Source organism: Fundulus heteroclitus, chromosome 11 (genome assembly GCF_011125445.2).
Source record: "Fundulus heteroclitus isolate FHET01 chromosome 11, MU-UCD_Fhet_4.1, whole genome shotgun sequence".
Classification (NCBI taxonomy): domain Eukaryota; kingdom Metazoa; phylum Chordata; class Actinopteri; order Cyprinodontiformes; family Fundulidae; genus Fundulus; species Fundulus heteroclitus.
The window spans coordinates 27425906-27497154 of NC_046371.1; the positions used below are offsets into that span (position 1 = coordinate 27425906).

At 40.8% G+C, this 71249-nt stretch overlaps 4 protein-coding genes across 6 annotated transcripts in view; 3 read left to right on the forward strand and 1 right to left on the reverse strand.

Moving 5' to 3' along the window:
- The window catches only part of gab3 (GRB2 associated binding protein 3), a 50812-nt gene extending 44926 nt beyond the window's left edge, over positions 1-5886 (reverse strand). The window contains exons 1-2 of the mRNA XM_036143318.1: positions 5255-5886; positions 426-726 (exon numbers count right to left, since the gene is read on the reverse strand). Coding sequence (XP_035999211.1) covers positions 426-726; positions 5255-5326 — 373 coding nt within the window. The 5' untranslated portion in view covers positions 5327-5886. The remainder of the gene's footprint in view (positions 1-425; positions 727-5254) is intronic.
- A 4273-nt stretch (positions 5887-10159) lies between these two features.
- LOC118556491 (apoptosis-inducing factor 1, mitochondrial-like) lies at positions 10160-27333 on the forward strand. The gene is made up of 18 exons (XM_036143317.1): positions 10160-10396; positions 14708-14838; positions 14952-15072; positions 15202-15225; positions 15562-15666; positions 19067-19188; positions 19321-19451; positions 21464-21554; positions 21683-21767; positions 21846-21922; positions 22317-22425; positions 22538-22645; positions 22730-22818; positions 22907-23047; positions 24940-25082; positions 25259-25383; positions 26650-26837; positions 26916-27333. Exons 1-18 carry the CDS (start codon positions 10309-10311, stop codon positions 26985-26987), a joined length of 1950 nt encoding a protein of 649 aa, XP_035999210.1. The 5' UTR covers positions 10160-10308; the 3' UTR covers positions 26988-27333.
- Positions 27334-28922: 1589 nt separating this feature from the next.
- LOC105927766 (glycine receptor subunit alpha-2) lies at positions 28923-40351 on the forward strand. 3 transcript variants are annotated; one of them, XM_036143322.1, is made up of 10 exons: positions 28925-29287; positions 29723-29850; positions 30602-30669; positions 33180-33403; positions 37001-37083; positions 37180-37317; positions 38336-38550; positions 39000-39158; positions 39542-39634; positions 39726-40351. In XM_036143322.1, the coding sequence occupies exons 1-10, from the start codon at positions 29229-29231 to the stop codon at positions 39990-39992; spliced, it is 1434 nt and encodes a 477-aa protein (XP_035999215.1). In that variant the 5' UTR covers positions 28925-29228; the 3' UTR covers positions 39993-40351. The 3 variants fall into 3 exon arrangements, with proteins under 3 accessions (XP_035999212.1, XP_035999215.1, XP_035999214.1); XM_036143321.1 differs by having other exon boundaries at positions 28927-29287; positions 39539-39634; XM_036143319.1 differs by having other exon boundaries at positions 28923-29287; positions 37001-37317; positions 39539-39634.
- Positions 40352-48298: 7947 nt separating this feature from the next.
- On the forward strand, positions 48299-58382 carry nufip2 (nuclear FMR1 interacting protein 2). Its single transcript, XM_012864737.3, has 4 exons — positions 48299-48874; positions 51352-53046; positions 55942-55974; positions 56372-58382. Exons 1-4 carry the CDS (start codon positions 48724-48726, stop codon positions 56422-56424), a joined length of 1932 nt encoding a protein of 643 aa, XP_012720191.2. The 5' UTR covers positions 48299-48723; the 3' UTR covers positions 56425-58382.
- The last annotated feature ends 12867 nt before the right edge of the window (positions 58383-71249 follow it).

Genomic DNA, 71249 nt, shown 5'->3' on the forward strand with positions numbered 1-71249 from the left:
CACTTCCCAATGTATGTGCTACTTAGTGTTCGCTGTTTACTAAATCATCCAAGTAAAAAGCTCTCTAGTTTGTGGTTTAAATGTGACGATTAAAGAGATCAAGGGGTCCAGATAATTTCGCACAGGACTCCATGTTTACAGCCAGCGATCTGCAACTTATTGTTTGAAACTGACTCTGGCTTTGTGTTTTCAGCCAAAGCAGAAAAAGAAACCACACAAACAGCCCTGACCTCATAATGTTTACCTCTAAGCTTGCCACTTCCTTCAAAAGAACAAGTGACACCACATATTCTGGTGTTGTTCCCATGAAGTAGAGTGAATTTGTTTGTTTTTTTCCATGAGACAGGTGTATTTGCACGCTTGGTCTATTCTAGAGCAGAACAAAGTGCAAACTAACAGAAAAAAAACAAGATATCCGTATCTACCTGCCTCCTCCATGTTCCCGAATCGACAGATCTGACTGATGCTACTGATCCAGCCGTTCATCTCCTCCTCCGTGTTGGCAACCAGGTAAAAAACACGGGAAGACGTTTTCACCACGAAGAGGTGCTTCCCGTGAAAGTCCCGCTTTATCCGCAGCTGGTTGTCGAGCATCTCCACCTCGCACTCCTTCAGGTCGATGGTCCGGATCGGCTTCTTGGAGTTCTTGCTCTGGTAATATTCCAGCACATCTGGATTGCCGCACATGCGCCCCGTCCGGAGCACGAACCAGCGCTTCCGCCATGCCTGCAAGGTGGAAGGAAAACAATGTTTAACATCTCAGAGGTGTTGTTTGATTGATTTGAATTAGTATTTCATTTTAAAGCAAACTTGTATGTGAAATGTGTACAATTTTATTGTCGTATTGTCGCTGTGGAATTTGTGGTAAAAAGATGCATGACCTGTCCTCTAGAAATCAGAATCTACCACATCTCATCAATAGCCTCTGACTGGCATTTAGCAGATCTAATCTGAATATCTATCATGTGTATGAAATGCATCAAAACTAAGAACTCCTTCAATGTTCAGACTATAAATGCCTCAACCAGAAGCGTGTTCCTTAATGCATTTACTTTAAGTTTATTAAAACACGAATAAAGGTTGGAGACGACTGCTTTCACGCATAAATGGGAAGAATCTGCCCATTCCTTCACTTTCTGTTGAATTCAAAATTCTTTTAGACATTTTATTCCTCCTTACATATCATAGTCCTTAGAATAATAATAATAATAATAAATAAATAAATCAAAATCTGCAAGTCAGGCCTCAAAGGCTAGCATTAAATGGTAACTATGGAATACATCGACAGAAACTTATTCTTCCGTAAAGAAGCTCCTGAAACGCCCTAAGATTTGTTTGTTCAGGCAATTAAGATTTTAAAAAAAATATTGTTCTGTTATCCACAACTGTTATCATGGGAAAGTTTAGATTTAACAAAATTTGCCTTGAAAGCAGTGACTTCAGCAGCTGGCTCCTGTATACTGTGGAGATAAAGTTTGAAGTAAGGAAACCTAGCTTTTAAGAGCACAAGACTTGCATGGAGGAGTTAACGATAACCAACATGAGTAGTCGAAATTGTATTGTTCTTGCTCATCTTGTTAAATAAGTTAAATATAATTTATTAACCAAGTATGTGAGGCATGGAATTGTTTTCTATAATTCATTTATGTCTTAAATTTGAATCCTTAGGATCTTCAAAAGGTGATAAATGTCTGTAATGTAACTTATTAAAAGGCACAGAAACCCTGAAGACATTTTTTTGTAAATGTTATTCTTAGTTTCTGCACTGCGGCTGCCGCACGGTTCCAGGAGCTCTGCTCCTCAGATCACTGTTGTTGCTTTGTTGTTGTTGATGATCAGAGAATCTGGCCAGAACTTCTGCTCCCAACAGCTAACTTTGCAGCTTTAAACATTTTTTTTTTCTCTTTTTGCTTTTCTTTTGGTCAGTAAGCGGAACCTCAGCTCCAGTTTCCCAGAACTGCAGAGAAGAGGAAGTTGACTGTATTTAGCAGAAAATTTCTAACACAACGAAATAGGTATTTATACATCTCTTGGTTTATGCTGAAAACTGACTCCACGCTTTACTACAAGCTTATAAGAAGTACTACCTAAAGCAATTTCACATAATTCAGTCAAGAATTAGCTATTCCTCAGGAAAAATCCAAAAATTTGAATAATTAAATAGAAGAATACTGTTAGTAAGTCACAATAAGTAGGTTTACTGTAAGGATAAAATAATTTCTAAGGTCTTTGGTGGCTTTTAAGTGCATTGTTGGGGGTCAGTGATGTGATCATACTGAATAGGTATTTTGTTTGTTGTTTGTGGGCGATCTCTTTCTGCACAAGCCAGTCATGTATTTATGCGCTGTTACCAGGAAATTGGTCGGCCCACAACACATTTGGTGCTAATAGTGCTGCCGGGTTTTAGAGGAAACCATAACTACAGATGGCAGCTCGATCCAGTGTGTGTTCACTATTATGCAAAGTTTTAGGCACCGGTGAAAATATGTTGTTTTGTTTACTGAGGTCAGTCCTCCAGGAGAAAAAAACATAATGATGTTTACATGGCATATACTTACAGAGAAATGTAGAAAACCGATTTTTCACAGGTTATCACCTGATCTTTTCTCCATCAGGCTAAAGTTAATTTATTTCCCACGTGTAAAGTCGACATAAGGCAAGACGAAAAGAACGTTTGTGAGGCAAAATCATGCCTGATCATGAGGTTTTTTTCATGTATCTTTGGTTCACTTTTTTTTAGAAGAAGTTAGCGTTTTCTGCCATCATGTGACCAAAGTAAACTCTGGTCAAATCTTAACATCTTTCCTCAAAACTGAGTCATTCCTAACTGGGTCATTTATACATTTGCAGAAATGACTCACTCACTGGGCTGAACAGTGGCGCAGCTGTTGCCATGGGTTCAAGTCCTACCTGGGTCTTTCTGCACGGAGTGTGCATGTTCTCCCTGTGCATGCGTGGGTTCTCTCCAGGTACTCCGGCTTCCTCCCACAGTCCAAAAACATGACTGTTAGGTTAATTGGCCTCTCTAAATTCTCCTTAGGTGTGAGTGTGTGCGAGAATGGTTGTTTGTCCTGTTTGTGTCTGTGTTGCCCTGTGATAGAGGGTGACCTGTCCAGGGTGTACCCCCCCCCCCCCCATTGACAGCTGGAGATAGGCACCAGTACCCCTCGCGACCCCACAAGGGAAAGACGTGTTAGAAAATGAATGGATGGACTCACTCATTGACACTCAGATTTGTCCAGGTTGAATCTCTCCTGTTTGCAATCCGGTAGGTATAAAAGATGCAGAGTTTTGTGTATTACTGCACAATCCCAAAAGTATTCTTACTCCTTAAACTTTTTGACTTTGTGTCATGAAACAACAGTAAACATATTTATTTTTATATGATAGACCAACGCAAAAAGCATACCGCAGGGATGTGAAAGAATATTGATGCATAGTTTGAAGAATATACATTTTACAGATACAATTCGGAAAATGTGTTGCTGCAATCGCATTCAGTGCCCTTTAATCACGGTGCAGCAATCGACTTCAGAAGTCCCATAACAGGTGAATGTCAGAGTCATACGGAGAAATAGAAAGTGGTAACTCTGGAGAAGCTGCAGGGATTCAGAGCTCAGGTGGGAGAATCTGTCAACAAGACCGCTATTAGTTTTGTACTCCAAATCCTTCCTTTATGGAAGGGAGGGATGAAAACAAGCATTAATTAAAGAAATAAGTTGTATTTACAGTTTACCATAACCTAAATAAACATGAAGAAAAGGGCTCTGGTCCAATGGGGCCAAAGTTTAACTTCTTGATCGACACGTAAAATGCTATGCGTGTTGGAAAACTAACACTGCAGATCATCTTGAACACACCATCTCCACAGCAAAACACAGCCACGGCAGTGTTATGCTGTGGGGAGGCTTTGCTTTAACAGGGACTGGTGCGCCGGTTAGAGTTGATGGTGAGATTACTGGCGCTAAATACAACCTGTTAGATGCTGCAACAGATTTGAGACTGTGGTGGAGGCTCAGCTTCCTGCAGGACAACAGTTAAATCAGAACATTTTTATGTCTTAGTCAACATCCAGACCTAAATCCAGGTTACTGTAGTAGGGGTTAAAATTCAACGACCACTCGGCTGTCCAACCAATGGGACTGAGCCTAAACTGTTTTGCAAAAAAAAAGCCTGGGTAAAATTCAGTCTGCTGATGAGTAAAAGTGTTGAGATATACGGCAGAAACACTTGCAGCTGTAATTGTAGTGAATGGAACCTGAATACTCCACCCTTTTCACCTTTCTATTTGTACAAGAAATGGGAAACCAGGTGTCATTTTCCTCTCTTTACTCTGGATTGATCCATGACATTAAATCCCAATAACATACAACAAAGTTTATTGTTGTAACGCGGCCGAACGTGGAAGAAAACGTCATATTATCCTGTTTATTTAGGTCAGCCCGAACTGTTACATCAAAAAGAATGAAGTGTCGTGCTTAAACACAGCCTCCAGCGGGGTGCACAAAGATTATTTTGAGCAAGATAATTGAAATTTCCATACGGCACTGTGCCAGTGGCTGACATTTGAATAGGGAAAACAATATGGCTGTCTAACTAACTCTCTTGGAGAGAAAAAAGAAACATAATCAGCAGGATTAGCATAAGTTTCTATTTCCAGCCCGAACCCCAAACCCCATCAGCGCATAGACACACGCACACCTCCACCCAGCCTTTCCTTGAACTGCTGTTGTCAAACGACCCTCCGCCTACTCCACTCATGCAGAGGAAGTGCAAAAACAGTCATCATAAAGCGGGACTATTTCTGCTTGTCGCTTAAGTGTCTGACTGCTGCTGACATTACTTCCCATGTTTCACAATACACGCAAGCAGCCCACGAAAACACACACAGAGCAGCCCAACACCATCACATGATCCCAACAACCACAAAACAATGAAGGCTGGATGCTGTTCAAGAGAGCAACATACGTGCAAGTACACTAGCTCCACGGGAGTAGTATCCATGTGCATTTTGCACTTATTTGGGGATCTGCACTGCACACTGTCGGCTCAGCGGGGAAGTGACAGACTCCAAAAATCAGGAAAAAACAATATGAGGAAGACCAGAATCACAATAAGCATGCCCAAGCCAGAGTGCGTGAGAATCTATAAGCCCCAAACAGGCACGCAAACACAAGGTGAAACAGCACAGCCTCCCCTTCCACGTCTCAGCAGAGGACAAAGACAAGTGTCTGATCTGTGCCTCTGTACTCACAAATCTCTTCAGCTTCTTCTCCGGGGGAGATTTAATGAGCCAGCCGGTGCACACCACATCCCCGGCACTCATCTTGACTGCAGAGCGTGTCGTTCTCACGGCTGATCCACCGCCTCTGCTGCTGTTCCTGCTGCCGCTGCTGCCACTGCTGCTGCTGCTGCTGCTGTGAAACTAAGAGCAATGTGAAGCATATCCTGTGTTCTGGTATTCAGCTTAGCCACTCTAAAAAAGGAGGAAGTAAAGAAACTGATCACACTGACCTAGAGAGAGAGAGAGAGAGGGAGAGAGAGAGAGAGCGAGAGAGAGAGACATTTAGGGGGGGAGAGAACGAGAAGAGCTTGTGAGTGGATGCCTGAGAAGGTGTTGATGAAGAGAAAGGCTGGTAATATGTATTATGTGTTGATGCTATCTCGTTTCTTACACAGTGCATTGCAAAGCTATTAACACCCCTCATACTTTATAACATTATGACTAATACATTTTATTTTGTTATATTTTATGTGACAGCTTAATCTTGATTATTTTTATTTTTTTTTGTAGTGGTGTATTTTTATTCACCTTCTTTTACTCCTTCTTTACACCTTCATCAAAGAGCGGCCATTTGCAAGCAAATTAGGGGACACAGCAAACACGCGCAAGGAGGTTCTCTGGTCAGATCAGACCAAAACTGAGTTTTCTGGCCTTTAATGCAAAATGCTCCATGTAGCATTTTACAGGACAGCTAATACTGCGCACTCTGTCCCTACAGTAAAACATGGTGGTGGCAGCGTCATGCTGTGGGATGCTTTTGTTTTTATTCTTTGTTTTATATTGCTCTGTCTTCTGTAACCCCCAGTCGGTCGAGGCAGATGACCGTTCATACTGAGCCCGGTTCTGCTGGAGGTTTTTCCTTCCCGCTAATGGGTGTTTTTTTCTTTCCACTGTCGCTTCATGCTTGCTCAGTATGAGGGATAGCTGCAAAGCCATGGACAATGCAGACGACTCTCCCTGTGGCTCTACGCTTCTCCAGGAGTGAATGCTGCTTGTCGGGACTTTGAAGCAATCAACTGGTTCCCTTATATAAGACATTTTTCACCAATCTGTATAATATAATTGATTTTGACTTTGTAAAGTGCCTCGAGATGACATGTTTCATGAATTGGCGCTATATAAATAAAATTTAATTGAATTCTATTTGGATGAGGAAAAAAAGTGCTTTTCTCTGCACCTCTCTACAATTATGTACAATTTGATGTTAGTCTAACATAATATTCTAATAAAATGCTTTGTGGCTGTAACTTGACAAAATGTGTTACTTATGCAAAGCACTGTATGGACAAGGGATGTTCATGCAGTGCTTTGCATAAGTAATAGACAGTAATTCCACAGTTCCTTCACACTTCCAGTGGGGGTCTCTGAGCATTATAAAGTTTCCTGGTTTATGGCTGTTTATGGCTGTGATCGTACAGCTACTTTGTTATTTTACTTCATTTACTGCTGGTGCTAAACGCCTGTTACGACATTTTACCACAAATTTTAATAGTTTGTTGTTCAGATTTCAAAAGTAACTTATCGTGTTCTTATGTAAAAAAAGTGGTGAGAGAAACGTTGCAAAAGTAATCTTACAGCACCTGTCGGAGGTTCTTTGGAAACGGTTTTACGTAAATGCTGCGCACTCTTTTGCATTTTCTGTTTTCTGTTTTTTCCTTTTATCTAAGATCTGACGGCAGGCGCAGCCTCTCCACCTACCAAGCCTGTTAGTACGGCAAAATAGTACAATTCAAATTATTTTACAATCTGGCTCCAGGATACCAGTCCAGGGTACTAGGCATGTTCCCTCTCAATGTTTAAAGTCGGGTCAGGTTAAATTTACTGTATGCAAAACTGATTATTATTATTTTGTGTAATGTTCTGTTTATTTCTGTATGGGTGGATGAATTCCGCAGTTTACATATGATTTATGTGTTTTCAGACTTGTCACTTCTCATAGACTTTAAAAGCTTTCATGCCAGAAAGCGGTTTCTGGCATGAACGTCAGTATTATAAATGTATTTTCCTTTTTCTACTGTATGTCTGTAGAATTAAATTAAATCATTGTTGTCCCTCGCGCCTTCATTTTCAAGGTGGCTATGTGTTTAGCATACTCTTTGTTTCCCTCTATCTCCACTGCCATTCCTGAGCTCTCCTACTTCTTTACCGCTGCACAGTAACTCCGTAGCCCCGCTCAGCTCCACCTACCAACCTGTTCACCAACACAACTAACCCCAAAATCCTCAGAAGTTGTAACAACTGCTGACCTAATAAAGATCAAATACAAATACTTACCATCGTCCACATACCTTTGAGCAATACTAACCTCTTTCTCTCTCTCTCCTTGATCCCCCGTGGCTGTTCAGGGCATTGGCTTTGTCAACACAGTTACACATACAGATGTTTTAATTAACACAAGCTTTTCCATAATACTGAGTTAGGTAAAGTGCTCATATGTGGACACTCAGTGCCTCCTTTTTTCACAAATCCCTCCAACATTGCACAGTATTCTACAACTTTGAGAGCTAGCGTGGATCTCATTGTCAACATATAGAAGGCTTGTGGGCCTTCTCTGTGTGCTCTTATCCAAAACCCCCCACCCCCGTGTGGTCTGTTGGCCAACAACTGCTTGTCTGGCTTAGAAACATGTCACAAAGCATCTCGCAGAAAATATAGCAGGTCAAAAGCTGTTATTTGAGCAATTTTGTATCCTTGTTGAACTAGAGTAACCTTTGGCTGGTTATTCTAATCTGTCGGGTTGCTCTGTTGCACAATTGGTGGTGTAATGCTCTGACGTGACAGTCTCCTGTGAATTTAAACATAATTGTATGATTATTGAAAATAACTGTGTCTTCTTGGTAAAACCATTTTGTTCAGCATGATTATGACATCAAACCTTCCTCACAGATGGAATTAAGAAAAACAGGAACAATGTAACACGCAGTAAGAGCTTTGCCTCTCCACGTTCCAGGTATCACAGATATTACCAAGTTAGTACTTTGTTATCTATTGTTATTACCATCTGCCCTGTTTTGAGATTCATCCATCTTCTTTCCAACTCTGACCAGCTTTGTTAACCCAGCTAAAGAATCCCCACAGTGTGATGCTGCCACCACCACATTTACCAGTAGGGATGACGGTGTGTCTAGGGAAGTGGCAGCTTGTTAATAAGGGGCGCTAGGTCACTGCCCAAAAAAGGGAACAAAAAGGTGAAATTAAAAAGTAAATAATACATCTGTTCTCTCATAAAATGTGCCTGACCTGATTTTTCAGCAATCCCATTCCATTTTTTTTTTTTTTTTTTTTTTTGTAGGACTAACTACATACATTTTAGTGGCAAGGGGTACCAGCCAAACAAGTGTGTATGTATGTTTTTAAACCTTTGGCTTCCATGTGACTTCATGCTGATCTACGATTGGTTACTGAAAGATTGCACTCCCAGCACGTTTTGTGTCGTTCTTCATCCAATGTAATTAATCCAAGACGTACCTGTCAATCAAAGTCACACCCCTGGCAGCTTAGATGCTGCAGAAAATAAAGGAATTTGGTCTGGACCGACCAGATTTACAAATCCAGCAGGTGGCAAGTTATGATGGTTGGATTTATGTCCAAGTAGAGTTTATTTTTGCCTTGTAATCCCTAAACTCTCTGCACACTGCAGCCAGCTCTATGTAGTTATTAATTTATGCATTTTGCTAAATTAATGGGGGAAAAACAGAATTGTATTTAAATCATGACTGAATAAAAACATCAATTTGTAAACAAATATTGAATATATTCAGTATAATCCCACATGTTGTTATATGTTATAATTCAGGACCTCTATACGTTTGGTCCTTGTAACTAAGTGTGGGTGAGAATACTCCACTTCACTATCACAGGTCAATATGTACAGGTCTAAGGTCAGGAAAAGGGGCAGCCCTACACCTGAACAAACCCTGGTTAGTGGGAAAATGAGGTGTGGTCAGACAACCTGGAGCTTAACTCGCTTAAGACACATGGATATAGTGGTGGACTTCTTGGACCCACTATACTCCACCCCCTAACTATCTTCAACAACACTGTGTCTATTGTGGATCACAAGATGGTCCTCACATAGGCAGAGACTTCACTTCCTACGGAAAAAAGTACAACCTTTGACAAGGCCTGTTAGTCATCTTCTACTCTGCCATCTTTCAGTCTGTTTTGTGAACATCCATCACGTTGTGGTTTTGGCCCATCCACAAAACAGGAACAATTAGTTCTGCAGAGAAGCTCATCAGGCCTGACCTTCCCTCCATCCAGGACTTGTACTGGTCTAGGGTCAGGAAAAGGGCAGCTAAAACTTCTGCAGACCTCACACGTCCTGCACACAAACTGTTAAGATTTTTACCTTCAGATCAACGCTACTGAGCAATATTTACATATCTTATAAATTCTTTCTAAAACATATTTACATTTAAAAAGTCTTTCAAATTCCTTTTTTTTTTTTTTTTTTTTTTTTTTTTTGCACAAACTAGGTGAACAAAACTGGTTCTTGTTACGTGGCGAACTGTAGGGGGCAGCAGCGTCGGGAAACAATCTTTATTTCCACAAACGTAAAGCGGAGGAGGAAGAAGGAGTTCTCGTTTACGGCAGGGACCAAAGAGCCTCGGAAGAAAGATAACTCAGTAAATGCAGGGCGACTGAACGGTGTCAGACACAGACCCGAGGTTTACGTTTCATAAATGTAGGTTTAAAGTGCAGAAGCATTGTTTTATCTCTAACAACAGATTATGCGCTCCTAAATCTTGGCGAATGCCTTATGTTAATTTTTTTTTCTAATTGAATTGACACGCCATATTTCTTCCCGAGCTGTTCTCTTGTTTAGGGGGGCTAATCTCCCCGTCCAAACAGTCTTTGAAATTACCCAGCACGCCTTTGAAACCAATGACCTGTCCCTGGCCTTGGCGTGCAGTGTGTGTGCGGCTGCTAGTTGTCTGTCGGGACTTCGTCAATTGTAACCAGCTTTCTCTCCGACCCGTCGGTAGCGTGACCGGGAGCTGTTGCAGCGGAGCGGAGCCACCATGCTGACATGTAGGACTGTATGGAGGAAGCTTGCGCCTCTAGGCAGAGCCTCAGCAACTGCATGCCGGCAGAACGTGAGGAGAGCAGGTCGGTGAAGTTGCTGGTTTCCTTGTTGTCTTCCGGATTAGCTGGCCTTTATCCAAACACGATTGAGCTCTTTGATAAATGTATTCAGAGATATGTCATCATCATCACCCGGCACGCGCTGCAGGCTTCATGGGTTTGTGCTTTTTTTTTAAACCAGCGCGAGCTTCATGTTTACTACGAAGCTAACTGGCTAATGAATTAGCAAATGTGGCCTTTAAGGTAAACATTTTTTTATTACCAACATGGTAAAACGGCAGAGGTTATTTATTGTAGCTTGGAGCAGAAAGCATGAATTTAAAATGTCTGCAGTGAGACTTTGCAGCGGCTCTCTGACAGATGTTGCACCATTTTCTGTGACCAGCCGTCTGAATGCTGCCATGATAAATCACATGGATCGACTCTTATCTCGAGGTTTATAATCTCCCCCTCCCCACAAACATTTTTTATTTTTATTTTGTGAGACTCTGAGAGGATAAGAAAAGGCACCAAGCTGACCCCCAGCAGCGTGCAAGGCTATTCTAGCAGAGGAATATAGTTCATCAGAAGTGTGGACTATTTTTAATCAACCTAATTTTCATTGCACATAGGTCTCTGCTTAACTCTATTTTTAGGAATGACAAACCAATACTCTCCGTGCAAGCTGGAGCCATAATGGCAGCCTTTATCTCTCTGAGAGACTTTACATTGTCTTCATGTGAAGTCATGAATAAAGAGTAATTTCTTTAAGAAATCATGTGATTGGACGTAAATTGAATTGAAAAAGAGACCTTATCGCTGAATAATATGCGCTATATTGTCCAAAGTATTTGCTCACCTGCCTTGACTCGCATAGGAACATCAGTGACACCCCATTCTTCAGCCATAGGGTTCAATACGACGTGGGTCCACCCTTTTCAGCTAGAGCAGCCTCAACTCTTCTGGGAAGGCTGTAGGTTTTGGAGTGTGTTTATGGAAGTTTGTGACCATTCTTCCAAAATCACGTTTGCGAGGTCAGACACTGATGTTGGACCAGAAGGCCCCGGCTCTCAGGCTCCGCTCTAAAGGCCCGTTTACACTACACTTTTTTAACCGAGCCGAGACTAGTCCGAGCTCGGTAACCGAGATAACTCTTGTGTGTAAACGGTCAGCAGACTGAACCAGACCGCGCTAAACATAACCGGACCGCGCTAACTGCAGACCAGTTCCCCACCAGGTCTCGGACTGGTTTTTTTTAGCCCGGTTCCCTGATAACGAGGAGCGCATGAGCAGACCGCGTCATCCCCTTACAGTCAGCTGACTGTCAGCGGGTTTCCCGGCGTGTCTGGCTGCACGTCCCGATTCACACTCCATTCAGACAAATTTCAGACATTCATAATAATACTAGCTTCCTTACCGTGCCACACAGTTTCCATAGATGACTCTGCTTATGAACCTCAGCGTCTGTTGTTGTTTCCTGCGTCTGTAAATCCTTATTAGACGTTCATTTGTCTTATCCACGTCCCAAAAGCCGACTCTATGTCTAACAATAACATCCTGAATATTACGGGTGCCGCCATTTTGATTTGCTCGGTCCCGCCTTCAATCCCAGAGAGCGGTAGTACCGCAGATCGCCACTAGGGGGCGAGGAGCAACCAAGGAACAAATAACCGAGATAACTCTTGTGTGTAAACGGCTGCATTTATCTCAGTTAACTGGACCAAGCTCGAACCGGTCTCGGCATGGCTCGGTTTTTAGGTGTAGTGTAAACGGGCCTTAATTCATCCGAAAGCTGTTCTGTTGGGTAGAGGTTAGCACTCTGGGCGGGCCAGCCAAGGTCTTCCACATCAAACCCTCATCCATATCTTTATGGACCTTGCATTGTGCAATGGTGGTCAGTCCTGCTGGAAGAGGAAGGTGCCTGCTCCAACCTGTTATAAAATTATATAGCATAATAATATAAATATATATCATAGAATTGTCCAAAATCTGTTGGTTTGCTGAAGCATTTAGGGGTTAATTTCACTGGAACTAAGGGGCTAAGCCCAGCTCCTGAAACACGACCCCACACCATAATCCATAATCCCCCCCTCCACCAAACTTTACGCTAAGCACAATACAGTCAGACAAGAACCGTTCTCCTGGTAACCGCCAGGTAGCTCCAGAGAAAACGCTTCTACTTCACTACAGTCCATCGGTGGCGTGCTTTACAACACTTCACCCGACGCTTTGCCTTGCATTTGGTGATGTATGGCTTGGAAGCAGCTGCTCAGCCATGGAAACCCACTCCATGAAGATCTCTACGCGCTGATCTTGAGCTAATCTGAAGGCCACGTGACGTTTGGCGGTCTGTAGCGACTGACTGCAGAAAGTTAGTGACATCTGCCCGCTGCGCACCTCAGCATCCGCTGCCCCCGCTCGGTCAGTTTACACGGCCTCCACTTCATGGCTGAGTTGTTGTCGTTGCTGAGCTCCTGAGAGTAAACCCTCTGTATGCGTAGGTGGGATTAATGGGATGAATCACAATTAATCAATTATTAAAATAATCATCAACTAAATTAACAATTTAATAATCATTAACTGGACTAAATGGACTCTAAAACACCAATTGCTGAAAGAACATTCAGAGCAGTAATTAAGGCAAAACAGTACAAAACAAAATGGAAAACCTTCTGTGTCTGTAAATGTGCTGTATCCAGAATTTAATAATTAACTGTTCTGATCAATGTTGAGAATTGAATTGACTTTTTTACAGTTTTGCCATTTACAATGCATACCATGTGTAATAAATGTTTTGTTCAGAATAATTGTTTATTGAGGTGTTTTAATGTACTAAAGTATCTCTTTTTGGATTAACTGAAAAACAATGACCATATTAATGAATTACTAAAATCACCACTAGCTGCAGCCCTATTTTACACACATGCGGCCATGGAAGTGTCTGAAACACCTGGGTTTGATCATTTGGATGGCTGAGTGAATACTTTTCAGTGTAGTGTGTTTTCACAATTAAAACGGTGACGGAAATAATTGTGCTTTGAAACAAAAAGACATTCACATTGCATAGAAATAAAACAATTGTAAAGAAATTCTGAATTAAACATAGAAATTCTATTTTTGATGAAAGCTGGACTTTCCAAATGCTTGTTTATTGTATATAGTAACTTGAAATCGTTATCTAACAGGCTATTAATTGAAGAAAAAAAATTTATAATTTTTTTTTGTTTGACCAAAATTCCAGCAGTAAGCCCGGGTATGTTGGAGGCAGGAATGGAGGAAAAGATTCCCAAATACAGCAGCAAATTTACAACAGAATGGCTGAAAAGGAACAAAGGAAAGGAAGCTCTTTTAAGCGCTTTAAATTGAAATCATCCCATTTGTATGATGGCAGTACTGTGGTACGGCCTGAGGCTGTGGCTCAGTGGGAAGTGTAGTCATCTTGCAATCTAAAAGTTGATGAGTTGACCGCCGTTTCCTGGACAAGGCGCTTAAACCCAAGTTGCCTGCCGATCTGCACGTCGTTTCATGAATGTGTGCACGTCTGTGAAGGCGATTGGGTAAATGTGGCATGAGTGGTTAGTATGACTAGAAACGCACTATATGAATACTGTCCATATAGATAAATGCTTACATGTCTTCATTGAACAAGGACTAAGAGCCATAAATCCTAAAGAGTGTGCAATCCGTAATGCAAACAGTAATTAATTAGTGTACTAGCTTTTGCACCTAAGCTGACAAGTCTAACAAAGACAGCATTAATCAGTGAAGCAGCCACTCTGGTACCTCTGGGGGAGCTGGAGAGCTCTACGACTCAGGTGGGAGATTCTGCCCACTTTTCAGTCTGTGTAAAAGCTTGCCACAGGCCATGGTGTTTAAAGGAGCAACGTTGATAATTTTGGGCAACATGCAAAACACTCTGTGTGGTGGATAACTAACAATGCACAAAATGAATGTGCCATGCTCGCAGTGAAACACGGTGCTGGCAGTGTCGTGCTGTGAAGCTACGCTCTGTTGGTACTCTGGTTTCCTCCCACAGTCATGAAACATGCATGCTAGTTTAATAAGCCGCTATGAATTGCCCTTTGGGGGCGAATTTACTAGAGCATAAATGATCAGTTTAGGCTTCGAAGGAGAGCAATAAGCCGTCTGAGACTGAAATCCTGCTTTTAAATGGAAAACGACTGCTGGATATGAGAGCCTGCATAGGATCATGCATGAGGCGAGAATAAATCGGCGGACAGTCGTCTCGTATGCATTAAGAGTTGAGAACAGCTCTTTATTTCCTATATTACAGGAGGAGAGACTGTTATTTCAGAGCGGTCGTATAGGTGATGTTCTTCTAATCGTCTTTTTCAGGGCTGAACAATGCCAGAACACCGCTGTGTGTGCCTGTGGCGCACATGTCCACGGGGCCGGCGGGGGGAGGCGGAGACAACCTGAAATACGCCCTCCTAGTGGGAGCAGCCTTTGCTGGTGGCCTAACATATGTGAGTAGGCAAATATATATTCCTCAATGTCTGGAATACCTTTTATTGCTGTAAAATGAACTCTGCCCCATATGTAAGTTGAAATATTTAATTTCTTTTTTGTCGTTGTTCAGGCTGTCCTTACCTTAAGGGGAGACCAGGACAGGTATCTGGAGCGTATGGCAGATATCTCCTCCAGAAGACAGATATCAACCGTGAAACAACCAGCCACACAGACCCTTACAGAACCTCCTGGTGAGCTCTTCATTATTTCATTATAGTAATGACTCTCCCTTCTTTTGGCCTCTAAGCTCTGTTATGTAGGTAAATTTGACTATATGTGTATTTAAAACATGTCTCGCTTTGATCCTCTTTGTGTTTTAGCTGCTGGAGCCGCCGAGACTGCGGGTGAGCACTTTCTTTATGTCTAAGGAGAAACGGTCACTACTATAACCGCGACACGTTGCCAGAACTTTGAGAGGCCGTTATTTGAGATATTTGAGTTTATTCTCAGTGCGAGGTTTGTTATTCTTAGTTTAAACTTGTAAGAGCAACTGGCTCTGCAGCACTCTGTTCAGTTTCCTCTTTACCGCCACGCAAACCAGATTCTTATCAGCATGGCTGCATTTTAGGTAATAGTGATTTATTTAAATGTATCAGTGAATATTACAGAGGGACGGCACGCATTTTATTCTTCTCTGTAGATGCTGAGTTTCAGTCTGAGTCTGTTTATTTGTCACTCAGCCCCCCCTGAGCCAAAACCTGAGGCCCCTCCGTCACCAGAGGAGCCGAGCCCACCGGCTGAGGTCGCTGGTGCTGAAGCGGCAACCTCCAGTGAAGCAGCTCCAGGTCAGCTGCATGCTTTTTACATTTTAACACATGCATGATTTTATTATAATGTATAAACTGTGTCTTTGAAATAAAATGGTTACCAGGGCATAATTAGTGCTTATATTAGAGGTTTTCTGTTCTTTTGCTGTCATCTGACTGTGGTCTGTATCCGGATTCTTTGAAACTTCCCGCAGGAACCGTGACGATACTTTGTGGCGTGTTCATTGTTCTGTCACAGTGTTTCCAGTTTCACTGCAGCCTTTGGAGAAAAAAAAAGTCACTAGTGACACTTCTGTTTTTTTCTGGGTCTCTCTCTTTTTTTTTTTTTTTTTTTAAATGGGCAGATTTTTTTTCTCACTCGCTGATATACTTATTAATCTTAATCTGGCCTTTTTAGAGCATTTTTGTGATGGTTTTATGCTGTGTCTTCCCATTGCTACAGTGCCAGTTTGGCTGCTCCCACCATAAAGCACAAACCATCCTTCCTCCATTATTATTGAAAAGCTTAATTTTAGCCTCTTACATGTATTGCTTCCGCTGTAGATGAAGCAGACGCTTCACCAGAAGAAGCAACAGTGCAACTTACTGTGGTTGTAGTTTAGGAGGGTAAGATTGAGAAGAAATACAAACCCCTTTAAGATCATCTGTTCATTTGGTGATCTACATGTTCTTTTCGCCTAATAATAGGCAAGGCATATTTATTTATATAGCACAATTCAGTACAGAGACAATGCAAAGTGCTTTACATGATTAAAATATAGGAATAAAAGCAAGTAGGGATAGAATGTAGAAACAAAAAAGAACATTAAAAACGGTAAAACAGTTTAACTAGAACATTCAAAGGCAATTTCAAACAAATGTGTTTTTAATCTTGATTTAAAGGAACTCAGGCTTTCCGCACTTTTACAGTTTTCTGGAAGTTTGTTCCAGATAAGTGGAGCATAGGAACTAAATGCTGCTTCTCCTTGTTTAGTTCTGGTTCTGGTTCTGGTTCTGCAGAGTAGACTGGAGCCAGAAGACCTGAGTGGTCTGGAAGGTTGATACACTGATAACAAGTCTGTGATGTATTTAGGTGCTAAACCATTCAGGGATTTATAGACTAACAGAAGTATTTTAAAGTCTATCCTTTGAGATACAGGGAGCCAGTGTAAGGACTTTAGAACTGGGGTGATGTGCTCTGCTTTCTTAGTCTTAGTGAGGACGTGGGTAGCAGCGTTCTGGATCAGCTGCAGCTGTCTGATCCACTTTTTAGGCAGACCTGTGAAAACGCCGTTGCAGTAATCAATTCTACTAAAAATAAACGCATGGATTAGTTTTTCCAGATCCTGCTGAGACATCAGTCCTTTAATCCTAGAAATGCTCTTCAGGTGATAGAAAGCTGACCTTGTAATTGTCTTTAGATGCTTTTGGAGGTTCAGGTCTGAGTCCATCACTACACCCAGATTTCGGTCCTGATTGGTGGTTTTTAGCTGAAGCAGCTGAAGCTGTGTGTTAACTTTTGATCTCTCCTCTATTGGTCCAAATATTATTACTTCTGTTTTGTTTTTATTCAATTGAAGAAAGTTTTGACACATCCATGCATTGATTTCTTCTAGGCATTTACTCAGTGCCTCAACTGGTTTATAGTCACCTGGTGACATGGTGATGTAAAGCTGTGTGTCGTCTGCATAGTTATGGTAGCTGATGTTGTTATTTTTTATTATCTTTTATTATCTAATAAGCTTAGTTGAAGTCCTTACACCAATACTACATCCCTCAGCGATCTCAGGATTTAGACACAAGCCCATTACAAATATGAAGTGTGAAGTTCTTGTACATTAGGGCTGGACGATATAGGAAAAAAAATATATCGATGAAATCGGAATTATATTGGATCGATATCAATAATTATCAACAAATTCAAAATATAGTTTAAGTTCAGCCCTGGCCGTTTTATGCTGTTGCTTAATCTATTTTTAGATACAGAACACACAAACAATAAAATCAAACTCAACCCTTTATTCAACCAACTTTTTACCAAAACTACAAGTTTTTAAAAAAAGAAAAAAAAAACACGTGCTCTCTGAACTCTCTGAAGGGGGCGGAGTTTGGAGACGGAGCTTCCTGAGTCTGCGTTGTGATTGGTTGGAAAGATGTAATGACTGTAATATTAACCTACATGACTAAAATGCAAAAGGAAGGAAAACTGTTCTATTTAAATTTTTACTGACCCTTTTTTCTATCATCGATATAGGTCTATCAGTCGATATATATATTGTTATTGAATTATCGTCCAGCCCTATTGCACATACTATCCAAGAGCAGTGGTTTGTTTTCTCTCCCAGGGCTACACAAACAAAAAAGGATTCATTTCTTAGAGCCTGGGTTTGAAGGGTCTTGCAACCTTTTCACCACGCCATCATCTGAGCAGAACGTCTTGTGTGGTGTCCGGCAGATATTACGCAGAAATTTGAGGGGAACGTGGTTTCATTACACTTACTGTATGCTTCAGTGAGAGGACTTCATGAGGACTTCCCAGTTTTACTTTAAACTTTACTATTTCAATATAATGTTTAAGAGATGGCTATAAATCTTCATGATATATTGTGAATCTATGGCAATCCCATTATCACTGTGTTCAATTTTAATATCGTAAAAGGCCGTTCGGAATGTCAGAATTGTTTGCTAGTATAGTCCAAGTTGGATGAATAGCTGTTTTTCTATTTGAGTAAGATATTAAGCCTGTGGGGAAGAAGTCTGACTGCAGCAGATGTTGCCACAGATTAGTGTCCGTGATTGTAACGGTCACCGTGTCCCAGACACACGCGTCACAAAAACAGGACGGATGTTGTCATCACAATTTCTGTCGTTAACATTTCTAATACTGTGCAAATCTGCTGGTTAACCCCTCTACCTTCAGCACCCTGTGAGCTGAGCTTTCAGAACGTGTCCCACACCTGTAAAGGGAAGCTGGGATGTAGATCTGAAGTATTTAAAGGCCTCTTTAAGTTTTGCATGTAACAGAACACTTCAAAGCAGGACCCCCCACTCTATGATGAGGTTCTGACAGAAAGCTAAGAACATAGTCCAGCTTCAGTTCAATAGAAAGGCCGCACACAGAGCAACACTTTTATGTAGCTATTTTGAAAAGGTTCAAGCATGCTTAGGCATTATTCTTCTTTATCACATTTTTCTTCTGTCTGATGACTTCTTCTGTATTCACTTTTAAATGATGCAATGCCAAAGGGTTCATTTCTCTTGTGTAAATTTAAAAACTTTTTGCTAGTCTTATTCCATCTCGATGTGGCTGTATTAGCATGATGACACCGTGGACTGATTATGTTTCTTTCCTGGGATATATCCCTTTCTGACTTGCTATGCTTTTTCCTCCCTGCCCTCCTCTCTCCTGCTCCTGTTTGCTTTCTCACACAACTTCCAGCTGCAGACGCCAAACCTGCCTCTCCCACATTGCCCTCACACGCCCCCTACCTGCTGATTGGCGGCGGTACGGCCTCTTTTGCAGCTGCTAGATCTATCCGAGCCAGAGACCCTGGTGCCAAGGTCGGTCAGGCTTCTATATCTTCATCTAACATATATAGAAACAAATTCTTAGAATATTTTTTTTAATATTTTTCTCTCAATTCTAACATTACATTAAACAAAAAAGTCACATTTTGGTTTTCGTGTCTCCAGGTACTGATTGTGACCGATGAGCCCAACCTTCCATACATGAGGCCACCTCTTTCTAAGGAGCTGTGGTTCTCGGACGACCCCAGTGTAACAGAGACCCTGCGGTTCAAACAGTGGAACGGGAAGGAAAGAAGGTGAGTTCCCAATGTTCCCATGCAACCTTTGGTTATTTAGAAGTGCCGTAGAAAACCGTGGGTTGTTTGGTTTGTTTTCACATGGAGAAAGCTCCAAGCAAACCGAAACCTGTCACTACAAACCACGTGTGAATGTTCAGGCTGTTTATTGGTCAGACGTGTCGGGGGGGAAGAGGAGAACCAAATGTGGAGACATGAAGCAGATTTTCTCAGTATTTTTCACTTTACTGCTTCAGCCAAGATTACCTGAGTAATCTTGAGTTAGAAAAGACATCTTGAAAGTAAATATATGTTGTGCCTTTCTGCAGAAACAAATCATTGTTTATTGGTTAGGTTATCACATCCCACAATGCAATGCGTGCCTGGCTACGACAAGGCGTTTGACTCAAGTTACATCCACCATGTAGCTGTTTCACAATGAGGTCGGATGCTGTTCACAGCCTAAACAAAGCGCTCTGGAGTTCATTTGGAACCGTCCTCAGACCAGATCAACTGTGTCGGTACGGTTGTTTTGGTCCGCACCCTAGTGCGATCGCTGGCTTCACATCTAGAAACCGCACCAAGGGGGGAGATCAGCCACCACAGGTGTGAAAACACCCTTAAAGTGCAATCTTGAAACATTTCATTATTGTTACAGTATCTGAGGGGAACTGCCATTCAGAGCCCTTTTTGCTGTTTTACAAACAATTTTTAGCCATTTTAACACTAACTCTTAACAAATGACCATTGAGTGCGACCTGTTGGAATAAAATTCAGTTCCATGATTAATGACTCTGGTGCAGTTGTAGATATATTTGCTTTTGCTCCATTTAGCATAGATGGAGATGCAGTGCTGAGTTGCAAACCTCTAAAAGCGTGATTAAAATAGGAACTGATCATCAACTATAATGTCTGTTTTGAGATTGTACAACTAACAATGTTCTATGTTCATAGAACCTGAGCTCATGCACAGCTTGCAGAACTCTGTGCTTAATGAGTGAAAATGGTAGTTACTGCACACGAGTCCAGGTATATGTGCACGTTGTTATCTTCAGAGCAACGGTGCTAAACAAAACACAGAAACACTAATGGTGGGAACAGAATGGAAAAGACCTGCATGCAGCAAATAGATGCATTTATGACTATATCATTACTAGGGTTGTTTGGTATAGCGGTACTAATTTGGTACCGGGGTACTGCAGCATTTAAAAAGGTAATATACAGCATTTGGGTGGTACCCGTACTTGCAGATGGTACCCTGCGACCTCTGCTCCTATATGCCATGGATGACAAAATGGGAGGGATTAAAATATTGAATAATGTATTTCCAGTGCAAATAATGATTGCTATTCTGTCTGACAAAGAAATTGCAGTCCTCAGTCAGCATTCTCTCCAGCTTCAACTAACTGTTAACTGGATCTAGTCTTCAAAGTTGTCTGGTTTCCTATTTAACTTGTTAGATGTATTGAACAACTGGCACGTAGTTGAGGATCTGCTTAGGTATTCAAACAAGTGTACCCAGTTGGCTTGGAGCCCAGTTCTAGTTTATTTTTTATATCTTGGCAGCTAGAACTAAATTATTATATTTATTACAGCAGTGGTCTTGAATATGGTGTCTCATTGGTTTTGGTCCTGATCTTTGTCTCCCTGCCTCCAAATCTTTCTCTCTGTGTGATCTGGTGTTTGTTTTACCATTTAACAAATCTTCAGAGTGTCCTTCATGTCTGGCGACCTCCTTTCACGGTTTTCACAGACTGTCGGATGCTTCAGCTACTGCCTGATAAAACATTCTGCTGCTAATTCAACCTCTTATGTCCTCAATACAATAACAGATGAGCCTGGTGATCGTAAATCATTTACTTGTCTGAAATCTGGACAATTCCCTCAGGGTGCTGATCTAAGTTTTTAAAGGCTATATTTTTTCTGGTCAGACTTGGGAGCTGTTCTCTGCTGAATTTATTGTATCAATATTTATTTTTATATGGAAAACCTTCAATGTTTTTTTTTTTAACAGTGCTGTTTTTCTCTGACAGCATCTACTTCCAGCCGGCGTCGTTTTACATCGATGCAGAAGATTTGAAAAGTGCTGAAAATGGTGGAGTGGCCGTCCTCACAAACAGGAAGGTCGGTTTGCCTAGTTGGTAGTTTTCCAGCACTGGGCTAGTTTGATATGTTTTCATATTGCTATATATCACTTGGGCCATTATTGCTTGAATATATCACTGACAAAAAGAGCTTTTTATGTATTTTAGGTGGTCCATATGGATGTTAGAGGAAACAAAGTAAAACTCGATGACGATACAGAAATTTCATATGACAAGTGCTTAATTGCTACAGGTAAGCAGCTTTGATGTAATTTTAGTTCCCATCGTAGCTATGAATGTGATTGGATACATTTTTGACTTTCCTCCTCAGGCGGCATCCCAAGGAATCTGCAGGTAATCGAGAGAGCAGGAGAGGAGGTGATGAAGAGGACAACTTTGTTCCGCAAGGTCAGCGTTTCGCCTCCAGGTGGCGTTAGCTTTAGTAAGAGTTTGAGTTTTGCAAAGTGGGATGAATCAGTTTGAGTCTAGATTTGCAAAGCTGGTAGAGACAAGCCCTCAAAAATTTATGTAAATATATATGCATCTGCACTTTTAAAATTCTTAATAGTAAAAATAACGTAAAACGCTGCATCCAATGCAATTTCCAGAAGATACATAGAAGTTTGTGGTTGCTATATGATTAAAAGTACACATTTTTTGCAAATCCCTATATTAAGCTGTATTCCGTTACACCTCAACTAAATACAAATATATTGAGGCTATTAAGTATTTTGAGTTCTTCAGCCCTATTAGGACTTCACTTTGATCCTAAGAATCTTGAACTGTGATGTCTAACTTGCAGATCGAAGACTTTAAATCACTGGACAAGGTGTCGAGAAGCATGCAGTCCATCACCATTATTGGAGGTGGATTCCTGGGCAGTGAGCTGGCCTGTGCTCTTGGCAGGAGATGTAAGACCACTTGACAGGCTGAGAAAGTTTCAGGATAAATCAAACTTGATAGTTCTAGGTAAGGGAGCAAACCCGTTTGCTTTTGTGCCAATCATCATCTTTCTGTTTTTAGCAACAGAGACTGGATTAGAGGTGATTCAGATGTTCCCAGAGAAGGGCAACATGGGCAAGGTGCTGCCCGAGTATCTGAGCAACTGGACAACAGAAAAAGTCAAGAAAGGTGCAACTTGATTCATTCTGGTGATAGCCAGGAGATTTATCTGGTTGTTACTCATTATTTCTTTCTTTTTGTTTGTTTCTTTAGAGGGTGTAAAGATAATCTCTGAAGCGCTGGTGAAATCCGTGTCTTACAAAGATGATAAACTAGAAATCAAACTCAAGGATGGACGATTGGTAGGTGCACATTTCAGCCACATGCGGCCTGGTCCAAGGCAACAGGAATACTTTTTATGCACTAATTATGTTGAACTCTGCCTTGCAGGTAAAGACAGATCACATTGTTGCCGCTGTCGGACTGGAGCCCAACGTGGACCTCGCCAAGTCAGCCGGTCTGGAGGTGGACTCGGACTTTGGCGGCTATCGGGTCAATGCCGAGCTGCAGGCCAGGTCCAATATCTGGGTGGTAAGAGAAAAAACCCTATTTCTGAAAATCAACCCAGTTTAGTGGGTCATGGTAGTGCGAATGCATTAGGATGCAGCTTTTACAGCGTTTGATCAGAGCGCCCTCTTCTGGTCAGATAGGTTCTTGGTTCCAAGGTGTTGCTCCACAGAGCTGCAGTAGTCATGTGTTTCTGTTCTGAGTTCAATGTTTTACTAAAAGAAAAACAACTTCTGTACTGAAATTTAGCTGCAGGTATCATTTCCTCTAAACATATGATAGAATGAAATCTTTAATTTGAGCATGTTATCAATAAAAGTCAATAGAAGAGAAGAGAAACACATAAAATAATCCTATTTATGTGACAAAGAAGCACATACAATTCATCAATTTTTTGTTCAAAAAGGAAGCCAACGCTTATTATCCTTCCCAGTTGCACGGATTGCCTCTACAGACCACCATCCTCATCCTCCTTATTAAGGTTTTCTAACAATTAACTCTCCCCTCTACTGATTAAGTCCTGTTTCTTTCAGAAAAAAGAAGTACATCTAAAAAATACATACAGTCATTAAAAAGTTCAATGTTTTTTGTCACTAATTTCAGAAAGGGAAACTCCTATATTATATAGATCTGTTATACACAGAGTGAAATATTTAAAGCCTTTGTTTCTTGGATATGGATGATGTTGTATTACAGATGAAACCCAAAATTGTAGTGATATTAGTGAATTTATCTTGACATATGTTGTAATGGTCATATCATGGCCTATACCTGTGGTCCTCAATTCCGGTCTTTGAGGGCCAATTTTTTTTTTTAATTTTTTATTCTACTTCAACACACCTGAGTCACATAATCAGGTTATTAGCTGGACTCTGGTGGAACTTGCCTGCATACTGAGAAGGTAATTCAGCCATTTGATTCCCTCCATGAGGATGACTTCTAAAGAAGCAGGTTGTTCACAGAGTGCTGTATCTAAGCATATTTGTAGAAAGTTGAGTGGAAGGAAAAAGTGTGGTAAGAAAAGAGATAGCCTCAACATTGACAGGCTTGTCAAGCAAAGCCCATTCACTAAGGAGAAAAAGAACTACACTGTTGCTCAGAGGTCCAAAGTCCAATGACTATGATGTTACAGAGTTTGATTGGTCAGCAAACTGGGCTGACCTGAACCCCACAGAGAACCTACGGAGGATTGTCAAGAGGAAGACGAGAGACACCAGACCCAACAAGGCAGATGACCTGAAGGCAGCTATAAAAGCAAGCTGGGCTTCCCTTACACCTCAGCAGAACCACAGGCTGATCGCATTGATGCACTACTTCATGTAAAAGGAGGCCCAACCGAGTATTGAGAGCAGAGAAATAACATGCTTTTTAGGAACCTGAAATTTCTGTTTAAAATGTCATTTTTATTGATCTTATGTAATATTTGAATTTTCTGAGACATTGCTTTTACATCATCTGTGAGCCATAAGCATCAAAATGACAAGAAATAAAGGCCTGAAATATTTCTCCATGTGATGAACCTACATAGTAGATCACTTTCACTTTATGAAATAGGTGACAAACAAAAAATAATTTTTTTTATTACCTTATTTTTTAAGATGCACGTGTGTAAATTTTTACACATTTTCTGTTATCAGATTTTTTTTCTTGGGTTTATTTTACTTTTATATTTTTTGTGGCACTAGAGGCCTTTTGTCCAAAAGTGGATCAGCAGGAAAAGAGGCTGGAGGTCGCCTGGCACCACCGCACCCGTTCTCTTGTTTATTTGACCAGTTTTGAATTTTACTACATCCATAACTATTAGCATGGTTAGACTAGGAAAACGTTTTCTGCTCCTGATATCCGGCCTTGCGAACTAATCCTTCTCGCTCTGTTTTGTGGCTGTATTGTGATCGTTCGCCTTTGTTTTATTTTAGGCTGGAGACGCAGCCTGTTTCTATGACATCAGGCTGGGCCGCAGACGAGTGGAGCACCATGACCACGCTGTCGTCAGTGGGAGACTGGCTGGAGAGAACATGACGGGAGCCAGCAAGCCGTACTGGCATCAGTCTATGTTCTGGTGGGTTAATTATATAGAAATATTCCTTTTCAGTTGAATTTTAATAGTAATTTGGTGCTGTTGTGTAACTGTTAGTTCGCCCTTCTTGGTGGATTAACTTATCTAAAACAGTTTTGTACTGTAGTATGATGCCTTTTTTTGAGGAGAGTGTTCTCAGATCTGCTGCTTTCTCACAGGAGTGACCTGGGACCTGATGTCGGCTATGAGGCTATCGGGATTGTCGACAGCAGCCTGCCGACAGTAGGCGTGTTTGCCAAAGCCACTGCCAAAGACACACCCAAAGCTGCTACCGAGGAGTCAGGTAGGAGCGGCTGGTTAAAACGCTTAAAGAGCCCACATTCTGGGTTTTTTCCTGCTCTGTCTTATATCGGGTGCTTGTGAAAATCGACACGATTTGATTTGTCGTTTCGGACACTTTTGATTATTTAGTTAGAGAAGAGTCAGTAAAATACACACAACCAGATATGCATGTAAAAAATATTTACATTTACTGGGACACACGTGAAGAAAAACACCCAGACCCTCTCATCAATGTTCTTGGGGCTTTCAATAGCTCAAACCTACCCTTGTGGGACAGCATATTAAGTGTCCCACAAGGGATGAAAACATTCTGGAGCCCCACAGCTCCAGGGCCTGATGGTATTTCCCCAACCTTGTGCCTGAAAGCGTGTGCCCCAATCTTCAGTGAGACCTGCTTCCAACGCCCCATCATCTTCCCAGTCCCTGAGCAACACACCAGCACCAGGCTAAACGACTCACTGTACAGCTCACTGTAAAGATGTACAAAAGGACAGAAAATTCTTTTAAGATAAAGTCATTTTCTTTGTAGTCCTTTTTTTTTTTTTTTCCTGGTCTGTCACTTTTATTTGAGCAACACACCAGCAAGACAATAAGGTGGTTGCTCTCCCACTGAAATATCTGGCACGTCCAAATAGAGGTGGGCATCGTTTTATGAAGAATTTGGTATTATCTTGACGACGATAAATTCCAATTTATAATGTAAAAAAAAAAAATAACTGCCCGTATTGTCAGGATTTTTGTTTATTTTCTACACTTGTTCCTTGAGAGCATCAATAAAAATCACTTCTTCATATATAGCTAGTGTCCTGATGAAACCCATTTTGAATTTTGTTTTAGTGGTATGTTATATCGTTGAATATGTTTTTTTTTTTTTTTTTAAGGACATTATTTGGAGTTATGGGGATATAATTACAGTAACCTGAAAAAAGTATTTTATCGTCGTCATAGCAGTACCACAATATATAGTGATACCAGTCCATATCACCGACCCATGTGTTCAATATTTTTTGTTTAAAAATACATTTCAAAAAATTATAATTTTCCTTCCATTTCACAATTATGTATTCATTTATGTTGATTAATCACATGAACTCCCCAAAAATGACATTATTGTTATAACATGACAAAATGTAAAAAAATAAATAATTGTGTTGTTGTTGATCTAAAAAATAAATGATGAAGTGGAACAAAGCATTATATTAATCCTAATTTAGTAAAAATATAACAGAACGGTCAGACTGAAGTTTCCTCTGTGGTCGGGTTGCAGGAACTGGGATCCGCTCAGAAAGTGAAACGGAGGACACGGCTTCCAGCGCGGTGGCCCCTGCAGCCCCGGCTCCCGCCGTGGAGAACAAGGACGAATACGGAAAAGGAGTCATCTTCTACCTGAGAGACAAGGTGGTGGTGGGCATCATCCTGTGGAACGTCTTCAACCGAATGCCCGTCGCAAGAAAGGTAGCGCAACTTCACGTTGTTGGAAAGATTAAAGCGCGTGATGTGTTTACTGAGAGCTGTCTGTCGGGTCATTTGTAGATCATCAAGGACGGAGAGGAGCACGCTGATCTGAACGAGGTGGCCAAGCTGTTCAACATCCACGAGGACTGAGCTGCTGGAGGCTGGCTCACTTTCAGGGGAGAGAGTTTTACTTCACAGAAAAAAAAAAAAAAAAACGAACTCTGGCGCTGATTGCCACCGTCGTTAAGACCCAACCCGTCATGGCTACCAAATGCGAGGATCAATGTATATTAAACTGTTGATATTTTCATATTTGGAGTTTGTATCTGCTGTCTTGTTTGGTTTTGTTTGGGCTCATTACCTCATGACAGGTCCGCGTCTTGTTTTCCTTCCACCACCCCCACCCCACCAGGCCGAACTGTTCTCCTTCTGTGTGATCGGAGCAGCTTGTAAAAAAAAAAAAAAAAGCTGCAATAAAAGCTATTTTTAAATTGGACTCCACCCATTATTTTCAGCTTTGCCTCCAGATAATGGCAGTGATGAGCAGCTGCAGTGACCTCTGTTCAAAGTTGCAATTGTTTAGATGGCTGCTGCAGCCAGCGTGGTTGAACTCGTCTGTCCTGAGGAATTTGAGTCATTCCCGCGTTGCTTGGCAGATTGCATCTCAAAGTGATGGAGGGAGCAATTAACGTTTCAGCTCGGTTAAAGGCACTCCTTTTTGTTGTGTAAAATAAAATGCCGGGTACTTATTAAAAAAGTGACACATCAGTAAGTGTTTTACAGCGTGTTGAAGTTCATATTGAGTAAATCTAGTGTCCGACTGCCACTAAGTGACACCAGAATGAAGCTTGGCCTACTTTTCCTGTCTTGTCTGGGGGTAAAAATGAGCAAGCATGCAGAAATGGTTTCCCCCTCCCCCCCCCCAACTTTGGGCTTCTTGTTATTGCGATGGCTCTCGTGCTTTATTTTCTCACACATCCCTGATCTCATTTGACACTGTGGGCTCCAGAGCGAAGTGCAGAAGGGGCTTTCAAGTGTGAGGCAAACACGTGCCGCCATAACGTCCCATCGCGTTGTCTGACATTAATTTTACACGAGCAAGGGGCCGGAGCTGCCGCCGCCTCTATGTGCAGGAGTAAACACGGGCTTCAGCATCTTGCTTTGAAGTTGTCCCGCAGAACAGAAATGAGGAGAATAAGCCGAACACTTCGGGACGGATCTGGGAGAAAATTGCGATTGAGCTGAAACGAGTGATTCGCTGGAGTTATTCGGAACAACTATTTAGCATCAGAAATGTCGCTAACATTACATCCATTCATTGAAGATTAATTTTACATAGAGTTAAATGTTGTTGCCGTTTATGATCTTTTTCTAATTTTAACTTATTCTGTAAGGTAAAGAGGTGCTATTAATAATTTCCCTTTACGATTCATTATTGGCACTCTTAATTTGAGTGTGCAGATAAATTGTAATCTAGTTACAACACAAGAAAAACACTAGTTAACTTATATGTTGGGGGTTATTTACCAAAGTATTTTTTTATTTTTTATTTTTTTTTACCCTGAATAGCTTTGAAACATTTTAGAATTTAGTTTTGGCCCTCTGCATTTAATTTGGAGATATAATGTTAATTAAATGCTGTGTGGTGATTTATCAAAGTTAAATGTTTTAATATATACCTAATTTAATACCAAGTTTTATTGTTTAAATGTGCAAAAAAATGGTAATCTTAGTCCTGCATGGTTATTTACCAAAGCAGTAATTTAATTATTTTTTTATATATAACTAATATTGACCCTGTTAAGTCTGTAGATAAATGGTTACCTAAGACCAAACTTTAATAAGCATTTCCTTTTATTATTTTAATATTTTTTCTTTAAAGTCTGAATATAAATGGTAACCAGAGTGCTGCATGAGCTGTTAAAAAATATAAAGCATTAGTTGTTGTTGTTGTTTTTTAAAATAAAACTTTAATTTGCATTAAACGTCATCTACTGATTTCTGTCAGTCCCTTACCTGCAGTCAGAATCCTAAATATATCTGGAAGTGACACCGCGGTGCCACCCTGCTCTGAAGCGCGCTGTTCCTTTAAATACTCTTGCAGTAATTCTTTCAGCAATCACATGGCCATAAGAAAGCGATCAAGCTTGAAGTCATACGCACAAACAGACAGAGGAAGAAAAAAAAAAAAAAAAAAAAACTTCCCTTGGATTTTAAATTATACAGCAGCAGCTGTGGCTTCCTGTACTTTACACCTGCTCTGAGGGAGGGAGGCTCATCTGTTGGCCAGTCTGCTCAGGAGAGCTACAAGAAGAAGAAGTTTTCTGCATCTTTGCGGATTTTCCTCCTTCAATTTTGCTTCTTTTTTCTCTCTTTGTGCACGACTTGGGCATGGTTCTAAGCAGCTTGAGCAGTTTTTGGGCTTACTTTGTCATTTTTCTACAGGGCAGGTAAGAAACGCTTTGACGCTGGGAATCTTCCAGTCTTGTTACGGTTAGTGTATTTACTGGACTGTGAGCCTGCTGCATTTAACGACACTTGACAAGATGATGCCGAGTGCCGCTCTGACCGAGAGGCGTGCCGGCATTTCTGTTTACTCAAAGAAGAAGCTCGAGTTAAATATTTCATGATCCCCAATTAGGACAGATGTTTTGCCAAGTGAAAACTATGTAAAATGTGAGTTTTGAGGGAATCCGGCCCAAAAAAATGAAGTGGCTTGAAAACTAACCCTGGGTCCTGCGTATGTAGTATGCACTGTCCTCTAATCCTGACTCTGGCTGAAATGCATGCATAGAATGGCCTTTTAAAGTCAAACTGGGGATGTTAGACGTTATAAGAGGCAGGGAAAGTAAAATGCTCCTCAGGTTGCCCTGTCTCCCTGCCAGATCTGTGCTCTGTAAGGAGATGAAGTTCCCCAGCAGAGCGCTCAAGCCTCCCTCTCCGTCTGACTTCCTGGACAAACTGATGGGGCGAACATCTGGCTACGACGCTCGCATCAGACCTAATTTCAAAGGTAAGCGGTGCGGCGTGAGCGTCCGATTTGTAAGACAATCTGAGCAGCCAAGTAGGACAAATCATTCACAGATGAACAAGGAGTGAGGGATTTCTGCAGGCGAGGATGTTTTTTACACACACACACACACCACCCCCCCTCTCTCATCCGTAATCATGGGTTATGACTACTCCGCCTGCTGACCCACAGCCTTGAGTTCAGATTTCCTTTTCTTTTCCGTCACGTTTTATCCTGACAGAAGTGTGCAGTCATCCTTGCATGTTACCCTACAGGCCCATTTCAGTCCAGTCCCGAGCAGCACTTGTGAGTGAAGCCAGTAGATTCTCTCTGACACGCTTCGCCTTTAGCCCCCAGGGTTGCATTTCATATTTATTTCATACTTGCTCCGCGTCGTCGTCGTCGGTGCATGCTGGGTAAATCTCCCACCAATTATCTATAAATACCCTAATGTAACTAAAGCAGAATCAATAAATGATTGCGTGTGGGAAAGGGTCAATGAAATATTCAGCCCTTTGGAGGCCTGCAGATGGGTTACACTAATGGGAGTGCACCGGGAATGACAACATCATGAGATATGCTTGTTTGGTAGCTTGTAACGTGGCCCGACAACACGCAGAATGTTGCTTTAGAGAACAGCTTTAACTCTTATTGGTTGCAGTAAGTTGTGTATTCTGCTTAGAAAACATTATTTTTTTTGCGTTTCTGCAAAGTGTTGTACAGTGATGTTTGGTGACGGTCTGCCTCTGTTCAGGTCCGCCCGTCAACGTCACCTGTAACATCTTCATTAACAGCTTTGGATCCATCACTGAAACAACAATGGTGAGTCTTTTCTGCTCCATTAAGCACTCGGGTTAAAGCCGTGCCGCCCAACGAGCATTCGTTTAATCAGCAAGAATTGTTTTTTAATGACAATTGCCTACAAACACCCCCACTAATATGTGTTAAAGTGCCCTTTGGTAGGTTGTGGAGAAACAATGTACTTTCTCTAAGCCATCTGCGAGGTCAATTGATCAATTAGTCTTTATTTATATGGCACTATTACACAGGATAGAATGACCAAAGTGCTTCACAGGTAACATACTATAGTGGTAAAAGCGAAAATCAACAAAATATAGTATGACTGTTAAAAAAAAAATACAAAGCAAACACTAATGAAAATAATGCCATAAAAATAACAACACTGGGTTAATGCTCAAGCCCCACAGAATTAAAAGCCAGTAAAAATAAATGAGGTCCTGGTATAATTCTGTCTGGATGTATTACAGATGTTGGAGCGTATTGACAGCTTGATTCCTGCCACGCAGAAAGCTTTTTAAGCAAAGTCTACACGTTTCCAAACAGGCTTAGGTCCAATCTGTTCCCCAAGGTTAATGCCGACCTTCCTTTGTCCATTCCCAAATTAGTTTTGATGTGTTTCATTTGACTAATGATGGGGGTGTGGACAGTGAGGTCCTACCTAGTTTTATTAGATTAATAGAACTTTTTCAGGATGTCTGTACTTATTTGCTGTGTTCACCTTTTTGAAATGTGGGCCTGTGACTGTGGACTTTGCACAATAAAAAGCTGAAACTTAGACAGCGAGCTCCTGCCCTGTTCTCCTTCAAGGTGACGTATCTGATTCAGATAAAGTTTACAAGACATGATGTAGTCAGAATTATCTGGAATAATTAAATAAACAACAACAAAAAACAAACAAACCTAAGGACCAACTGTCAAGCATGGTGGTGGGAGCATCATGCTGAGGGTCTGTTTTGCTGCCAGAGCTACTGGTGAATTTCACAAAGTGTGTAGAACAATAAGGAGGGAGGATGCCTGAAACCTTATGCTTCAGCTGCGCCTCCACAGAAATGACCTGTACACAAGCGTTTGTCCCGACAGGGTACCTCCTCAACCTTTTTTTCACCACAGAGGCCAAAATCATCAAGTGGAAAGTACTCACAGGCCACAAAGGTCCTGTTTGTTTTTTTTACCACTGAAATCCCAAAATAAATTTGTCATTTTTAGTTTTACCCACACAACAATAATCAAGTGTTATTTTGATGAATTGGGGGGAAAAAGTCTCATAGGTCTCAAATGTTTGCCTTATTAAAAAATGGATATACAATTTCCATATTTTGGGGGAATTGATTGTTTTCTGTTTTGTTTAGAAATAGTTTTCACTCTATTTTACGTTGGCCGCTCTTTGTATTTAATTTCTTCTCATCCTTCACATGCTTGCAACACAAAAAGATGCAACGACTTCATCAACCAGCTCCGTTCTTATATTTAGTGGTAGTTCATATTTAATACATTTCCACGCGGCAACAAACATTGCTCTGTTGCTCAGAACCATTCTACAAAGTCCAAAGATGCACAAATTAAAAGTATTTTTAATAAGATTTTTTTTTTTTGTTACTTCAGCTGTATCTCCTATATATAGGTCATTCATTTTAAATAATATGGTTCATTTAAAATAAGACACCAATCAGAGGTACCAAATACACTCCATTCAACAACAAGTCATTTGATGCAGTTGCTACATTAGCACCTCTAAACACAATCTTTTACGCTCTTTATATAACTTTTGATTCTTTTTTTTTATTTATACGTCCTAGGTCTCTGTCACACAGGAATGCCTTCATTATTTAAGAGGTGTATGGGGGAGTGCCTTGAGATGACTGTACACGCTAATTTATTCAAGCTTAGAGTAAAGAACCTTGTGCATTAGATACCTTTAAGCAAAGCCTTTAAAGTTTAACTGCAATTGTAAATGGATTCAGAGTCTTACGCACTTAGGGGTGTTTGTTGGTGTTGATGACAGCTCTTTTTGTCTTTCACGCAGTCGGTTTGTGTGGTTGGAGTGCCCTCTCGCCTGCTGCATGTTTGTTGTTGTTGTTTATGTGGTAATCTTGCTCCTGTTAAACCCGCACAATATATTTAAAGATTCAAACCTCATTAAGAATTTAAATTTTTTCCACATTTCATCACGTCACAATCATCAACTTCAATGCATTGTATAAGAACTGTTTAGCGACAGACCGCCACAAAGTAGCACATATTTGTGAAGAGGATGGAAAATGGCAACCGGTTTTCAATTTTTTTTTCTTTTAGAAATTAAATTCTGAAAAGTGTGGTAGATTTGTATTCAGCTCTCCCAAAGACTGAGAGCATATATAAACAGCACTTTTTTCATCAGTTTCATATCTGTACATACTTGAGCGTAACACGAGGGGACATTTATAGGTTTGAGGACAATACATACCTCTGCAACATGCTGTAAGTTTTAGTACGGCCACTTTTGCTATGTATTATGACTGTTTTCATTTCTGATCCTGTGTCCTTACTGTTAGGACTACCGGCTAAACGTATTTCTGCGGCAGCAGTGGAATGACCCCCGACTTGCCTATAAGGAGTATCCAGACGACTCGCTGGACTTAGACCCCTCGATGCTGGACTCCATCTGGAAACCCGATCTGTTCTTCGCAAATGAAAAGGGAGCAAACTTCCACGAAGTCACGACCGACAACAAACTGCTTCGGATATTCCAGAATGGAAACGTCCTCTACAGCATCAGGTTATATGATATTTTCTCTTCACTTGCTCCAAATCTACACCGAGGGCATCTCGGGCTGTCGTGCACATGCGAAGTTCCACCTCCTGCGGCTTTAATCAAAACCTCAGAGCATGCTGTGTGGCCTGCTGCAGGATTTTCTCACTCCAGTTCAGTTCAGTTGTAATTGTACTGTCCAGCACACTCTGTGAACAAGCTAATGTTAAACTGTGACTGCAGGCTACGACCAAATCAGGTCAGTAAAGGGGCACTGAAGCAGTGGTGAAATGTAGCGTAATGGTACCGATGTATAATTAGAACAACAGACACGGGGAGGCGTTGTTTGAATCTCCGTTGGCACCTCTGTGAGACATGAGCCAAATCATCAGATATCCTGCTGGTTTCTGAACCTTTCATGTAACCTTTGAGTATAAAAAATAAACTTAAAATGAACAAAAGTAAAAGTAACATGTGAACCTTTATGGCCTTGTTGGTTAAGATGAACCATGGATGCACACCCATGATATTTCATCTTCAGTGCAATAATACTCACCAATGTGGGAAGCTCACTAAAACCTAATTGAAATTGAGATATGAAATGAACCTAAAATGAACAACTGACAAACTTGTAGCTTAACCAAGAAAGGAGAACAATGATGAGATTTCCTAAAGCCCATCTACAGTTACGTGGCAAAAAGGACACCCTTAACATATTTAGGTCTTTAAGAAATGTTTGCATATTGATGTCTAGTGTTATATTTTTATTTATCTCTAGAAAAGCAAGGGATTTAACTGCACTTAAACAACAAAAAATGACCTAACCTTACCCCTTCATAGCTAGTGTTACCCACTATAGCCAAAACAAGTTTATTAAAACATTTCTTGTAGCCCTCTTGTAGTCTCTGACATCAGCCTGAGGAAAGTTTGCTCCACTCCTCACTGTCAGAGCTGAGATGTTTGAGGAGTTACTTACATGTGCAGCCTGTTTCCAATCACCACACCGAATCTCAACGAGACCTGGACTTTGACTCTGCCCGGGATTTTTTTCTTCAGCACCTTAACGCTCTGCTTTTTGGGTAAACTGGCTTTGATGGCCAGACCTAGGGATGTTTTGTAATTTCACCATGGTGTTTACTCTCACTTCTATAGCCATGAGCACACCAGACAAAATGTCTGAGGTTTATATAGAGCAAGTCGCATTCAAAATGCATAGTATGGATATTTAAAGGGGCCTTTAAATATCACATTGTTTTTGCTCTGTTTGTTAGTAAACAAAGCACTTTTGTGTATATTTACCATAAAAAGACTATGTGACTGGAAATACGCTGAGTGAGAAGCAGTGAAGCCCACAGACACATTGCCTATACATTATAATAACGTTATGATGAAGAAATGCAATCATAAATATATGTTCATTCTTACCTGTGAAAGATAATGACAGCAGATCTGACTTGGACTATAAATCGGTCGGTACTCTTCCACACAGAACATGAATGAGCCATCTTTTTCGAATGACTCCACTGTGCCACCTCCAATATGGCAGTGACGTCGAATTATGATTCAGCGCTCAGCGAAGCGTCTACGTATATATGTCTCCGTTCCAGTTGCAGTCAGTACTTGAAAATTCTGACTTCTGATTGAAAGAACGAACTGGAACGGCCAACAAAAGTCAAACTTACTTCCCCTTTGGAAAGTCGTAGAATTTTTTTAAGGCCGATTGTCAGATCCAATATGGCAGCTCTGTGCATCAACAACAGTAAGCTGTGATGAAAATATATTGATTTTACAAGACACTGTTGTAAGAGTGCAACTCTGAACTGAACAAATTAAAAGTGGTATTTGTATGTGTAAGGTACAGCTTTAAACAGCATTTGTAGGATGTACTACGAACAAACCAACCACTTTCCTGACCGTCACCATATTGGAATCCTAACCTTTTGTTTTTATTTTGGAAACCCGACTTCTCCGACTGTATTAACTGGAGTGCTGTTCACTCGGGTGTTATGCCACTCCAGGCTCCTTGTTCCAACTTCTCAGTTGAATAGGATGCCACATACTGTATATGTCTGTGACGGAGCAGAGCAAGTTAGCAATGCCCAGTGGAGGTGAGAAAAGAAGGAGGTAAAGTAACCCTAACCCTACAGATCAGATTGGTCTACGACCGCGCTGAGCAGCCACTTTACTGGTAGGCGTTGCAGGACGGTCTACCGGCTCTTACAGTAGCTGCATCAACTGTCGCCATCTTGCTTTCTGATAGTTCCACCGTACTGCTGGCAGATGGCACAACAATGTTAGTCTGCTCGTTATTGCCATTGCAAAGCTATTTTCAGGTTCAAAAAGTGACTAAGTAAATGCCCTATATTGTTTTATTTGAAGATGAATATTTATATAAATTTTTGTACTTTCTTTTTATGGTCAAGATACATGACTAGGCCCCTTAAAATGATGTAGACCTGATGTGATACAATATGGAAAGCCAAAGTGATCAAAATTAAATTAAACATAAGGAAATAAGTATTTACTTAAATAAATAACAGATTATTATTCAAAATGACCATGAAATTGTGAAATAACTGAAAGCTTATAAAATTATCACCTCATTATGATGAAATATTTTGAATTCTTGTTCAAAAATCTGTGCTTTGCTGACACTTTTTGGCAGAAGAACTTCGCCAGCCTATCAAGAGGAACAGGGCAAGTTGTTTGATTGGCTGCTTCTTTACCCAGACAAAAGCAATCCAACACAGAGTTTCACATCAGGCCTGAAGGTGCAGCACATGCTCCCATGTCAGCTGTCCATGGAGCACCCAGGAAGAACTAAGCACTTTTTAAGGATCACCCAATGGGGGAGCAGATCCAACCCGCTGATGCTGATTGGCAGGCAAAGTGATTCTGCAGAAAAGTGTCATTATGAGATAAATAGGCCATTGGGGGAAACAACATTATGGAATAAAATATTACTTTAAAAATGACATTTTGAAATTAAAACTGCTGGAATTAAATACTAATGCCTCAATGATAATTTCTATTATTGTGAAAAAATGCATGTGCAATGAATTTTATGTTGTTATACACATTTCTAAAGAAGAATGAACGACATTCAATAATAAAGAGGTGATAATTTTATGTATTCTGATATTTCAGTGTTTAATTTATTTTGTATATTATATTTTATTTCTTCAGGTAATTATTTCATAATGTTTTATATATATATATATATATATATATATATATATATATATATATATATATATATATATATCATTTTGAGCTCTGTAGCCTTCAATAATACAACTCCTTCATATCTAGCCTTTGTAAGTGAGACTAAATATAGGAATAAATTATTACATTTTACAAAATATTGTGAATTGTTTTTTTTCTTCCACTTTAATTATTTGGTTATTTTCCCTCAACTTTTCAATATTGCTAAAATTGATGTTAAATCTCCATATGTCAATTTTCTTTAGACCATGCAGAATTTTATACGGTGTCCAAATTTTTTTCATGTCTTTACATGACATGGAAACTGATGAAATTTAGCAGAATAGGACGATAAGATGCCGGTTTGATCTGACGGTTGGGTTGTAAGTTGGATTGTTTTCACTGCTTTTTGTCTTCTAGGCTGACACTTACACTCTCCTGCCCCATGGATCTGAAAAACTTCCCCATGGACAGCCAGACATGCACGATGCAGCTGGAGAGCTGTGAGTTCATCCTTCATGGCAGGCGGAAACAGAAAACGTGTATAGATTTAGTCAGTGAACTTAGTTCTCACTGTGCAGCTTCTCTCTGTTCCCTAGTTGGCTATACCATGAATGACCTTATTTTCGAGTGGCTGGATGTCGGAGCGGTGCAGGTAGCCGATGATCTGACGCTTCCTCAGTTTGTGCTGAAAGAGGAGAAAGGTCTCGGTTACTGCACCAAACACTACAACACAGGTACACAACACATCACAACCTGGTGATCAGAACTCTTGGTGCACAATGCACTCTAAAACTGTCAAATATGGACCAACCCAGCATACAGAGTCTAAGAAAAGTATCCAAACTACTTTGACTTTTTCTTAGATTGCCATGTCACGTCAACTTTTAATAGATTTTATTGTGAATATGTGACAGGGACCATCACAAAGCAGTGCGTCTGTTAATTGATCCATTATTCATGATTTTTACAATGTGTGTGCAAATACAAATCTAAGTGTGGTGTATATTTGTATTAAGGCCCTCTGAGTTAATAACTGTAGAACTACCATTTGCTGCAATTATAGTTACAAACCTGTAGTTTTTTTTTGCCCATTCGTCTTTGTAAAATACTTCAAGCTCAGTCAAACTTGATAGTAAGCGTTAGTAAAGAGGAGTTTTGCCACAGATTTCCAATTTAAATTAGTCTAATTTTAGCCATTCTCTCCCCATTTTGGTATGGCAGCCTGAACAAACATCAGTTGAACTGACTAATGTGTAATGTTTATATAATTATATCAAATTATATCCATTAAGAATTCTATTTCAAGTAATCAAACATGAATAACAAACATCATAATTAAGATAAACAGATGTATTAAATATTTTCGATCTTAAAGTGACAGAGTGACCCATTCTGTGGTTAAAGTTGAGCTAATTACTTAGCAGGTAAAAAGCTAATGTCATCAAAATAAAGTCATTAAAACAACCAAGGGACATTGACATTGCCACACAACATGTTTTTAACCACTCTACCATTTCCTAGCGCATCCTGTAGGAGAGCTTTAGTGAAATCTGATCAGGTTGTCGCCTAGTTCAAAATGGCTGATGAGGCTCCTTCAAGCATTCAACAACCCGACTAACAATTGTTCACTCATTGTTTGGTAAAATCTACCCAACTACCACCCCAGCAGTACAAACATCCCATTTGACTCAGAGAAACAAATCTTGCGTGTGCCGATCTCCTTCTTCTGTGACAGAGCCTTCTTTCGCTTAGGTAAATTCACCTGTATAGAGGTTAAATTCTACCTGGAGCGTCAAATGGGCTACTACCTGATCCAGATGTACATACCGAGCCTGCTCACTGTCATCCTGTCCTGGGTGTCTTTCTGGATCAACATGGACGCGGCGCCGGCCAGAGTGGGGCTGGGAATCACCACCGTGCTCACCATGACAACACAAAGCTCCGGCTCCAGAGCCTCTCTACCAAAGGTCAGACACGTTTTAAACACTTACAACATAATTATCCCTTCATTAGTAAATAACTTTCATTCCTTTTGGAAAAGATTGATATAATGGGTAAACTTTGCTGAGCTAAGATCTTGACCAGCTCAGGATATTTTGACATGCCTGATTGCTCCAATCACAAACCAGATTCTTGCATTTAAAGGTAATTAAAGTGCTATGCTGTATTATCGTTCTATCCTGGAAAAAGAACAGTTCAAACAAGTCATTAAAAGCCTAACTTTAATGTTATTTATGCTATTAATTCATCTATGTACACTTCTGACTGACACTGTATGCATGTTCTTCAACAGGCAAAAACCTGCTTTTCTTTCAGTGCTCATCATGTCGTATCAACTTTGCCCTGCAGAATCGCTTATCAGCTTGCACGGACTCTTAATATTAATCAAGGCATGCGATTTGCACGGTTTTGGCAGGTGTCTTATGTCAAAGCCATAGACATCTGGATGGCGGTGTGTCTCCTCTTCGTGTTTGCCGCCCTGCTGGAGTACGCGGCCGTCAACTTCGTGTCACGCCAGCACAAGGAGTTCTTCCGACTGAGGAAGAAGCTGAAAGAGCAGCAGCGGCAGAGAGCTGTGAGTACAGCCCACCCACACAGCCCCCGCGGGCAGCTGTCACCTGCTATCCTCCGCGCCCAGCTATGCAAGAACCACAGTTCAGCTGCATGCTGCACTCCTAGTGGGAAACGCAGGCAGCGCTGACCTGTAATTAATTCAAGTCACCTTGTTTCACTGCAGACAGAGTGTTCTCTGCTTCTTCCGGCCTTACGTTGAAAAATATCCAAAATAGGTTCAAAACCGTCTTAAAATGTGAATAATTCTTGAGATGAGGTGTGACAGCAGATGCAGGATTCATGAGTGCATTTGAATATTTTCCCCCACCCCACAGAAAGCTTCTGTTAACAGGGCAGAGTCTGCTTAGTGATTAAAAGTCATGTCCTGTCTGTTCATTTCAGCAGGGAAGCGGTGACGGTAAGGTAAAGGGAAACACCACGGCGGGAAACAACGCTGCTCATGGGAGCGTGACCCAGCGGTGCAGTGCCTGTGCCAGGGTATGTCCTGCTGCCTCGTTGCCAGTCCCCGGCTCCCTCCAGCTGAATCTCAATGACTTTGCTCATGCTTGTGTCTGTGTGTCTCTCCCAGGAGGAGGAGCTGGCGCAGCAGGGATTCCTCCTCCAGAGCATTGGACTCTCCCTGTCCAGCGCGCCAGAGATGGATGCTACGCCGGTCTTCGCCGATTTGCCTCCCGGCTTAGGTTTTTACGAAATCCGTCGACGTTTCGTGGAACAGGCGAAGCGGATCGACACCGTCTCCCGAGCCGCGTTCCCCATGAGCTTCCTCATGTTTAACGTGCTCTACTGGCTCACCTACAAGGTCCTGCGACACGAGGACCTCCAGTTCACCCTTTGACCACCGTGATCCCGCCAGATACTTTTTCAGTCCTGAGGCCCTCGCTGAGACATTTGCAGACTGAGAGGCCTTCGACGGCCCGCACGGGATGTAGGACTGCACGTGCAGTGCCACTGACAAATTCTAACGTAAAACAAACTGTATGTTTTTATTTTACTTTGTTTCATTTCCCTCCGAGGAAACCCACTTTTTCATTTGCACTTTGTAAGCATATCAGATCACAGCGTGTATATACTGTACAGTCCACAACTATGAGCATCTCTGTATGTGAGGGAGAACCACTTGCATTTGGACTGCTGTAAAATCAGGTCAGTACTTTTTAGAGTTCACTTATCCACCAGCAGACCCCCCCCCCACCCCTCCCCCCCTTGTTTGTACCCATGGTAAACACAAGTAAAAGCCATAAAACAAATTAATCCTTTTTTGCAATAGTATAATCTAACTTATATTTTAATTTTTTATATCTAACCTTTAATGTAGGAACAATAGTTCAGGGAAACTGGCGCCATTATAGATGCCACCCTCAGCGTCCTATAAAATAAACGTTTTGCAGAAATGGTTTTGTAATTCCTCCATTAATTTCTAAGTTGAACACATTATAAATGAACATTGAATTAGTAAAAACCTGACAGATCAACGCAAAGTTGTACATATGTAAAATGGAAGGAAAATGAGACAGAAAGTTTTTTGTTTTTTTTAACAAAAACCTAAAAAAAAAAGTGTGGTGTTTGTATTCATCCTCTTTACTCTGATGCCTCTAAATTGTCTGTCAGTATAACTGCAGCTGCTCTGTGAAAGCCTCAGAGGTTTGCTAGAAACATTAGTGAACAAACAGCATCATAAAGACCGAGGAACACAGCAGACAGGCCAGGGAGTTTTAGCGAAGTTTACAGCAGGGGTTATGGCATAAAACAACGTTGCAGTTTACAAATCGCACGCCTAGACACATGTAAGTGAAGCAGCCAGGAGGCCCACGGTATCTCTGGAGGCGCTGCAGAGATCTCACGCTCAGTTGGGAGAATCTGTAGACAGGACCACTATTAGTTGTCCACCTCACAAATGAAGCCTTAGTGGAGGACTTAAAAAAAAAAAAAAAACCTTTGTTAAAAAAGTAGGCTTTACAAGGTCCCATTTTGACATTTTTACCCCAGAGGTGAAACATTGCCGAGGCATCCTGGTGGATGCTTTTCTTTTTTCCAGCACTGACAAGAAAACTGCTTGCCGTTAAATGTACATCCACAGCTACAATAGAATAGTTCATAAGACAGAAGGTAATCTTTATCATTGCAATGGTACGTTCCGACAAAATTTGCCTTCTTACATTTAACCCATCCCCTAAGGAGCACTGGACAGCTTTATAGCTCCCAGGGAACAATCTGGGGCTAAGGGTGATGCTCAGGGACCTGTGGTGGCAGCCTACAGGGTTCGGAACGGGAACTTGTAGCCTTCTAAGAACACAAGTGCACTCCTCTAACCACTAGGCCACCTCTACTCACGCTAGGTTAGGTTAAAGCTTGTGTTTGAATGGTCTAGTCAAAGCCCAAACCTAATTCTGTGGCAAGACTTGAAATTTGACGCTCCAAGATATTTCTCCACCCGAGCTTGACTGCAGGCTGGTGAGGTAGTTTAGTTTTGAGATTCAGGTGTGTAGGGCAACGGACACACCTAAAGGTTGCAGGACATTGGCCCTGGAGGATTTGAGTTTGAGACCACTGGTGCCATGGACCCTTTGAAATACCAGCGCAGTTTTAAAAGAAACATTTCGTGGCTCCTTCCTGTTAAAATGAGGTGTTATTTGCTTGCAGGACCAGTAGAAAGGAGCTGCAGGTTTACAGAGATGCCAATGAGAGTGGTGTCAGCAACTGGGCTCAACACAATTAAACCTTAGTGGCACAAGGTTCAAGGTTCAAATCCCAACCTGGGATGTTCCTTCATGGTGTTTGCATGTTCTATCCATGCATGCATAGGTTTTCTTCAGGAACTCTGGCTCCCCCCCCCCCCTCCCTCCCCCACAGTCCAACATCAGGACTGTTTGGTCAAAGGTTCAATTTAAATCTTCATTAGCTATGAGTGTGTGCGTGCATGATTGTCCTGAGTGTGTCTGTGTTGCCCTTTGATGGCACATGACCCAAACACCCCAAGTGTACGCTACATATTATCTGGGATAAAACATTTGTTTTAAATGTCTGACTCATTTATTACAGAAAATATATCAGTTCAGGAAAGTTTAAAACCCTCTAACAGGAAATCATTCTTTCATGAAGACAAAATTGCATAAAGTTTGTATTTTTATTGTGTCTCATTTGTAAGTAAATATACTATTTCTTTTGACAGATATCACTATTCAATCCTGGAGTATCAATGTCCGGTTCTTTATATAGTATTTTGTATGTTTTTCTTTTTTCTTTTTAAATAGAAATCTGAAAGTGAGTCACGTATTTGTATAACATTTCCTTAAGTAAATATTTTGTAGAGTTACCTTTCACTGCCATTACAACTGCAAGTGTGTCGGGGTAAGTCTTTACTAGCTTTATACATTTAAGAAGATTCAATCATTCCACTTTGCAAAATAACTCATTTCCATTAGATTGGAATGAAGAGCAACTGAAAACATTCATATTAAATTCTCAATCCTCATCTGGATGAGGTCTGATCTTTGACTGGGCCATTCTAAACATTTCTTTAAAGCTTCGGTCCTTGTCCTGCTAGAACGTTAGCCTCTGCCCCAGACCCAACTCTTTTATAACTGGTTTTCTTCAAAGATTGCTGTGTGTTTAGCGCAGCTCCTTTCATGCTCTCACCTAAAATACCGAACGTTTTCATATAGCTCACTTAAAAACGGAAATAGAATAAAACTGTGATAAGGATAAATGGAACACACAAAAATCAGGATGTCAAACAACTATTTATTTATTTATTTAGCATCTCATAAACAATTAGTCAAAGGCCAGGGGAAAGAGACGAGTTTTAAAAAGACATTTAAATGATTCTATGCTCTGCGCGGTGCCAACATGTAGAGGTAGGATATTCTACAGTCTTGGGGCGGCCACTGCGAACGTTCAATCACCTCTGCGCTTTAACACTTGGAACATGGAGGAGAAACTGGCTGGCTTACCGGAGTGCTCTCAAAGGTGTGTGGATGTTGAGGAGATCACAAAGACTACATGGGTTAGACCATTTAAAACTTTAAAAGTGAGCAATAACATTTTCAAATCAACACGATGACGGACAGGAAGCCAAGTGACCGTATTTTAAAACTTGAGTTATGTGTTCATGCTTATCTGTAGAGGTTAAAAGAGGAGCTGAAGCATTCCACAATGTTTTGCAGACACTGCAGGGATGATTGATCCGGCCCGGCATATGAAAGGTACAATACTCCAGACGAGAGGTGATAAAAGCATGAATAACCTTCTGGAGATCCCTAAAGGGAGATAAGGCTTTGAGTCTTAGTTGGAAAAAGCTTGACCTAATAACAGATGCTGTTTTATAACCCAATCCTGCTTTGAGCTATGAAAACTTATTATATGTAATATAATATAGTTTTAACCCACTTTGGTTGCACTAAGTTTATTTTAGCGCAATCAGTGTAAAAGAACCAGATGCGGATGCAAGCTACACTTTTCAGATTTGTATTTATAAAAGCAAATTTAAAAACAAGTTTTTTATCATTTTCCTTTCTCTTTAAAGTTAAGGATTATTTGTGTTGGTCTTTCACATGAAATCCCAAAATAACACATTAAGGATTGTGGTTTTAATGTGAAACCATATGAAACCATTGGTGGAGAGTGATAGTTTTGCAAAAAAAAGCCTGTTTTTCCATTTGGTAAAATCTGTGAATTCTCTAAGAAAACGCAGATATTTCACCCGTCCTTCAATTGTTTTATCAAATGACAAAAAGATTCAGTTAGGCCAAAAATAATACCGCAGCCCTCTGATGCTGTTCACTATAATAGTCCTTCCTCTAATACTGCTCTCATCCAAGATTATTATAACCATGACCTGCTCTCTACCTGTCAGTATCTATTTTTTAAGATCCTAGGAAAGGGGCGCATCTTTACACAAATACCTGGAGAGTACTCTTTCTTTAGAAGCCGCAGATTTCTAAAAATAAATCTAGACTGTAAATGAAGCAGTCATATGAATATTTCAGCACAAAAAGTAGTTGTCACGTGCATATACCAAAGCACAAGGAACGGGCTGCATACATCAGCATCAAGACTGTGTGAAAACAGGAGTGGGCTCTTTGAAAGTCAGGGGCTAACGCCAATCTCCATTAAAGAAGTAAAGTCTGGCCTGAAAATAAAATACATAAATATGAGCATCGCGTTACCCGTTCAGCATACAAGTCAAGTTTATTTGTAGAACACATTTCAGCAGCAAGGCAGTTCAAAGCATAGATATCGATAATAAAGGCCTTTATTATGGATATCCATGGTTCAAAGCGCTTTACATCATGAAACAACAGACAGAATGTGAGACCAGTAACTTTTGTCACATAAAGGTCTTTTCCCACCTGTGCTAAACAATTCAGCCTAATATAGAATAAATTCTACGAAACTGGTTTACATTTACTTTGATCACACTGGGAATTTCTGCATTAAACCTGCACCACAACCTTCTCGTTTGTAACCACTAGATGGCGGTATTTCCAAAGTATGAATATCCCGCATAGTGCAGCGTGCAACTTCAACCCACCATACATTCAAACTTTTCCTTTTGTTTTATGTTTATCACTGTTAGGATTTTAGTATTTCAGGGTTAAATCACCTCTTTTGTTATGTTATCTGTGACAACTAAAAAATATCACTATTTCTCTTTTTTTATTGTTTTCATTTTGTCCTCAAAATCATCAAACACAATTGGAAAACTGGATCCAGGCTGGACCCAGATGTTTTAGATAACTGCAGACTTACAATTAAATGAATATGAAATAAAGAAATGGGATACCCTTTTAACACCCTGTATGTTTTTCAAACATATTTGGACAAATTGATATTTAAATCTAATTTGATTTAAAAGTTAGCAATATAAAAACTGTGGAAAAGATGATTTTTGTGTTTTTGTACAGCATGATGTAAAAATGCCATTCCTGTGGGTGTTCTAATTTATTAGAACACCCATTGTTACAACTTAAAATGGTTAAAATCACACGCAGGTGTGTCACATCTGGTGAACATAGTTTGCCCCTTTTTTAGACCTCATGTCCGTTGAAGTCAAGGTGCACAACATGGTGAGATCCAAAAAAGCTTTCCTAGGCCTTCAGAAAGAAGGCTGTCGCTTATGAGTCTGGTATGGGATTAAAGCAGGTCACACATAAAAAATAAAAATCAGACAATATGCTGTCCAGAAAACATAAGATGTGCAGAATATTCAAAAACAACTGACAATATTTTATGGTCTTACCATCCAAGGAAGTCGAGCCTGAAAGCAGATAGAAATGCTGAAGGAAGTCTCCACAAACCTTGAAAAGTCGTCACGGTACCTGCAGCCGGCTCTTTGGTTGATGCGGCACTATCGATATGAAAGTGCACGTCGGTTCCCTCAGAGACTGCGCATGTATCACTTCAATGGGATGTGTGAAAGTAGGGAACCTTTACTCACACAAAGGTGAAGGTAAAGATCATTAAAGCTGCTGTGAAGCACAGAGCTGGAAATGCCATGATTTGGGGATGCTTTACAGAAGCACCTGGCCAACTAAGGATCACTGAATAAACCATGATTTCCATCATAAATCAGAGGGTGCTTGAGAAAAACGTATGACCATCTATGAAAAAACTTTAAGGCTCAAGCAGAACTGGACCCTACAATATGACAGTGACCCAAAACATATCGATAAATCTATCTTGGCTATATTTGCCTTGGATAAACTCATATTCATTTATTCTACTCTAAATGGTATTGGGATCTGAACGCAACAGCAAGATACTTTTAAGTCATCTTTGATACGACCAGCTTTTAAGTCTAACATGAAAAAGATTTAATATGAAAACATGAATCAAATCAGAAGCATCCTTTACCAGACAGACAATATTTATCATGACTTGTCACTTCCATGCGGGACTATTGGACTGTAATTTTAGCTGGATGTTTGAATAACTCCCGAAAAACTCTTTTGTTAAGCCAAAACTCCCCTGCCAGAATTTACTCCAGCACTCCTCCTTATGCTGTGAAGTCAAGGATACAATGTAATATCATTCTTATAAGATGCAAGTTTTTTAAAGACACTAATAAAACTCATCTTTGATGAGACATCTTTGAGCTCAAGGCCTATAATGGTCCATTATGTGAGGCTGCGCCTTAGTTTTGGAGCCTCAGTTTCACATTTCTGTCCTGTGGAACCACCTCCAAGTCAGACTTAAATGTACAATAAAAATTAACAGCGAGTTTGTTTGAAAATTATTTTAATTACATTTTTAAATCAAACTAGCTGCTGAAAGACAATGATCTCTGCTGCTCACAACAGACTCAATAAGTGTTGACAAACATGCTAATGTTGTACAGGGTCTGATGATCTGATCTGGAATCATCTACATCGTCTCTTAGATGCTGATGTCCATCTGCTCACGCTTTAGCTTCTTTGAGCTGTTTATTTGTACAACCATGCATATTGTGTAGTTTTCCTCACATCGTTCTATAAATCTGGTGCTGTCTTTCCCTATTTAACTTGAATATATGCCGTATTACCAATAATTGGACAATATTTTCTTCTGAAGTTCATTCTATTTTACTTTATAACTTAACTTTAAAATAACATCTTCTAATCATATTACTAATCTAACGTTTAAATGTTTTTTAGGGGTGTAACAATATATCGATCCACATCGACATGTCAGTTAAACGATCAACAATTGCATCTATGCAAAATGAAAATGTATTTCCATATCGTGACTTTTAAGATACGTCTTTATTTTGAAATTAACCAGGCATGAGACTAAAGTGAACAGGTGATCTATTGTTATTATTATCATTATTAGAAGAATGCTGTTTTTGATTTAAATGTCTAATGCCTGTAAGAGCTTAGAAATAAATGGTCACACCATATTTTTTTTTTTTTGTGATGATATATCGTATCGATCACATCAATTGGAAATCGTAACAGACTTCGTTATATCGGCAAATATCATATCGTCATCTAAACAAATCGATATGTATTGTGATATAGCTGCTGATTTACACCCCTACTGTTTTTTGTTTTTTTTGTCCTTGTCACATCCAAATTTCCCCTTTGTGGAACAATAAAGGTATTTCTTATCTCATCTTAATATTGCATTATAGCCATCATTTAATGAGATTAATTAGCCCTAAGGCAGCTTTACAGCTTTCATACCCTTAGTGAACGAAATTTGCAATGAAAGCATGAACTATTGCCCTTTTTTATTATTAAGCAGTTATAACAAATTGGTTATCTTTCTTTGAATTCTATTATAAACTCCCGTCAAATTAAACAGAACTTTTAATAATGTCACTCAATACAATGACATTACATCTGTTGATAAATAAAGATAAATTTTTTAGAGTCTACTGGACTAGATCCACACTAGTAAAGTTTTTGTTCCCCCAATCAGACAACAGAAACAACTATGCAACGTGGGTATCCATATTTCTACAAATGTGTCAATGTTTAGCTATGAACTTAAAAACAGTTCATGTGTGACTCGTGAATCGATTTTGTTTAAATCAAATAGGATGATCTCAGTATTAATCCTGTTATTTTGTGTTCGCTATTTACCAGCCCACCAGTAGATACAAAATCAAAACTGTCATTGCGGCTCCTTAAATAATCCCTAACTTTTGATTGGTTAATTTGCACAGCAGCTCAACTGCGGACCAATAGCCTCGTCTACTACTATGTTAGTCCCGCCCACTAATGATAGCTAAAACTCTCAGATTAGAGAAAGTCATCACGCGCTCCAATTGTAAATAGTTTGGTATTAAAATATATATTTTTGGAAGAAGTAGGCAACTAAATTTATGGAATAATTACATACTAAATACTTTCAAGTTATTATTGAAACATTTAAGCCATTCTAGATACATTTAATTCTACACCGGTTTTATTTAAATTGTCACGTTAAAATATTAATGTAACGACTGACGTGTTTATTAAACAGCGGACATCGTTGATTCAAGCGCTCATTTTCTTAACGTTTTCTTTAATTGTATACACTTTTCTGGTTTCCGTATTTATTTATTTTTTTACCCAATCGTGCATTTTAGAAGTACACCGGCATAAATGACAACAATAAACTGCCTTTCCATTTTTGGAGAGGGGCGTTCTCGTCGTGACCCTCCACCAAAGTGTGTCCACTGGCTGGAGACGTGGCAGCGCCTCGGGTCATATGATTTTTGGCTCTTACACGAACCCCACCCCGATCCCTTTCCCCACTCCGAGAAAAAAAAAAAAAAAGCTATCCGAATTGCTCTTTATTTTTTTATTTATTTTTTCCAAACAAACAATGACAATTCAAACATCTGCGCGGACAAACAAACTCCTGTAAAGAAAGGCGCAACAACTAATCCGGCGCGATCCTCTCTTTGCGCGCCCGTCTACACATGGATCTTTTGGGAGCCGCGGCCAACCAAAACAGTGCCATTTTTAGCCATTTACTGCTGACGTTTACAGACGCTTCAAATAGCTTCCGTTTCACTCTGGTAGTGATTGGACTGTCCTGTGCCGTGCAGTGAGCTAACGCGCTGGCTGGGGAGCACAAGCCCGACATTCTTCACTTCAATGGAGGAACAGCCCAGAGATCGGGCACAAGACAGGCAGCAGCAGCACCACAACGGAGAGGACCGGAGCCCCGTCCAGCGCACCGCTTGTCTCAGACATGATCAGGGCCAGCTCCAGTGCAAGCATCAGGAAACGCAGGCGAAGAAAACAGGTTGGGCCATCCGGAGAGGAAAAAAAAAAAGTTGGCTAATGTCGGCTTGCCGACTAGCAGTCGCTAGCTAACGTGACGGGGGGCGGCTTAGGCGGCTAGCATGGCGTTAACCCGAACCACAAGAAGGGCTTTTTTTTTTTTAAGTAGCGCGGCGGTGGGCTGCATTATTCACGCTAGAGCCGTGGAGTGGGGTTAGCCGGCATGCTAGCTGACGTTGCGTGACGGTTGTCGTAGCCGCTGGTGGTTTTGACACTTCGGGGATTGACCTTGTACGCCGGTTTCACCACCCAGTTTTCTTCTCGCTAATGTAGCCATGTACGTTTAAAAAAAAATAAATAAATAAAATGGTTTCTCTGTAGTCACCAGCTGGTGTAACGGCGTCAGCCCCGTTTCCCGAGTGGCCAAAGTTATGTGTTTGACTCCGGCGTGTCCGCGTCCAGCTCAGGAAACCACACCGGCTCCGCTGGAATGTTCTCTGCTGCCATTTCCTGTCGGCCATGTTAGAATATCGGTGCGGGCTAGCGCCGCACTCAGCCGGCCGGTCGGGGCAAAGCGGTGTAAAAGTAAGAGGCTTCCCCTTCCTCCTGGCTTTAACCTCTCCTGCCTTCTTGTTTTTAGCTGCTGCCGGGCGGACATGACACGGAGAGCGGCTGCTGCCGAGCTTTACTGCGCTGTGGATGCTAGCTAGCGTTAGCCGTCTGGCCTGACTGGGCCCCCTTTGCGTGTTGTCTGGTCAGCAGGAAGCCACGCAGCTGAACAGGTAGCATCGAAAACACGTTAGCTGACAGCCGCGTTTACTTCTGCGTGTTTGCTAAAAAAGCAGAGAGCCTGGGCCCAGAGGGTAAGGCTGTGTGTACACGAACCCCACGCGTGCAATGCCAGCAGCCATGAGATCAGGGTGGAGAGAAACACCAGGGAGTGGGAAGTCCCATGTTGACACAGCAGTTCTCCTGGGTCTGAGCAGTTCTAAGGCCCCGTCGTGGTTTGGGTTGTAAATATAGCCACTATAGCCAGGTTGTTACTTTGTTACACTTCATTTCTTTTGTGGTTCAAATGATCATGTTGTCTGACGCTGCGTAATGCGTTACAAATCAGGAAATTTTGTAAAATGTTTTTCAAAAGAAAATATGTACCCCCCCCCCCCCTTTTTTTTTTTAATATAACCACAAACCGTTTTTAAACTTGTTTCCGACGTATGATCTCAATTACTGTGTGTTGTTATTCTGATGGATAAATCTAACTTTATGTGAATGTGGAAATGTTAAATCCTTAACCATTTTCTGCCCTAGGATCATCTTATCATTTCATGCACACGTTTCCTATTCACGTGGTTAATTTTCAGGCTTGCAAAAAAAAAAAAAAAAAAACTGCCCCATTTTATACGTATGTACCGATGTTATTGCATATCACTTTTTTACTTTTCCCGAGTATTTAAGTGTTTTCGTGAATTATGGAGACACATTTAAGAAAAGTAGCTCAAATCATTCTTGTAATTTAGATTTTCAGAAACATTCAGATTCTCAAGGCTCGATTATGTTGAGTAAAAATACCATCTGTAACAAGAGTATTTACACAAAAAAATTACAGCCAGGTCTAATTGTATTGCTTTTTTTTTTTAAAGCAGAAAAGCAACTAACATTTCTGCTGCTGTTAATATAATCAATGATAGGAAAAATTGTAGGTATCAAATTTCTATGTTTCCTTCTGGATTTTGATACATAAACCTTAACAAAAATGGAGAACACACGTGTTTTCTTAGCCTTGAAACGCACAAAATGTTCTATACTTCCGCGGCACCTTGCTTTATTCTGTGCTCCATACGGCCAGAAAACAAGCTCAGGTCACTCTGGCACTTTCTCTAGTACTCTGACGTTTTGCGTGCAGTGGTGCGGCGACTGGATTCCTATGAATGATCCTTGCATGATTCACACTATTTCCTTTATCTTTGGTGGTAGAGAGGCGGTTTGATGCCCCGTTTGGACCGTATGACTCTCATGAAATGTATCAAAGCGGGTACCAAAAGTCCACAAAGCAGGTTACAGGTTGACAGATGGAGGGTATGTTTTGTTCCGTGGCCATCACCTTAAAAAAAAAACTAGTACAACATGGAGCTGCAACATTGAGCCGTAATTATTTTGTCGATTTGCAAAAGAACACCCAGATTTAATATCTGGTTGGCTATTATGTCGCAAATGCCATGCATACAGATTCTGCAAGCCGGTAATATATTTAGCCAGTTGGATGGACGTTCACTATCCTCAGTACCTACACTTAATGTTTATTTTTAGTTGAGATGATGTCCGGCTTAATGTAATCAATATTGTCATTGCAATAGTATCAGAATTGCACGTGTTGCTAATATCATGCACCTCTAAGGCAATAAAAAAAAAAAGCAATGCCGGAAAGGTACAAAGTGGTAAAGAGAGGAAATGATTGACATCCCTTTTCTCTTTAACTGATTGTGTCTCTTCTCGCAGGCAATAAAAATGTAAACGCCAGCGACGAGGAAGGGGAGAAGAATCCACACCTGCCCTGCACTGGTGGTATGTCCTATCCCTCCAGCAGTAATGGTAACAGACACATAAGTAATCCAAATGTGAAGCAGAAAGGGCCGCAGAAGCACTACGCCCCCGTTCAGAAAGCGAGCAGCAAACTGCCGGACCATAAGAAAAACATGGACTTGAGAAATGACAGGGAGAAGGCCCTGGACGCGGTCCATAATGAGAGCCAGCCGTCGGATAAGAAAGACTCCGCTTCGCTTCAGAACGGCCTCGTGAATTGTGGACTCATTACGAACGGCTACTCCAGTAAGGACAATGACGGCAGCGGCTCCGAGGGCGGATATACTACCCCGAAGAAACGAAAGAGCAGATGCGGCGTCGCCAGGAGCGCCGACAGCGTGACGAAGGAGAAGGAGCGAGACATGCAGCCCCGCAACACTACGCAGGAGCCGGGCGGTCCGGGCGGCGAGGCGCCCGAGAAAGGAGCCGCGTCCAGACTCGACGGCTTCAGACCCGCCTATAAAGTAGAAGCTCAGACGACGGCGAAGCGGGCCGTCGCGTCAGAGACTTCGGCGGCTGAGTCTCAGAGGAAAACCTCCGACGCTAAAGCAGCTGGCACCTTCGCTAAGAAGGCAGAGGAGAAGCACAAGGGCAAGCTTTCCTCGCCTTCGAAAGAGGACTCGTGGACTTTGTTCAAGCCCCCTCCTGTATTTCCTGTGGACAATAGCAGTGCTAAAATTGTTCCCAAGATCAGTTATGCAAGCAAAGTAAAAGAGAACCTCAATAAAGTAGCTCAAGGTGGAGGAGAGGCAGCGCCTCCCCCTGTGAGACTGACCCAGGTGCCCATGTCTGCTATGAAAACCATCACCTCAGCTAGCTTTACTAACGGTCCTGTGTCTGGCAACGGCAACGGCTGCCCGTCCGTGGGCACCTTCTTTGCTCCTGCTGCTAGTTGTGTTCAGTCTGTCCCAGCTGGCGAGAATGTAGCATCTCTGGAAAGTAACTGTAGCTCTGCAACAAGTCCCGGCGACGGAGAGGCCAGCGAGCACAGAAAGTGTACTGTTTTAATCTACCCTTTAAATATGCAACCCGTGCTCCCGAGCGCTCGTCACCTGGACCCGCCGGCTGTCCAGACAAATCAGAAAGCCCTGGGGGACATCTTCCAGAACCAGTGGGGTCTCTCCTTCATCAACGAGCCCAACCTGGGCCCCGACGGAGGAAACGGGTTCGTGCCTGCCGACGACCAGACCTCTGTGACTTCTTACGAGGGCGAGGCCGTCGCAGCCGAGGTGGCCCAGCCGCTCTTCGACGTTAGCCCGTCGTTCATAGAAGCCGAAGCTTTTTCTCAAGACGCAGAGAAAAGGACTTGTGCCCCCTGCCAAGTATCCAGCGTTTGTTCTCCTGCTCGCGCAGCGAGCGAGGAGGAGGAGGAGGAGGCCAAAGCGCAGCCAAGTGTCCAGGACAAGACGAAAGCCGAGTGTAAGGGCGTGGCTTCTTCTTCTTCTTCTGCGCTGGCCCCCGGTAGAGACAGCGGTGCTAAGCCTGCAGCGGGCCAGCAGACCACGGTGTTGTTTGGCTCCTCTAAAGAGCAGCTCCCTCCTAGAGACGTTGGCAGGAGGTCCAGCTGGGGCTCCTTTGACCTTAAAGCTGCCGTCACCTATCACACTAAAGGTAACTCTCCCACTCTGCTCTAATCAGGCCTGTTTTAGCCCTAAGCTGGAAGGTCGCGTTTGGCTTCACACGTAAATCTAGGGCTGGGCGATATGGACCAAAAATAATATCTTGATAATTTTTAGGCTCAATGCCGATATACGATGTTTATCCCGATATGTTGTTTTTTTCTTTTCATATAGTATTTATAAAAAGGCATCTCTGCATCAAACTTTATCCCAAATGTCACACAGGTACATTTCTTAAACAGCTGTGGATAAATATAAGAAACAGCTGAAAAATGACCCACCAGAATACATGAAAGTATAATTATAACACAACACAGACCATCTCGATATAAACAATATAGTCTCGTCATATCTCTTTAAAAAAAAAACTCTTTTTTTTAAAATCTTGATATATCGCCCAGCGCTACTTATGTCTGCTTTGAACTTTTTTGTTTTAAATAAGATAAAGGTTCTGGCACAATCATCAATTTAATGCAGAAATAGGACATTTTATTTAGTTTTATATATCCCTGTATTGAAAGTATTAAAAGAAAAAGGATTCTGGAAATTGTATTCTTTCTGCATCAGCTCACGTGCTTTTTTTTTTTTTTTTTTTGCTCAAAGATAAATATGAGAAATTCTCAATCTGTTTTTCAAACAAACAGGGCTTTTTTTTTTTTTTTTATCAGTGAACAAAATAGACATATTTGATTAATCCATCTTGGTTTAAGTGTCTGGAACAACTTAGTTCAACTTAGTTCAACAAAAGCATCAGTAAGTTTAGATGTGAGTCACATTGTTGTGCTGATGAAGACTCGGTCCTCAGAAGAACAGGTAGGAGTAATATCTCTGTCCTCCGAGCTCCGCCTTGAAACATCTCCAAAAAGGTATACAGTTTAGCTTTCTAGACTGCTGAAATGAGAAATGTGTTGGATGGAAGATGTGTGTAAACTCATCTTATTAACCGTCGATTTGTCATTTTCCAAAAACCAGCTGATGTTTTCAGTTATAAACCAATACAAAACTGAAATTTAACCTCCTGAAAAATTAATTGTTCAAAGTTGTAAAGCAGATTATAGTCTAATTTTTTTTGCACATATGCAAATGTAACTCGCCTGCTATGACAAGTTTGTTCCTCCTAAAAGATTTTAGAAATCTTTTAATTTGAAAAGGAAAACATTCTCGTTTGCTGTTATGCATTAGATTAGTAAATCATTGATTTTTATTCTAACAAAAGAGGATTTGTTGTGATATGAATAGTCATGTTTCCATCAACGTTTTTAATGCGTTTTTAATGAGTTGATGGAATTAACTCGCTAAATTTTGCAAAAATGTTTTTCACTCTCGCTTGACGTGCTTCTTGACTTTTTCGGAAAACAGTAAATGCGATAAAGAGAAGATGGAAACACATTTGTCAAATCAGTTTTGACGTAGCGAACGCTTACCTTTATATGACTGATCAGCTGTTTCTGCTGATATTCCCATAACGCTTGAATAACGGGTCTGGAAGCAACAACAGGTACGTGTGGACCGACGAAGAGATGCAAGCATTTCTAAGTCTCAGCTGTTTAAAAAAAGAAAAGAAAACTTGGCACGTTGGTTAAAGCCTGGCTCTAGTACTGATCTGTGGTCGGTGCTGGTTAGCAACATCTACTTCCTGTTTATCACAGCCAACGTGAACTTATGACATCTTTGCGCTGTGCGTCTCCTGGTTAATCCGCTACAAACCGGTAGATGGAAACACGTCTGATGCGCTCTTTCTTTTTTTGCGACATTTTAAAGGTTCACTCAAAATTCACACGAGAATTGGATGGAAAAACAGCTGATTAGTTATTTATTTTGGGACATCAGGCCACTGTATGTGTGAATGAGCAGTCAGCGTTGCACAGCTCCGCAGGTAAACAGGATTTCACCAGGACCACACCATGTTGGTGACCCCTGGGTTAGAGAATATAGTTTTGATAAAGCAAATGCATGCCCTTTAATCCATGGAAAATATGTTTTTTTTTTTCTCTAATATTTACAACTTTTTGACATCAGAGAACATCTAGGGTTTTTTTTCTTGCAAATGTGTGGAGTTTATCTCAATATCTGAGTTTTCTGTCTTCTATGGCCAATATTTAACACAATTTCCCCTCTGTGGGACTATAGGGGAAATCTTTCCTCTTTCTAATTTATTTTCTGCCATTTATTTATTTATTTGTGAAAATTCTGAGAGTAGTCACATTAGGTGTACAAGAATAAATAACATTGCAAAAATAAAATCGTAATAATACCAGAACAAAGTCAAAATATGATGAGAACAAGGTTGTAGCATTGAGAATAAAGTCACACAGTCGTTTCAAAGTCCTGATACTAACGATCATTTAATGCTGATGTGCTAAAATGATTTAGTATTTTCTCATTTGTAAAGCCTATACCAAAATATAACTTTTACAAGATGCTCCACATTCCTTATTTTAACACAGAGGGACAACATCGCTTTGTTGTAAAAATGCTCCTAAAGTTGCGGCCAAAAGGAGGCGGTCGCAGGCTGGAAAGTTTAGAGCCCCTGCTCTGCTGATAATGGAGTCAGGTGTTGAAGCAGAGACGCAGCTAAAGCTCCTGGAAGGACTGACGTTTGACGCCAGTCCGTTAAAACAAAGCAGCTTGACCTTTGTCCAGTCAGGCAGCCTGAATGACTCGCTGCTGTGCCTCCTATAGAAAACGGTTTTCTTTCTAAAAGCATCTTACACTTGTGTGGCTTCAAAACCTCAATGTTGCTAAAAATTGGTACTTCCACACCAGGGTTATGACAATGATCATCCTTGAGATTATATTTCTAATGTATTATGTCTTGACTTTTACATTAGATAATATTTCTTTGAGACCACTTTCTGAACTGATGCTTATTTTTTTTCTTAAATAGAAATGGAATCCATTTTCAACTTGCAAAAACAAGGTAAGGAAACACTTTTTCATCCTCTTTCTTTACAAAAAACTGTTTCAGTGGGTAAGTAGCTGAGTAGCGTCACCTAATGAACCGTTTATTGTGTTACAGTAATCCTAATCAAAATCTGTTAAAACGAGGAGTGTGATGTATATCCTGCTGCCTTCTAGTTGAGCCAGCTGGCAGTGCAGACTGCTACCAACACATGCTAGATTTCTTAATAATAATAATAATAGTAATAATTGATGTTGCGTACTTAAAAAATCTGGTAAAATGTATTTATATTGTGACCATTTTTATAATTCTGCTGTTTCAATGCATTGCTTAGTTGCTGTTGAGCAAGTTTCCTGTGACTAGGGTTACGTGTAGATTACTTGGAGTGATTGTTTGCCTCTTCTCTCCCCCACAGATCCAAAAAGAGTAGTGTTTTATGATGAGACCAATGATGGACCTGATAAGTGAGGTAGCTCATCTTCAGTGCTTGCGGTCTTCTCTGGGTGCTGCAGTTATCTACCTTGGAGAGAAAAAAAACAAAAAAAAAACAATCCTGTCGGATAAAGTGACAACTGTGAAAACACTCATAGCTAAGCATGATTTTCCTTGGAAACTCGGGTTTATTAAAACATTTTTTTTTTTTTTGCCCCTTCCTTTGGGAGCGCACCAGACAACACACAGACACACTCTGGATGGACGTTAAAAGGAGTTTATCGGTGCCTCTCCAACACGATGAATGGACCTTAACGACTTCTAGCTGTGGTGGTCCTCGTCTCATGGCTTTTTAAGGGATTAATGTTCGGGAGTTCAACCAAGGAAGGTGTTTCGGGCTGCACCTCCTTAAGCCTTTATCCTGTCAAACTGTGGCAGCCGTCGGTCCGGCTATGGGATGCCTCGGTCGTTTTCTTTATTCACTCATTAAAATGAGTTCACTGTAGATACGTTGGACGTCACACATGCAGATCTGTGCGCAAGCTTGAATTTGTGGTGAACGAAAGGAGATGGCCCTTAAAGAAATGCCTTTAGGTTGTAGAGTAAAGGTGTTTGCAATCCTGTTACAGCGGCACCGGAAGCTTGTGAGGCTCCAGCCGGGAAGGGAGAGCCTTGTCTTAAGTCCTAAAGAGAACTACTCAGAGCCCTGACATTTTATATGTATTGCAGTTGTTGCAGCTGGCCTAACACAAGTATTATTTGCGTTGTTCTAAGACCCCAGAGTTAAAGGAGCAATAAGCGATTTATTTTTTATTTTTACTTTTTTCCCACCACTAGGTGAAGCTTGAGCACTGTAGACCAAAACAAAACGTGTATCAAGCCACGTCTCGCTATGTCCGCTCCTGCACTCGGCACCCATTTCCCATCTCCCCCATTTGCAATGGATAAAAACACAGCAGAACAACATCACCTTTCAGAGGAACACATCTAGTTAAGAAGTAACTCATAACTTTATAATGCTGTTAGGAAGAGAACATTTCTGATCCGATTGGCGTGCTCGATGCCATTTTGTGCCTGGCAGTGGCATTTTACGGGCAGGGAGGGGGCAGCTGTTCACGTGCACATACGCACACGCACCGCCGGCCCGGCTATTGAAACAAGGGGTTGGAGAACAACACAGTTTATATCTAACCATTGTCCATCAAAATATTACCTTTTACTTCTTCACATCACTATTTTTAGTTCTTTCTATCTAAAATGATGAAATTTCGCTTATTGCTCCTTTTAAGGTACTGAAGTGCCGAATTTGAAGGAAAGCCACGCCCCTTTACGTCATTTGTTTAAGCAGGTGTGCTAAAGATTTTAACACCGGGTCTCCGTTTAATTGTTCTGTTAAAGCGTTCGCTACATTTCACTCAGATGGTCATAAGCATGATTTTCCTTAAAAAAAAAATATATATACAGACGCATACATTGCTTCTGATTGGATGTTCTTGTTTGTGCTTTTTGTTCAGCTGCCACACTCAGGATATCCAAGCAAACTGTTTCTGTTCACTTCATCGCTGAAGGAACATGTTTCAATTTACAATTATGTTTCTCCCAGCATGTTGCTTTTTTTTTTTTTTTTTCCATTTTTTTTGTCCCACCATGTTTACTTGCAGAAATGAATCTCTTTTCATCATCACATAAAAGCAACGGTAACTCATTTATTGCGACCCTCATCTTGGGTCCCAAATCAGCCGCTTTGTCCAAACTGTTGGATTGTTAAGGAGGGCTTCAGAGTTGTGCTGTGGATAACATTTTAACTTTTCGCAAGCCAATGTGCAATAACACCATGGAAAATGGGTTATGTTGAGCTACAAAATCCTCATCAGAGATGCTTATGTAGCCTGTAGTTCAGTTTTACAAAACAATTTGGGTTGCATTTACCCTCTGTTGCACAATTTTCAGACTAGTTTTTTTTTTTTTTTTTTTTCTTGATAAAATCTCTTTTATGGTCTGATTCTAGAAGCCCAAATTTGGTCAGCTGTGACATCTTCAAAAGAGGACATTTTTGTTTCTGACATTACAAAGGAACAGAGTGGTGGTGGGGGTGGGGGGGGTCCTCTTGCCTAGAAAATCTAATTTGGTTTAATCGTGGATTAATAGCACTTTATGTTAACAAATTACCTTTATCTTATCTAGAGAAAATCTATATGTAACACTAGAAATACTCCTTAAAAGAATGGCTCTTGGCTGTTACTTTTCAGAAAAAAAAAAATATATATATATATATATAGTTGTTAAATACAGAATTATTAAATATAACTCAGGTAGTGTTGATGAAGCCATGAGTATATTAAATGTTGTTGCTTTTTTCCTTTGCCAATTGGCCCCTGTCATGTAATGTTTTCATTCTGGAAATGCTGAATTGGAGTCCTACTGCTGTCTCATACGATGTTCTGAAAACACACCAAATACTTACCTTTTGACAAAGGATGTCAGTTATCACTTTGGGCTTATGTTGTCAGATTGTATCTGCTAAGAAAGCACATTGCATCTCTCTGTTTTCTTTGGCTGTAATGGTAATCATCTCTGCTGGTTCATTTCCTCCTCCTCTGTTTTCTTCCTATCTTTCTATGGACTAACTGTCCTGAGTGCTTCTTTCCACTTTGTCCTCAGTAGAAAGAGAAAATTGGAACTGGAGCAGGTTTATGTGACATTTTACTTCCACACCCAGTTATAGCTGGCTCTGCTTGATATTTGCGCAGCATCTGATGTCCATTTTCTCTAGGCATGGGCCGGTAATCTGTATCAATGTCTTAAAAGGTTGCGAATTCCTAAAGTCCTCATAATAGCCCCTTTCCATTGAAAGTCCTAGGGTTTAAATAGCTGTGATTTTTAATGTATTTATTTTTACCTGGGTTAAAGGAATCACAGGTATCGTGTGTGTGTGCTATCTGTTATCCCCACTTTCAAAGGTTGTAAAACATTTGCTTAAATCAGCCAAATGATGTACAGAGAAGTTGTTCACTACACCTCCAATCTAGCAGGTGGGCAGTAATAAAGCAAACTCAAAAAAAAAATCATGCCTGACCAGGAAACCCATAGACATTACTTAGACACCTCATTATGTGCTGGAGCGCATCCTGCATTGCCGTCATATTGGATGGGTCTCTCCTGCTCTAGGCGTACATGGCAGCCAACGGGAGTAAACCCAGAGGGAGAAACTTTGCCCGTATTTTCTGCAGTGTATGGTTTCAATAACCGCCAATAATTGATAGTAGATCACATGGTGCAGATCACCGTTTTGGGCTGAGATATTCTGAAGATGTGTTTTTACTTGGATGGGAACGATGCAGAAATCCAACAGATGGACCATAATTTTATGCTTATTAATTTATCGTTGTATTTAACAAACTAAGGCTGAATCACGTTGCCAAATTAAGTACAATATAGTTACAGAGTACAAACACATGCAAGAAGTTGTGCAAAACATTATTTTTTTTAATATATATATATATAGATATATATATATATATATATATATATAGATATATATATATATATATATATATATATATATATATATATATATATATATATATATATATATATATATATTATAAAAAAAAAAAAAAAAAAAAAAAGCGTCTTAAGCTCCAACCCTAGTTGCAAGCACGGTAGTGTAAGACACTGGAATGACCTGGAACACTTTTCCAGGCCTTTAATAAACTGTGTGCATGCACAACTCGCAAAAATATGAAGAAATTAATGTTGGTGTTTAGAGAAGGCTCAGGATTGTACAGGAGAGACAGAGCAAAAATAAATTTAAACCAATAATCTAACTTGTTTCTTTATTAGAATATAAAATGTATTAATTTGTAATACCACATCATGTATACATTAATATGCCATATATCTGTTAAAGAACATACATTTATGAAATATGTTTAAACGTATTTTAGCATTAAACCCTTTTTTTTAATGTGTGACAGCGGCCTGTATCATAACCACATCTCTGCCGTTTGCAACAAACCAAAACTGTATGAAAATCAGGTAAAAGTTCAGAGTTATGATTTATTTTAGTTGGGCAACCAGCTTCCTCGGTACAAATAAATGCACTGGGGTCATGTGAGAGACCCATCCAAGATGGTGGCCACGCTGAAACGTCGGCTCCAGTCGGCAGTGCCAGTCCATGCCGTCTGCCTATATAATATCTATGGGGAAACCTCTATCCCACCATTTGTTCACCAAACAAGATGGAGATACTGGCATACTTCCACTTTCTTTGGTACACTCTTGATTACGGCAAAGTGCGCTTTTAAATATGACTTGCATAAAGTAAAAACCATGCGGGTCCAAAACATGAATGGGAAGTCAGAAAGCTGCCAGAAAGGGTTCACCTATAGTCTATGCTCGGCACATAACCCCACCCTTCAATAGTCCCAGGGTAATTGGAGAGTCCCGCCCCCAACCAAGACTTTATCAGGGAAAGTGTGGAGCTGGGAAATTGAGGTCAAATTGTCGAAATGCTTCCAAAATGGCTGCAGCTCCCTGTTATCTATGTAGGAATGTGCTTGTGTGATCGGATGTCTCCAGCTAGATGGGACATGGAGGAGCCTTGGTCCTCCCCCACCTGTTGCTGCAGACCTCTGGTCAGCTGGCTGAAAGACGGCTATTGCACACTTCTCTCGTTTACAAAAAAACAAACTTTTTTTTATCATACTGTGGGGCTCTGGTAGCGGCCCATGCCTGATGGTGTGACAGATGCTGCTCTCTTGGTGTGGACGGTAAAATCAGAAGTAAAGCGAGCCTAATTGGACCCTGTTTAATCCAGTAGCATTACCTTGTTCTCTCTAATGTATTTGTTTTCCAACTCTCTGCTTGCTAGCTTAATTTGGTCTGATTGCACATGAATCCACGGGCAAATTGACACAATCAGGTTAATGCTAAATTGTTAAGGCTGAAGCTATTCAAAGTGAGCAGTGATGCTTTTTTTTTTTGGTCATGTAAGTAGGTAAGCAGGGTGATAAAGTGTTTTTTTTTTTTTGTTTTTTTTTTAAACTGTAGTCTTACAATAAATACCATGTTTAAAAAATGTTTTTTGTTTTTAAGAATGTGGCATTGGTTTGGGGAAATCAGAGAATCTCCTCCAAGCACAGTAACAAGGCTATTCTGAATATAGATCTCTCCACATAGAGCTGTTTATAACATTGTAGCCTGCTAACCAAAAAAAAACGGGTTCTAGAAACAGAGTAGATGGTTAATCAGTAATTATTGAGGGGAGGGGGATCCACTAGCGACAGGTTTAGAGAGAGAGAGAGGCATAATCATGTGGAGCCTACATTTCCTTTTCATCCCCTCAGGATGTGCAATCACCTCAAGGATGCTGATGCAGGCTTCCAGGTTGCGAGTGGCTTGTTGGTAGTTAGGTGTGTGCGCGCGCTGTGAGTTCTTCCTATTATATGCAAGTTTCTCTATTAGAAAGTCCTCCCTCCTTTTCCCCCATGTTGTATTTTGTTCAGGTGCCTGTGTGAGGGGAGGCATGGGGAGGGAGGAGAAAAAAAAACTACGGCAATTCTGCTTCCAGCATATATCTGTGCCATTTTTTTTTTTTTTTTTGTTTTTTTTGTTTTTGTTTTTTTTGATTTGTGAAACATTAGCGACTTTTTGTTACAGTTCTCTTCCAGGTAATATCCTGATTTTCTTCCTTTCTCCAACATGGACAGAGCTGAAAGCAGTGAGCAGTTATTCTAGCTTTTCTTTTCCTCATGGCTTATGTTCATATTTCTGCAACTTCAAGCCAAAATCACTGCAAACGGTGACGAATTGCTGTCTGCTGATGTGTACGCATACCAGATACTCTATCAAATTAATGTCTAAAGTAGCAAATGATTAATTTGGACTCATTTAACAAGTTATTTTAACATGTTTTGAAGATGTGTGTTTTTTGAGTTGTAACTTGACTTATCCGTAGGTGCACAGGTAGGATAAGACTAAAATGAGTAAATCAAACGAAATCCAGATGTTTCATCTTTAGATGTTTCAGTTGCTGTTCAAGGCATATGTTGTTGTCCCTTTAGCACCAGTGTTGATTTACCTGGGAGCTGCTGTTCCCAGCGGATTTTATACATGTTTTTAATTTTTTCTCCACACAGATTGTGATGAAGCGCTCAGCATTGAAATACACTGCATCTTGAGTTTCTCTTAATATATTTTTAGATTTGTGATGGGGGTGATCTCGATTTTAAGAGGCTAACGTGCGGCTCTGGGTGTCTGGATCTGCTTTTGCCAAAGGTACACTACTCAGATATTCAGCACGAAGAGAAGGGAGGGTGTAGAGGAGGATGTCAGAGCCAGCTTCCTGACGTCCTGCTGAGTTCAGACAAATTTCTTTTTTTTTTTTTTTTACTTTTTATGTGAACAAAAATCACTTGTGTAGCAGCTGAATGTCACTTTGAGCACATTGTTATACTGTGTGTGTGAGCGAGAACTCATAAAGGGGAAAACAACTACCGAAAGTGCTGCTTTTTTTTTTTTTTAAGTCCCTCCCCCATTGGTCATCTGTAATGGGAAAGACTGAACATGGTGTTTGTATTCTGCTTAAAATTGTTGCTCTTTTATGATGTCATTTTCTCATACATGGATTATGTTTGTTTTTTTCTTTTTTTGGGGGTGTATTCAGAAACAAGCTCGTGGCGCTGTGTTTTGGATTCCAAGTAAAAAGAGCAAACTGGGGTGTCGCGTCTTTACAGGAGTCAGTCACGAAAGATGACGCAGGCTGGCCGTTATTTCACTTCTGTCCGCCTGTCCTGTCTCTTTGCATCTTCGTGCCCCTGAAGGATGCAGCATTTCTTTCTCAAATGTCTTACGAGTTGGCATTTCAGTTTTTCAATGAGCAGTCTGATTATTTAATTTCTTGTTTTTGAATTTAACAAGTGTCACATTACAATGTTTTTTTTTTTTTTTTTTTTTTTTTTTTTTTTAAGCATGATAATAACCCTCAAATTCCAAACAGTGTAATATTGAATAAAAAAAAAAAATCCCGTGTTCACCGTTTTAGTTTCCATTAAAATGTCAAATTTTGATGATGAATGGGATGTTTTGTGTTTCTGTGCTTGGCACCACACACTGGCTTACAACTCAACAGCTGCTCTCAGCTGGACGAGCTTCTACAGATAAAGATGTGATTAGAAAGATACATGTAATTAAAATGGCATCACCATACCTATTGCATGATTTAAAATTTTTTTATTTTTCTCATCTGCAAAAGGCCTCATTTCAAATAATTTCTCAATCTTAAATTTAAACTGTTAGGTTTAAAAAATGCATTAAAAAAACTTAATGAAGCAATATTTGATGTTCAGTGTATTGGAGCAGCTCTAAAACTAGATGGACCCTCGTGCAGCGCATCTGCTTAACATTCAATTATTCGCATACTTAGAACAATAATAAACCCATTTTAGACAGAAGAGACATGAATACCTTTTTTTTGGAGTCAGCATAAAGTTGGGCATATTTGTGAATAGAAATGAAACTTGCTTTAAAATGGTTTATTTTAGAAAATATAAAGTTTGGTGTTTTACCACCCCCTTTACTCAGCAATAAATAAACCAGTTTAATCATTGGGCTTCAGAAGTCCTCACGCTAATAAGTAAAGGCCACTTATGTGTAATTTCATCTCAACATAAATCCAGCTGTTCTGTGGAGGTGTTAAGGTGCGTTGACACTGAACGGGAATGTGGCAGGCCGAGCAACAGATTAACAAATCTCTATGCACAGCAGCAATGTGGCGTTAAGCGAGGCCACAGAGGCAATTCTAGAGACGCAAAGCGCTCGTTTCTGGAAATTAAAGCAATGCCAGAGCATCACGACACCTGAGATGGAGGCGAAGCGACAGTTGGAGTTGGAAAAAAGCTGAAGTTTGTTGTCTTGTCATCATGACAACCAATCAGGAGCTGGATGTAGCTGTGACGTGAAGGACTGCGGCGGAGATGAAACCGTCTTCATTCAACATGGAAGGCAAGCTGATCGAGGCGGTCGGCCTGAGTTGTATGATTCAACCAATTATTACTGAGACGGGTCCAGAAAGGAGAAGAGTGAGTGAAGAGACTGGAGTGGCAGAGAAGTGAAAGCGTCACTAGACAGCACCGTTGTACTGCTGCATTTATGGCTTGTTGCCCGCTGGGCCATAATGTCAGGCAAGCGGCAGCAAGCAAAACTGCCGACATTGTGGCACCAATCACGGTCAGTGTGAGCGCACCTTACGAGGTTTATTAGAGAACTTTAGTGAAACAGCAGCATCGTTAACACCAAGGAAACCAGCAGATGGGTTAGAAGCTAGGAAGTGTCAGTGGTGTAGGTATATGGAAGAGTTACAAAGAACTACAAAGAAAAAAGGCGGCAGCGTACCTGTGGAGGAGAGCAGAGAGAGATTAGTTGGTACCCAGGGTTTAAAAAAAAAAAAAAAAAAGCTGAGGCCTTACCAGGTCCACAGATGCCCCTTAACAATAATTAGCATTGCATTGCACGAAAGGTAAATGCAAGACCCTAACCACAAGAGGTCATAACAGATGTTTATAGCAGAGAGGTTAGAAAATCATATCCTGAGCTTGAAACTGCTGTTCAGTCCGTCAGCGGAAAATAAATAACTGCAAACAGAGGTGGAGCAGTTTTGAGGCCAATGCTGACTCTGGAGGAGCAGCAAGAGGAAGACCAAAGCTGAAAGAAAGACGTAAGAAGACGCTGTTACAGCTTCGCAGAAGACAGGGTGCCACAAATGTAGAAGAAGCTGTTTTTGCAAAAAATCTTTTGTGGAACTGAAAACCAACACAGCATGCCACCTTGAACATACCATCTCTGCAGTGAAACATGGGGGTGGCAGCATCATGCTGTGGGGATGCCTTTGTTCAGCAGGAACAAGACATACAGGATAATCCTGAAGGAAAAACTGTTGGAGGCTGCAAAAGCCTTGAGCCTGGGCTGAAGGTTCACCTTCCAGCAGGACAACAATCCTGCAAACAGACAAATGTGAGACGGGCCTTTGTGTTTGTTTTGATTAGCAGCGGGTTTCATCTTGGAGCTCTCTGGTGGATCTCATTTTACCAAGTCTTTCTTTTTAATGTTGAAGGAGCTAAACCGAGGCAGCTGAGTCCTGCAGTGCTTTAGATCAGGGATGTCCAAGGTTGAATTATTTTGTAAGGTCGGCAACCACAATTCAACAATGGTGCAAATTTGACCCCGCAGCAGAGGTTAACGCAGATGGTCATGCTGTGAAAACATTTTTAAAGCCAGGTTTTCTCTGACATGTTAAAAGCTTAGAAAGGAAAATGTTAAGAACACAATAAAAGTTTAGTCTTTTGCTTACCTATGTTTGCTTACGTTTAAATGTCATGTAGAGGGCTACAAACTTCCAGTAAAAAGCAGACCTGGTTTAATTTATTGGTTAAACATAACTGAATCAAGGCAGCCTGTAGGCAACTCGTTTCCGTTTGATTTGATAAAAACACTTTAAAAATTCAGACTTATTAAAAAAATGTGTTTAGTTGATCTGCATAGCATTAAGCTTGGTTTTCTTCCTGTTGCAAGGAATGGATTTGGTTTTTGGCCCCATCTTTTAACTCCTACATCAGGTTCCTGGAAATCCATCCATCCATTTTCCAACACGTCTATCCCTTGTGGGGTCGCGGGGGGTGCTGGTGCCGATCTCCTGCTGTCAATGGGCGAGAGGCGGGGTTCACCCTGGACAGGTCACCAGTCTATCGCAGGGGTTCCTGGAAATCATCATTGTAAAAAACAGCCATATGCCTGACCATTGTTGCTTGACTATTGTTAACAGTGTCTGTAATGCAGTTATGGGTTTCTATCAGGAGGGTTGTGCGGGAAACTATGAGACATGTTCGGATTTATTTCAAAGGAATAAGAAGACAAGATTAGGACTAAGTCATGATTGTCAAAAAGAGAAAGCAGGTCTGGAAATGATGCAGACAAAAGTTCTGGAAAGAGAGCAGAACCAACCCAAAGCTGAAGAGAGTCGATACAGAAGTGTTTGCATTTTGGGGGCTTTGCCTGGGAGGAAATCTTTAAATGCTTTTATGACATTGTCAACTGGTGAAGAGTAAAAAAATAATATCGGATGCGTTTCACAAGTGATTGGCTCAGCCTGGAGCTATTTCTGTTCTGGGTTTTGTACTCGGCTACTAAGACAATGAGAGAAGGATCAAAGGCCCAAACTGTTCTGCTGCAGGGGGAGAAAACGGAAGCTCCTATGTGGAGTAGACGTTGCTCTGGTAGTCTGGAGGTGGGTCTGTGTTTTAATCATGTTCTACAGTAAATCTCCTGTTTCTATGTTGTGTCCCACCTGTCTGTCACCCGTTTCTCGTTCTCATTGATCCTGCTCTGGCGTAAAATACAAAAACGGTCCAAATACACAAGACGTTTGAGATTATGTTCATCTGTGCAGATCGACTACAAAGGTTCCTCTGAATATTTTATATTATATTTTAGATATTAAAGCTTTTAATATACCCGATTCTGCAGACAAACCAGCCTCTCTTAGCTGCAATATGGCCGTGTGTGAGGCATCTCTGAGTGGATTTACAAGATGCAGAGAAATGGAATAGAAACATATTTGAATATCTAAGATATTTGCTCAAAATGTGTTTATTTGTCCTGTTGAAATTTGGAGCCAAAGCCTCTCTGAGATGTGTTTGAGATTTCTGTCCTCTGTTGGGTGTGGTATGGTGGGGATGGAGAAATGCTCCCGCTTGGAGGAGACAGAGGAGTTTGTAGCTTTTCATGCCATCACATGAGGTCAGTCTGATTGTTGGTCAAGGGCTCCCCCTTGTGGACCAAAGCTGAAAATGCATTCTGTCACTGACTTGTATTCATTGCCCCATATGAATGTTAGGTGATGAATATGTTTGTTAACTTCCTAATGTAAATAGGAATACTCAATACATCAGAGACCCCGAATAGGACAAACAGCTACTTAAAGCTTTAAAAAATATAACTGACTGAATAAACTGCTGTTAAACAAAGCCCTTCGAAAAATATGTTAACATATAACATTCAACCCGACCTTCCTATTCCTTCTCCTGCCGAGACTGACACATCAGAAGCTTTATTCTAATTTTTAATGTAATATAATTTAAGTATCATGCAACATTTAAATTGATAGATTTCCAGAATAATATGGATATGTTTTCAGCACCAGGCTCAGTGGTTTCCAAACCAAATCACCAGTTTGAAAGTAACCAAGAAGCATAACAATTAGGTTTTATTATTATTAAAAAATAGTTTTGTGAATGATAAATTAGGCCTGCATGATTTGAATGAATTTAAAGTAATGAGACTTTTAAAGAAAAGTTACATAGAAATAATTGTTGATCTGAAACATGAAAACTGAATGCTTTTGCCTTATTACAGGAAGTTTCCCACATTTTTGAGGTGGATTGTTTTCTTTTTTTTCTTTGTCCTAAAATTGTGTCTATTCTAAGCAACAAGAATGGGATACTCAAACAAACAAAAAAACCCTTGTCTATGTTTACACTCAGGATAGTCACATGTCTAAATACTGACGCATCATTTAGTGGATGCCTATCAGCTGAAAGGAAAGAAAGCTGACAATATAAAACTTCAATTTCTCAGGTTATATTGCCAAATTTTTTATTTTTTGCATTTTCAAAACGTGTTTTTTTTTAGTTGTCATATTTCAACTAAAACCTGGATGACACACACAAACACTTCTCACCTTACATAATTTTTCCATACCGTGTACAAGAATTCAATTTAGTTTCAATTCGGTTTTATTTCTGTAGCACCAAGTCTCAAGCCACTTTCCAAGGTCAATTCAATCAAATCATGCAGACAGATTGGGTAAAAAGTTTTTGATGAAAGGAAAGCCAGCAGATTGCATCGGGTCTCAGACCAGCAGCATTCGCTCCTCCTGAAAGATCGTAGCGCCTCAGCGGACAGTCGTCTGCATTGTGACGTTGACTTTGCAGCAATCCCTCATAGCGAGCATGCATGTAGCGACAAAGGGGAGCTTTCCCATAGATATCCATATTATGGATATCTATGAGTTTTCCTATCCACCAACATGAAGAAACCTCCATCAGAAGCAGGCTCAGAGTGAACGGCCATCTGCCACCACGACCCACTGGGACTTAGAGAAGAAAGAGCAAACATAGAAAAGATCAAAGAAGCCCTGATGCAGGAATACTTTCTTTGTTAGAGACGGTTCTGGCAGACGGCTCTATAGGTGGGAACGCAGCTAAGCAGGCAGGCCCTGTGCCAGTTTTCTGGTCAAGAGGATGAAAGTGAGCACATATGTACTGTTAGCTGCAGTAAAGGCTTACCATCTCTAGACTAGCTGTGGTGGTTGTAGTGAAGAAAAGCATCCCCACTGCATGACACTGCCACCGCCTTGTTTTATGGCGGTGGGATATTACTGAATAGCTATGTCTAGGAGAGAAATGGGCTTAGACTCTGACAGACAGGGTCAGCTCTTTACTGATGTTGTTGCCTGCAGTAAATCAGCTGATCTGCCCCACAGGAAGTTGTCGCAGCTGAACAGAAGAACACATCAAAACTCTTTATGTTTTCGTTTAGTGTTGAAATAAGGACAACATCTAGGGCAGCATAACTGCTCTAAAAGCCCCCTGAGAGCCGTAGGATCATGGTGGGTGGTTTGACACAGTCGCCCCCTGCTGGACGATGATTTAATACACACTAAATGACAGCCAGTGTAGAGATGGTGGTTGTAGTACAGCTGTTTTCCTTTTTATCTTATTTTTTTTAATTATTTTCCTTCTTAGCTTAAATTTAGAACCGTAAATGTTAAATCAGACTCAGATCTTCTCCCCCCGTAACGAACTGTCAGGTCTCTGCCTGATTCCTCAAATAGCTTCATTTTTGCTGCTAACATTTATAAATAAAAACATTGGTGGAAGCGTTGCCCTGTTACAGTGCAGGGCTGATGTTGGGAGTTAAGTTTGCAAGATGTCTGAGTGCTGTGATGACCCTGGAAGCGTGTTTTTCTCCCCTTGACCACATCCACACGTGCACACACATTTTTCCACTCGGTCTGCACAACTGAACCTGTGTTTACCGTCACCCCCTCAAATTCACCTTGATTGCTGTTTACTTCGCCGAGGCCACATGGGGCTTGATGCACTCACGCTCAGAGAGATTGTCCAGTGCAGGAAGGTCGGTAAAAGGTTTGATCTCTGAATCAACAATTTGTCTGAGGAGATTCGGAACAAGATGGCAGAGTCCTTCTCACTCCGGGGCGGCTGCACAGAGGATGAGCTCAGGGTGACCCTTTCAGCAAAAAAGTAAGTGACAAGGAGAGGAAACAATGGTGAAATGGGTGTCAAATTTACAAAAGTTACCCCGCTATTTATTATTTGTCTAAAATATCATCTGCTTCCAGAGGTAGAGATCCTTGACAACCCCTGAAGGTTGTGCACGTCAGTAACACAACAACCAGGAACCTCAATGCACTTTAGTGGGATAGTAAGATGGACCAACAATGAGGTGAAAGAAAAATGGATCATGGCTTACATTTTTCTTATGACTAAAAAAATCAAAAAAGTGCAGCCTACTCTTGCATCCTGCCCCCTAAATTCAACTCAGTGCTTTGGTAAACAACCGTCTGCTACAGCCACAGCTGCAAGTTTTCTTTGGGTATCTATGACCAGCTGTGTCCTCCCTGATTTAAACTTCCCTGACCTAGCTGCTGATGTTTGCTAACAAACCTCTGACGTCTTCACAGAACAGCTGGACTTACACTGAGATTAAAGTATTTATATAAGTGACTTGGATATCCCCAAGCAAGTGCCTTGGGGGTATCAGAGTAAAAGAGGCTGAATACAAATCATACACTTTGCATATTTTTTTTATTTCTAAAACGTTTATTTTTCCTGCACTTCAAACCTAAACGGCACCGTGTGACGATTTGTGATTGTGACGTGACAAAATGTGGAAAAGCTCACATTTTATCACAATGTGAGGAAGACGGCGTAAAAAGATGCTCCGGTGAAGATTCAGAAATGTTTCGGACGGAACATCACTGCGGTTCTCTCACCAGTACCATTAAAACCGTATCACTTTAAATGCGTGTCAGAACTAGAGATTTCCTAAAACAGACACGAACTGTAGAAAGCTTTGTGCAAACACAACTTTCAACGCATAGCTCATTATCCAAAATGTAAACTATGTGGAATCTCAACATGATATAATCTAAAAACGACGTATGACTATTTTTGTGATCAGCGTTCATCTTTGTTACCGTTTCTTCCATAATTCTGGCCTCGCTGCTGCTGCTGCCTGGCTTCTCAGCAGAAAAGGTGATGTATGACATTTCTACGCCGCTCTGATTGAGAGCTGTTTCACGGAGCCATTTTTCTCCTGCAACACCCCCCCCCCCCCCCCCCCCCCCCCCCACACACACACACACTTTCTCAGCGGGCCCTATCAGCGCTGTTCATTCTAGACACGCACAGAAACCAGAGGCGGCGTATCACCCCCGACCGCGCCTTCTCCTTCTTCTATGATGAATATATCAGCTCTGACCAGACGGGCCCTGACATTCAGTGATCTGTGATGATCAGCATAAACCTTGAATCATCAAATGTCAGCCAGAAGTACCCGCTGAAGTTTGCATCTGCTCCGAGAGTACGTCACGGGTCGCGGGCCCAGCGTTCATCTTGAAGTTCAGACGCTGAGGCCGCACCGAGCGCGCTCAGTGAGAGCGTGCTGAGGTGGAAGTGTTAAAATGATAGGAGAGCAGTGGGACAGAGCAGAATGGAAGAGGCACTGGCTGCAGAATAAAATCGAGTGCATGGCTCCTACTGTGTATTGTTCACCGAGTCAAA

Excerpts from the sequence above, each read along its gene's own strand:
- nufip2 (XM_012864737.3), top strand. The coding sequence starts at position 48,724 with ATGGAGGAACAGCCCAGAGATCGGGCACAAGACAGGCAGCAGCAGCAC. Across the intron at positions 48,875-51,351 it reads AACGCAGGCGAAGAAAACAG|GCAATAAAAATGTAAACGCC; the intron begins GTTGGGCCATCC and ends CTCTTCTCGCAG. Across the intron at positions 53,047-55,941 it reads CGTCACCTATCACACTAAAG|AAATGGAATCCATTTTCAAC; the intron begins GTAACTCTCCCA and ends TTTCTTAAATAG.
- LOC118556491 (XM_036143317.1), top strand. The coding sequence starts at position 10,309 with ATGCTGACATGTAGGACTGTATGGAGGAAGCTTGCGCCTCTAGGCAGA. Across the intron at positions 15,073-15,201 it reads GACCCTTACAGAACCTCCTG|CTGCTGGAGCCGCCGAGACT; the intron begins GTGAGCTCTTCA and ends TTTGTGTTTTAG. Across the intron at positions 21,555-21,682 it reads CCGTCCTCACAAACAGGAAG|GTGGTCCATATGGATGTTAG; the intron begins GTCGGTTTGCCT and ends TATGTATTTTAG.
- LOC105927766 (XM_036143319.1), top strand. The coding sequence starts at position 29,229 with ATGGTTCTAAGCAGCTTGAGCAGTTTTTGGGCTTACTTTGTCATTTTT. Across the intron at positions 29,288-29,722 it reads GTCATTTTTCTACAGGGCAG|ATCTGTGCTCTGTAAGGAGA; the intron begins GTAAGAAACGCT and ends TCTCCCTGCCAG. Across the intron at positions 29,851-30,601 it reads CATCAGACCTAATTTCAAAG|GTCCGCCCGTCAACGTCACC; the intron begins GTAAGCGGTGCG and ends GCCTCTGTTCAG.